The following is a 72,089-nucleotide window of genomic DNA, read 5'->3' as shown; positions in this document are numbered from 1 at the left end:
AGAAAATGTTGTTTTTTAAATAAAATGGAGTAGTACTCAGCCATAAAAAATGAGAAATTAGATACATTTATAGCTAAGTGGATGCACATTGAGGCAATACTCTTAAGTGAAATGAATAGGACACACATGTATAAATACTGAATAGTTTCTCTGGTGTGAGAAACCAAAAGTGTAAATAAGGACTAAATGTATAACAGGTAATGTGAAATAGGAAGAAAAGGGGCAAAGGGGAAGGAAGTGGGAGGGCTAGGGGAAAGCATAGAAAGGAATGGGATTAATATGAGAAAATGGAAAAATAAGAACAAAATCTTTGTAAATAGGGAGAAGTGGAGGGGTTGAAGGGAAGGCTGGGCAAGGGTGAAAAATAAGAACCAAGAGAGACTATGTAAAGGTGCAAATTTCCAATGACGAATGTCATTATATTGTATACTTAAAATGTACCAATGATTAGAATGAATAATTGATATTGCAAAATAGGAAGAAAAGGTCCAAAGGGTAGGGATAGTGGGAGGGGCAGGGGAAAGGAAAGAAGGGAAAGGAAAAATGATGAGAAATGGAAAATATGGGAATAACGTCTTTGTAAATAGGGAAGGGTGGAGGACATGAAGGGAGGGCCAGGAATGGGGAAAAAATAAGAACCAAGATGCATTATGTAAAGGTACAATTCCCAATGAGAAATGTAATTGTGTTGTATACTTACAATGTACCAATAAAAGAATTTAATAAAAAATTAGGAGAAACACATTGAGAAAATAGAAGAGTGATGTCTCTCCAATGATGACCCAACCTTTCCAGACTTGCAGACACACAGATGGAACAAAGTTATGCCTCATTGTGAGTCAATACAATTTTGTTAAATGAATAAAGGAAGGAAGAAAATAAAATATTTATGAAAATACTTGTATTGTCTAGGGGCATTATGTTTGAAGTAACCTTTGAAATAACCATTTTCTATTCCCAGTCATTCTAGGTATCTTCATGCTTTCTCTGCCTAAAAGCTTTCTGCTTAGGGTGGTGAATACCTGTAATCCCAGTACTTGGGAAACTGAGGCAGGAGGATCATTTTGAGTTCTAGCCAGCCTGGGCTACATAGCAAGCTGAAGGACTGACTGAACTGCCTCATGAGAACCTGTCTCAAAGAAAAGCTTTCTACTTCTAAAACATAAGAATCTATAGAAAGAACTAACAGCACCCTCTCCTATGCTAAATGAGCCTGTACTTTGCTGTAAGAACTTATCCTAAAAATAATATTTTTGTTTAAGAGTTAAGACAAAATTTATTTCAAGTTATCATTTTTGTCTGTCTATTTCACAAATTTTTTGCTCAGGAGACTTTTTGTCAATCAAATAAAGACCAAGATATGTTTTACAGGAGGTGGTAGAGGACTCTGTGCCATGTTTACAATCTGACAAATGCTCCATGCACACATCCCTAGAAACTGTTTGATTTTCTTCCTTTATCCTTACACACTGAAACCTAAATATTTAATGTGTGAGAGTCTGTTCAGATTAAAGTGGCCGAGTGCCAACTCTGGGTTAGTCCCTGCCCGAGGACATGAACAAACTTACAAAACTATGGAGAGTTATGTATATACAATGTTGTCAGTATCAGCTGTAATGATCAATGGGCTTTTTGTTTTATTCTAGTACTTAAACCAGCATCTGCTATATCCTCATAATAAAAATGAATGGGCTTTTCCAACTGTAGTTTATTATCTCTCGGGCTTTGTGTTTGAAGATCAGTATTGTTGCACACTTGATCGGATTTCATCGTTACTAGTCAGTTTTCCCCGTAGGCTCTTTTTAATTTGCTAAACTTAGCTGCAATCAGAGCTTCTTATTCTTGTCTATAAAGCCCACATTTAAATTAAAAATGAGTTCTCCCAAAATAGTTTACTTCTCCTGGCTATGTTTGACTCACTATCGAAGTGCACATGTGTGCGTGTGTGTATATACACACTCACTAATAATACACATTTACAGCACATATGAAAAGGTCAAATAAAATGAGAGGCAGATCATACTATATTTCATAAACATAAAAATTTCATACACTTCAGGATATTATTCATGAAAACATTCTGAAGTTGGGTAAATAGAGATTTACATGGGCTTAACCCAATCACATTCTGATATCGCTGTATGAGTAATCTATTGTATTTGACATCAAGCTGTCTTTTATGTATTTTTCTAAAGATGTAAAAGGAAGGACATATCTACCTTTTAATAATATTTTAATTTTGGTTTACATCCATTTAAATAGATTTTCTTCATATTTAAGTTCAACAGTAGGAAATTTTATTAAAAACTCCACTTTTCAAGGTTTTGATATCAAAACTTAAAATATTCCTTGTATCTTTGTAGCACAGATTCTTCTATTTGCTAATTAGATTTTTCAGTCTGATCATTGTCTAGCAAATTATGTTCTAAATATATTTATATTGGAAACATTTAAACTTTTCAACATTTAATCTTTCTGAAGATGTTTATTTAATGTTCTACCTTGCTTGTCTTGAATTATAATTCATTTCCAAACCCTAATATGGTACTTAAAACATATTTCTTTTTCATTTAAATTTAATTTTGAAAGAAAATGTGGAAATTTTATATACAATATACATGTTAACCTTTGTTTATGGATCAGAGAAAATAAATGTAGGCTTTAAAGAACAATTTTTTGCTGGGCATGGTGGTGCATGTCTGTCATCCCAGGCTTTGGATACTGAGGCAGGAAGATTGCTGGGAGTTTAGGCCAGCCTGAGCTATACGTTGTGGTCAAGACCACCCTGAACTACATAGCAAGATCTATCTCAAAAACTAAAACAAAATAAAAAAATAACAAAAAACCCATTTGTCAGAAATATTACATCAATTATTTTTTATGAAATATCCTTGAAAAAACTCAATTATACTTCCAATTAGACTGATATTTATAGAGTAAGATGACATCTAGAAATACCTTTTGCTGTCACCATTTATTTAGCCAACATTGTAGAGTACCTTTTAGGGTGGTAATAGTTTTGGCTAGTCACAGATGCTTATCGTCACTAATATGTACTCATGGCTTTAAATTGCCACTATTTTAAAGGCTTTTATTTCCATACAGTTAGTTAACGCAACCGTACCAAAATACAGAGCTCCTATATGCAAATGAAAGCATTTTTACAATAATTATTGCTAACATTTTTGAGCACCTACTAGGAGATAGGCACTATAAACTTTAATTTCTTCCAACTACTCTATGCTATATGGATTCTTCTGTTGAATTTAACGACAACAGAGTGGTTACATTAACTTTGTTCTGAGTTGTTTATAGACAGATGCTGACATCTGAAATCAGAATAAAAAGTCAGTAGATTTAAGCACTGGGCTACATCTGTTAGAACTGATGACTAAATGAAATATGATGACTTGCTTGTGTAGATGTCTTATAAATGTTACAGGCCGCGGGGATTTAGCTCAGTGGTTCCAGCACCTGCCTCGAAAGTGCAAGGTCCCGAGTTTGATCCCTGGTATCAAAAATAAATAAATAAATAAATAAATAAATAAATAAATGTATGTTGCTTGTCTATAAGACAAGAATGGAAAATGTTAAGAACTGTATAAAAGTGGGCCGGGGATTTAGCTCAGTGGTTTCGCCACCTGCTGTGCAAGTGCAAGGACCCAAGTTCAATCCCCGGTACCAAAAAAAAAAAAAAAAAAAAGAATTGTATATGAGAGGAAAGCCACTAGATTGCCTCTGCATTCACATTTGAATCTATCACGTGACAGCTCTGTGATGTTGGAAATGTCAACTTCACTGTTGGATCCTTGGTTTATTCATATCTAAAGTGGCAGATCAGTACTAATTATGGCCAGATTTAATCATTTCCTCTTCTGTATCTTCCATTTTCAAACTCTTACTGTTATTTAGTTGTACATCTCTCCTTTCTAGAGGATAGTTCATTCTTTAATGGATAGAGTTTGTCTTATTTATTTCTATAATTTAGAATCTAGGTAGTTTCTGACACATAGCAGGAATTCAGTAAATACTAGCAGAATTGAATTTAATTAATTTTTCTTTACTTAAATTCAACTATTTTAATTTACATCTGGTTTATCTCTATGCTTCCTCTAAGCATGTTTTCCTTTTTACCATCTTATGAAGCAAAGTCAAACAATAAATTAAAGATATATTTGATATACCTGATACAACACTACCAGTGCCATTAAAATTCTTGTTTCTAGTCTATAGTTCAAAAGACCACAGCCCATTACCTGTGATAAATCTCCTTTGTAAAAGTCATGAGATAATAACAGGAAGTTTTATGAAAGCTTTCAGTAATCATCTTTCTTTTTCACCTCAGTCCTCATGCCATTATAACCAGCGCCTATTACATTTTGCCACATCAGACACTTTCAGTATTTAATGACAGTAATAAAAACAGGCAACAACACATAGGACGACAAACATTCTGTAGTTGAAGTTCGATAAAAGGCTGAGTTGTTGCTAAGTAAAAAACTCAATAGCCAAGTTGTTCTTTCAAACACAATGCCAGGCATTATGTCCCATTTTGTGCTGGAAATTTAAGGCAATCTTCCAGCCAGGAGCAGATACATCAGTGAGCTGGAAGACCTGTCACACTTTAAAAATGACTGCCATGACTGGCTCCCATTCTCATCTGCCTGGAAAATCTGAACCCCATCATTATAAGTAACTCTGTGTGGTGTAGAGTTTCTGTCTAAAGCAAAGGAAGCAGGTGAGAATAAGAGAATTTAGAGTAAGAACTTTTATTTCAGCCTCATTCTATCATGCTTAAAATAAACAAGTTGTGTGCACATGTATGTATGTGTGTATGCCATCTGTGTGTGTATATGCTGTGTGTGTGTGTATGTGTGTGTGTGTGTGTGTGTGTATGCCCAGGGATAAGTTTGGCACTTAATGAAATATCTCCTCACATCTCCATTCTCTTTACCCCATCTATGTGCTAGCTCCATCTCTTCTCTGGAAAATTCTTTTGACTTTTGGCCTTCATCCTTACCTCCAATGTTTCTTCCTCCATCCCATGTTCCTTATTATTGCCATAGTTACTTTTCCAAATCATCTCTGTCCAAGGCCCTCTGTGATTGTGGGTTTTTACTGTGCTGATTTCATCTACAACATTTTCTCTTTGCTCTTTGTTTTCTAGTTATCTAGGGTGCTCCTTAAACACACCCAGCAAGATCCCACCTCCAGATTTTAACACCTGGTGTCATCTCTCCAGACTGAATATCCCCTGATACATGATTTGGTGTCTCCATTATTTTAGGGCTTTGTGTGGCTACCCCATTAGGGATGTCTTCTCTGAATGTATTGTACATCATTGTACATCAGAGATTGTGAGCCATGCCTACACATTGAATTTGTCCACTGCCTTTTTTCTCTGCATATTTTCTCTCTTATTTTTCACTTTTTCTTTTTCAGGACACATTTCCTGTGCATAATGATCACATCTATCCTGAGGAGTTGGTAATGTAGATAATCTTCTTCATCTCCTTGCCCTCTCCACTCTCCTGCTGTGGTTTTTTAATATTTTCAAATGGCTGGGAAAAAGTCAAAATAATCTTTATAGAACTAGAAAAAATCCTAAATTTCACATGAAACCAGAAAAAAATTCAGCTAGGCAAAGCAAACTTGAGTGAAAAGAACTAAGCTGGAGCATTGTACTAACTGACTTTAAAATATACTCATGAAGATTAAGTAACTGAAACATCATGGTAGTAGCATAAAATCAGATACAAAGGCTAATGGAACAGAACAGAGAGCCTAGAAATAAATTCACACATCTACAACCAGCTGATTTTCTACACAGTTACAAAGAATATACAGTGGGTGAGGATAGTCTCTTAAATAAATGGTACTGGGAGAATTGGATATCTACAGGCAGAACAATGAAACTAGATATCTATCTCTCACCATATACAAGATAAACTCAAAATAAATTAAAGATTTAAATGTAAGGTCTGAAATCATGAAACTACTAGAAAAAATATGGGAAAATGCTTCATAACATCAGACTAAGCAAGGATATTTTGGATAAAGTCCCGAAAACAAAAGCAGATAAATGGAATTACATGAAATTCAAAAAGCTTCTGCACAACAAAAAAATGAAATAATCAATAGAGTGAAGAGACAAGTTACAAAAAGGGAGAATATTTGCAAATTACATATCTGACAATTAGTTAATGTTCAGAAATATAAAGAACTTAAATTGATAATAAAACAAAACAAAATAAACTGATTAAAGAAGGACAAAAGATTTAAATTGACATTTCTCAAAATAGGGACATACAAATGGCTAATAGGTATTTTAAATTAATTTTATTGGTACATTTAAGGTATACAATATAATGACATTCATCATTGGAAATTTTCATCTTTACATAATCCATCTTGGTTCTTATTTTTACCCATTCCTCTGCCCTCCCTTCAACCCCTCCATCCTTCCATATTTACAAAAACTTTGTTTCCATTTTTTCATTTTCTCATATTAACTCCATTCCCTTCTTTCTTTTTTCCTACTTCCCCCACTTTCCCTTCCCCTTTTTATCTTTTCTTCCTATTTCACATTATCTATTATACCTTTTAGTCTTTATGTACATTTTCAGTTTCTCACACTAGAGAAACTATTTGGTATTTACACATATAGCTAATAGGTATTTTTTAAAAAAAATTTTATTAAATTCTTTTAATGGTACATTGTAGGTAGACAACACAATTAGATTTCTCATTGGGAATTGTACCTTTACATAATGAATCTTGGTTTTTATTTTTTCCCCATTCCTAGCCCTCCCTTCACGCCCTCCACCCTTCCTTATTTACAAAGACTTTATTTCCATTTTTTCATTTCTCATCATTTTTCCGTTCCCTTCTTTCTTTCCCCTGCCCCTCCCAGTATGCCTACCCCTTTGGACCTTATCTTCCTATTTTGCATTATTGATTATTCATTCTAATCATTGGTACATTTTAGGTATACAATATAATGGCATTCTTCATTGGAAATTTGCACCTTTACATAGTCTCTCTTGGTTCTTATTTTTCACTCTTGCCCAGCCCTCCCTTCAACCCCTCCATTCCTCCCTATTTACAAAGATTTTGCTAATATTTTACCATTTTCTCATATAAATCCCATTCCCTTTTATCCTTTCCCCTAGCCCTCCCACTTCCTTCCTCTTTACTCCTTTTCTTCCTATTTCACGTTACCTATTATACATTTTAGTCCTTATTTACACTTTCAGTTTCTCACATCAGAGAAACTATTCGGTATTTATACACGTGTGTCCTATTTATTTCACTTAAGAGTGTCGCCTCAATATACATCCAGTTAGCTATAAATGTCTCTAATTTCTTATTTTTGATGGCTGAGTGTACTTCATTTTATAAAAAACCCACATTTTCTTGATCCAGTCTCCAGGTGATGGGCATTTGGGCTGTTTCCAAGTTTTAGCTATCAAAAACTATGCTGCTATGAACATGGGTGCACATATATCACTGTGGTATGATTCTTTTAATTCTTTGGGAAAGATCCCCAGCAGTGGAATAGTGGGGTCAAATGGGACTTCTAGTCCTAGTTCTTTGAGGTATGTCCATACTGATTTCCACAGTGCTTGCACCAGTCTACACTTCCACAAGCAGTGGAGCAGGGTTCCTCTTTCCCCACAGCCCCGCCAGCATTTGTTACTGGTTGAATTCATGATAGCAGGCATTCTTTCTGGAGTGAAGTGGAATCTCAGGATTGTTTTCGTTTGCATCTCTCGAATGACCAGTGATGTTGAACATTTTTTCATTAATTTATTTGCTATTTTTACTTCTTTGTCTGAGAAATGTTTGTTCATTTCAGATGCCCATTTTTGGATTGGGTCTTTAAATTTGGGAGGTCTGATCTTTTTAAGTTCTTTATAGATTTGAGATAGTAGACCTTGGTCTGAGGAAGAGCAGGTGAAGATTTTTTCCCACATTGTGGGTTGTGTCTTCATACTGCTGGTGTTTTCTCTTGCTGTGCAGAAGCCTTTTAATAAGAAGAGATCCCACTTATTGATTGTTTGTGCTAGTTCATGGGCAACTGAGGTTTTGTTCATAAAATCTTTTCCTACATCGATGTCTTCAAGGGTTCTACCTAATCTCTGTTCCAACTGGTTCAGAGTTTCTATTTTAATATTTAGATCTTTAATCCATTTTGATTTTAGTTTAGTGCATGGTGAGAGATACAGGTCTAGTTTTAATCTTTGGCAAATTGAAGCCCAATTTTTCCAGCACCATTTATTAAAGATGCTATCTTTCCTCCAGTGAGGGTTTTTGGCTCCTTTATCGAAGATGAGATGGCTGAGTATGTCTGACGTTGTTTCTGCATCTTGTAATGTGTTCCACTGGTCCTCAGGTCTGTTTCATTGCCAGCACCATGCGGTTTTGATCACAGTAGCTTTGTAGTAGAGTTGCAGGTTGGGGATTGTGATACCCCCTGCCATGTCTCTGTTACCTAGAATTGCTTTTGCTATTCTGGGTCTCTTCTTGTCCCAAATGAATTTTTGACTGTTTTCTCAAGGTCCATGAAGTATGCTGCCTGGATCTCAATTGGAATTGCATTAAATCTATATAGCAGTTTTGGCAGTATGGCCATTTTCACTATATTAATCCTTCCTACCAAGGAGCAGGGGATCTCTGTCCAGTTTCTGATATCATCTTCAATCTCTCTTGTCAGAGTGCCATAGTTTTCAGAGAAGAGGTCTTTGATTTCTTTCATTAGGTTGATTCCTAGGTATTTCAGTTTTTTGGATGCTATTGTGAAAGGAATTATTTGTCCTATTTCTCTCTCAGTGAGTCTGTCACTTGGGTAGAGGAAAGCTATTGATTTTTGTGTGTTGACCTTGTAACCAGCTACTTTACTGAATTTGGTTATTAAGTCTAGAAGACTTGGTGGAGTTCTGTGGGTTTTCTACATAGAGTATCATGTCATCTGCAAATAATGACAATTTGACTTCTTCATTTCCTATCTTTATTCCTTTTATTTCTTTCTCTTGTCTAATTGCCATGGCTAATGTTTCCTGAACTATATTGAACATGAGTGGTGATACTGGACATCCTTGTCTTGTTCCGGATTTTAGTGTGAAGGATTTCAGTTTTGACCATTTAGTATGATATTGGCTGTTGGTTTTTCATAGATGGCTTCTATCAGTTTGAGGTAGAGACCATCTATTCCAAATTTTTGTAGGGTTTTTTTTTTATCATAAATCCGTGTTGGATTTTGTCAAATGCTTTTTCTGAGTCTATGGAGATAATCATATGTTTTTTGTCCTTGGCTCTATTGATATAGTGTATTACATTGATTGATTTGCATATGTGAGCCATCCCTGCATCCCTGGGATGAATCCCACTTGATCAGGGTGTATGATCTTCTTGATGATTTTCTGCATTCTGTTTGCCATTATCTTATTAAGGATTTTTGCATCTGTGTTCATTAGTGAGATTGGCCTATAGTTCTCCTTTTTGGTTGGGTCTTTCTCTGCTTTGGGGATCAAGGTGATGCTTGCTTGCAGGAATGAATTTGGGAGTATTGCTTCCCTTTCAATTTCATTGAAGAGTTTAAACAGTAGTGGCAGCAGTTCCTCTCTAAATGTCTTGTAGAATTCAGCAGTGATGCCATCATGGCCCGGGCTTCTTTTAAATTTTTTATTTTATTTTTATTTTAATTTTTTTGGCCCACGCTTTCCTTAGTTGATAAGTTTTCAATTATATTTTCAATTTCATTGGTTGATGTTGGGTTGTTCAGAATTTTAGGTCTTCTTTGTTCAACTTTGGTAATTCATATGTATCTAGGAATCTGTCCATTTCTTCTGCATTGTCCATCTTATTTGCGTATAGATTCTGGAAGTAGGTATAGATGATCCTCTGGATTTCTGGTGGATCTGTTATAATTTTACCCTTTTCATTCCTAATTGCATGCATTTGGGCCTTTTTTTTCCTTTTTCTGACAAGGTTGGTTAAAAGTTTGTCAATTTTGTTGATTCTTTTGAAGAACCAACTCTTGGCTTCATTGATTTTTTGTATCATTCTCTTGGTCTCCATTGCATTGATTTCTCCTCTGATCTTTATAATTTCTCCCCTTGTAGGAGCTCTGGGGTTGTCCTGTTCTCCTTTTTCTAGAAGCTTGAAGTGCGGCATCAGGTTGTTTAATTGGGCTCATTCTGTTTTCCTAATATGTGTATTCACTGCTATGAATTTCCCTCATAAGACTGCTTTCATTGTGTTCCATACATTCCGTTATGTTGTATTGTCATTGTCATTTCATTGAAGGAAGTGTCTGATTTCTTCTTTAATTTCCTCTGTGACCCTTTGGTTATTCAGAAGTGTGTTGTTCAAGTTCCACGTGTTTATGAAATTTTTTGAGTTTCTTTTACTATGGAACTCCAATTTTATCGCACTATGGTCTGATAATATACAAGGGATAACTTCAGTTCCTTTGCACTTACTTAAACATGTTCTATGTGTGAGTATGTGGTCTATGTTGGAGAATGACGCATGTGCAGCTGAGAAGAATGTGTATTCTGATTTTGTGGGGTAGAAGACTCTGTAAACATCTGTTAAGTTCATTTGTTCAAGAGTTCAATTGAGTTCTAGTATTTCATTACTTATTTTTAGTCCAGTTGATCTATCTATTTGTGACAGTGGGGTGTTGAGGTCCCCCACTACAATTGAATTAGTGCATATATGACTTTTCATGTCAGTTAGTCATTGTTTTATATAGTTGGGTGCACTAGTGTTTGGTGCATAGTTATTTATGATTGTCATCTCTTCCTCTTGGATTCTTCCCTTTACAAGGATGTAGTGTCCTTCTTTGTCTCTCTTAATCAGTGTTGGTTTGAAATCTACTTGATCTGCAAAAAGGATAGTGACTCCTGCTTTTTTGGGGGTTCCTGTCGCATGGAGTATTGTTTTCCACCCTTTAACTTTCAGTCTAAGAATTTCCTTTTGAATTAAGTGTGTTTCTTGTATGCAGCATATTGTTGGATTTTGCTTCTTGACCCATTCTGCCAGTCTATTTCTTTTGATTGGTGAATTGAGACCATTAATGTTGATGGTTATAACTGAAACGTATTGACTTGTCATTGCTATGACTTTTTCTTTTTGTTAGGTTCTCCCCCTTTCCATTTAATTTCTTGTCATGTCAGATGGGTTCATTCTACTTTGCTTCCTGGGGTTGTGATCCTCAATGTCTGTTCCTAGGATGTTGTGTAAAATTCGTTGGAGTGCTGGTTTGGTATTCACAAAGTTCCTAAGGTGCTCTTTGTCATGAAAGTATCTTCTTTCTCCATCCATTTTGAAAGATAGTTTTGCAGGGTACATCAATCTGGGTTGGAGGCTGTTTTCTTTTAGGTCTTGGAATATGTCACTCCAAGCTCTTCTTGCCTTGATGGTTTGTGTTGAGAAGTCTGCTGTGATTCTGATGGGTTTTCCTTTGTATGTGATTCGTTTCTTTTCTCTCACTGCTTGGGGAACTTTGTTCTTCTGTTGTGTTTCTGGAATCTTAACAATTATATGCCTATGTGTAGATTTTTTTTGATCAAGGCTATTTGGAGTCCTATATGCCTCACTTATCTGTATGTCAAGCTCTTTTCCCCTGCTTGGGAAGTTTCCTGCCATTATTTTTTGAAGAGATTTTTTATGTCATCTGCACTCTCTCCTGTTTCTTCATTGAGCCCAATCAGTCTTATATTATTCTTCTTTGCATCATCTAGCAGCCGCTGGATTGATTTCTCATGTCCCTTTATAATTTTGAAGCAATTTTTCTTTTTCTGGTCACTAATTGCAATCTTATCTTCTATATCTGAAATTCTGTCCTCACATTGGCTCATTCTGCTGTGTAGACTTTCAATGGAGTTTTTCATGTCCTGGAAATCTGTTTGCATCTGTTTTATGGATTCCATTTATTTCTTATGCTCGAGTTCATCATGTTCCTGAGTTCCTCTGTAGATTTATTAATCATGTCTTGCACTAGCGGCACAATTTCTCCTGTTATCTGAGAAATTATTTCTGATTTCATTTTTTCCAGATCCCCTTTTTTTGCCAGTTCAGTGGGTTCAGGTGTTTGAGTATCAGAGTGTTCCATGTCATTTCCCTTTGAGGTTGCTCTAGGTGATCTGGAAGTCTGGTTTTGAGACTTATTTATGTGTTTTCTCATTTTGACTGGCGGGGGGGGGGGGCTGTTAAGGCCTGCACGGATTACCTCCTCTGAGCTGGGTGAGGTGGGACAGGGGCCAGGAGCAGCAGTAGGGGTGGTGACCCAAAATCCCTTTCCTGTGGGCTGGGAACAGCGGGAGGGATGGTGGCCAGGAAGCCCCTTCCTCTGGGCCATTAGCGGTGGGACAGAAGGTGGCCCAAAAGCCCTTTCCTCTGGGCTGGGAGCAGCGGGATGGATGGTGACCGGGAAGCCCCTACCTCTGGGCCTGGAACAGTGGGACTCAATACCTTGGTCTGGTGGTCTGGTGTCCTCTGTGTCTTTTTAGTGTGGAACCAGGTGCCTGCCTGTCTGTAGCGGGGTGATTCAGTGTCTTCCGCGTGACTGAGGACCTCGGTAAGGCGTGCACAGACCTGCCTGCCTGCAGTGGGCTGATTCGGTGTATTCCACGTGACTGGGGACCTCGGTAGTGTGTGCACAGACCTGCCTGTCTGCAACGGGCTGCTTCGGAGTGTTCTGTGCTACTCAGGACCTCGGTAGGGCATGAGCCGAACTTCCTGTCTGCAGCGGGGTGATTCAGTGTCTTCCGTGTGACTCAGGACCTTGGTAGGGCGTGCACAGACCTGCCTGTCTGCAGTGGGCTGATTGGGCGTATTCTGCGTGACTCCCTGCTTTGTCTTTTGCTATTAGCCCTTTGCCCTTCTTCCTATCTAGAACTTGAATGTAAAGCAGGTGTCTTTTAATGAGATTATAAAATCACAAGGACAAAAGATACATGATTAATTCTACTTCAACAAGAAGTGAGAGCACTGCATGGGTTTCTGAAGGTATTACGAGGCATTTGAACTGGTTGCTCTTTTATTTAGGCTGATCTTAATTGTACTTTATGTTCCATTGAATCAATTCCTATCTGGTGAACCATCCATGTACAACCACCTTACCACAGGCTTTTTTTTCTTGCTTCTCCTGACCTTTCTGGAAATCTTTCTACATATTGTTGACTTTGAACATTGTTCATGTACATTTATCCTTAGCAACATCATTGTCAAGGTTTTTGTCTCCCCTGAGTGCTTTCCCTACATAATGGCTAAATGTTTCCGTTTTGATCTTCCACTATATTCTGCACCTTCTCTTCAGAAAGCTGGTTATGTTCTTTAATGGTTGCATTATTTACTCATGCTTGATCCTACTAAGGTATGATAATCCCTAGCTGTGTGCTTATAGTTAAGAGCAGAGCCCTAAAAAATTGATTGGAAATTCTATGTGCAAGTTTCATCAACTTCACTATAGTTTAATCAGGTGAGGCTGTTTCTTTAGGGATCCCATAACATCAATATTTCTATGTCCCTCTCTTTGTTTTTCTCAAATTTTATATTTTATTTTCTTCATGGAAGGTATAAATATACTGCCTGCATTTTAAGAAGCATAGAAGAGTCTTAGTAGTCTCCATATTCATCCAGAAAACTTACATCTTTTGTTTCGAATTTTATTCACCTTTTCTTGGTATCTCTGCAGCAGGGCCTCTGTCTTTCACTTGTTCCTGAGAATAAACAGAGTATCTTCTCCCAGAATAGAGGGAAAATAGTTGTTTGGCTTGCTGGAGGGGGTGACAATGAGGACTGTGGTAGGGGAGTTGTCCATCTGCTTTCTAAACAAGCTTTTATTCTATTTCTACCAGTTTCTGAGACTCTATGGATTTTCTGCTATAAATCATGTTTCTCCAACTAGGGTCAGAGCTCTGTGTCACAGTACTTACCTACAATGCAGGCCTTGGGTTGGATCTCCACTGCATAATAATAAGTCAATAAAATAAAAATCATGCTGTTTCATTGATTTATCACTGTAAGACTTGGAGTTTGAACTGTTCTCTTAGTCTATTATCATTTGTTCATTCATTTTCACTTCCAAATATCCTCTCTTGATATTTTTGCCTTTATGGGTCTATGCCTTAAAACAAAACAAAATAGTTTGTGTTGTTTTTATGAGCACTAGAAAAGAAACACAGGTTAATATATATTTCCAATTTTTCACTTTTAATGAGAAAACTATTCTTTTATTCCACTTTATTATTAATATAATAGAAATATTCACTGCAGTAAATGCACGGTTTGAAACACATTTAAAAACTGATGGGTTTCTTAGTATTTTCTCTGTAGATGATCATTTCATCTACATATAAAGATTTTGCTTCTGCCATGCCAATCCTATCCTAATTGTGTCATTTTATTGCCAGACTGTTTTGGTGGGGACTAGGTTTCAAAGTTTAATGGACAGATAAAGAGTAAGCATATCTGCCCTTGTTCCCCACCTTAAGGAGAAAGCATTGTATATTCTCCATTTATATAAGGCATTCTCACTGGAAGTATGGAGTACATGTCTTTGATCTGTTGAGAAGGTTCTGTTCTACTTCTAGGCTCCTGGTAGCTTTTACCATGAACAGCTATAAAATTTAGTCCAATACTTTTTCGCCAACTAGTGACAGGATCATATGGCTTTTTCATTTTCTCTGTTAAAATGATGACTTTTGGGGATGGATCTTCCAATGCTGAACCAACACTGCCATCCCTAGAACAAAACTACTTTTTACATCCTGCCAGATCTGACTTCCAATAGTTTGTTTTGTTAAACAAATTTCTATCTGTGTTCATATTTTTTCTTCTATTATCTTTATCCAGTTTTAGGATTAGGACAAGGTTGAGTTCCTAAAATGAGGGGAGAAGTGTTCCTTCTTTTCTCTGCTTTAATTGTTTGATATAATTTATCAGTTAAAATGTATATGAGCCTGCTGTTGTCATATAGGTAGGTTTTCAAGCTAAGAATATACTTTCTTTAATAGGTGCTATTCAAATGTTATATTTCCTCCAGAGTTAGTTTCATTAATTTGTCTTCCAAGGTACTTCTTAGAAGTTGTCAAATTTATTTCAAAACAGATTTTTGTAATATACTTTCTATATCCTTTTAAATTCTGTAAAATCTGTGGTAATGTCTCCTAGCTCTTAATATTGTAATTTAAAAAATGTATAACTGATATTGTGTAACAGGAAGAAAAGGTCTAAAAGAGCAGGGGAATTGTGTGAGGTAGGGGAAGGGAAAAAAGGGAAAAGAAAAAATATGAGAAGAGGAAAAAAATGGAAACAAAGCCTTTGCAAATAGGGAGGGTAAGGGAAGGGGAAAAAAATAAGAACCAAGATACTCATGTAAAGGTGCAAGACCCCAATGATGAATGTAACTGTATTTTATACCGAAAATGTACCAATAAACTTAATGGGAAAAAAAACTGATGGGTAATATTAATGTATTTCTTTTGAGTCTATTCTCCCTTTAAAATATAGCACATGTTTTCTAGGGATAATTTGCCACCTCTGTCTTCTCCACAAGAGATACACTGATTTGACTCAGCCTCCCATGGTGATGAAGAATTCTTTGACCTCTGGTTACTACAGAGCAATTTTGCTAAATAACCCCTGGAAGATCCTTCAGAAATGCTCATGAAAAGAATTAAGGTATATTACATACACATTCCAACTCCCGATGATGAAAGTAATCCTTTCGTGCTTCAAGCAAGTACTAATAAAATGTTGAAAAATTTTAAGAAAATGCTCAGGAAAATCTTTTCTGAGTAGCAGAGATGGTTGCTAGCTTCTTCACTCTGTGAGTTGCTGTTTTTGTGGCTGCATCATACATGTGTGTGTGTGTACGCACATACGTGTAGTACATTTGTGGAAAGAGAAATAAAAGTTCCTTCTGATTTAAGCCCACATGAGCCGCCCAGCATACACAAATTTTCCCATGTTTATGTGGTAGTGTGGCCATGGTAAGAGTTACACAAATGCCAGCTTATGTGACTTTCTCACAGAGAATTGAGAGGATCAATTCAGGTTTGTTGTCCCAGAATAAGTTTGCTAGTGGACAGTTTATTAATGTAAAACATGCACACCCAAACTGACTTATTTACTTGTTTTCCTGGAATTCTAGTTGTACAGTAGTGACCCTTGATTTTTACAATTTCTTCTTTCAGTGTTTCTGATATGAAATAGTTTACTTCCAGTAAGACCTCAGATTTCATTCTCATTACTGCAAACACTGTACTAATATTGCACAATGCTGAGCAATTCTTGAGTCTGAAGGCTAGTGTTGCTACTGTTTGTGCTTAAACAATGGGCCAAAGGTCAGTCATTTAATTAAAATGAAGTTGCCTTTTAGAAGCCTTGCTGACCACATTAAAAAAAAAAAAAACTTTACCGAAAAAGGATTAATAACAGACCAAATGAGATAATTTTAAGTATGTAGGAAAGGCTGCTGACTTACAGATCCTGAGCACAGGCGAGATTTACACACTTCTCTGGCTTGGATGCCAGTTCCTCTTCGAGAACTTCCTCTCCTCTGTTCCCCTGGCCTGTTTCACAGGCTCAGACAAGATAATCCGATTCCTTAGAGTCCAGACTGTGAGGTCCTCAAAGGCAGGGATTTTGCATCGTAAGTTCCCTGCAACTACTAGAGTCCCCAACACCTTATGGACCTCAGTTAGTGATTGCAAATTGAATTCTATGTGGGTAGTGCTTTGAAAGGAGCATTATAAATGTAAGGTTCTTGTACTAATGTCTTCCAAGAGGTGTCATGCAGTGTACAAAGTTCTTTCATATATATTATTTGTTCCCACTTATTTGACTTTCCTAGCAATCCTGTAAAAGTACAAGTTATTAATATCCTGGTTTTACCAGAATGACTTAGAGTGATGTAGATCTAGGGATAAAACAATTTTAAAAACCTAAGTACTCTTTGCAGTTTACACGAATTTATGTAAGAGTCTGGTATGGGTCAGCCTTTCTCTCAAACTGTCTGCTTGTCAGACTGAAGCAGATGCAGGACTCATTTCTTCAGCACTGCTGAAAGTTTTATAATCATCTGATATCTACTCATCTTTAAATATCTCAGTGAACTAATCAGAGACATGGATTAAATAATTTAATGCTATCTTATTAGAAAAATGAAAGCCATATCTTATGTTTTAATTTTGTTTTTGTTTATAACTTCCTCTCCCTGAAATGGCAAATACAATTTAATTTTGTATCTCTTTTATCCATAATCTCTTAACTTTCAAATGGTCTTTTTCTTTTACGGAAACAGCTGACAATACTATTCTCATGTTTTCATAATTACATTTTCAGCTTGAGGGAAAAATTTTATACCTCATCAAAACCCCTGGCTCTCTACTGAGTAACATTAACAGCCCCTGAATACCACTTGCTGAATTTCTAACTTAATTGGGAATTAGGAAAAATAAAACTGTTTTATGACTCTGACAATGGTAAATTCTGTTTACATTGAAGAATTTTAAATAGTACTTTTGATGTTACATATATGGCGATAATATTGACTCTGTCAAATGTTCAGCTCCAATGAGAAGCCTGAACCCAATGATCCAAGACCAACCAACATATACAGGTACAAAATTATTCCTCAAAGAGGCAACACATTGCTGGTTCATTGTTGACATCTTTTGTTTATAAAGTTGAAACTTTTCCATAGAGTATTTTAGTTGGGCTATTTTCTCACACTGCATGCCAGCTGGATTTTGTGAAGAGATGTCAGTGGAGCTGGCTAAGGTAGACCTGCCAAGTAGCTGCAATAATTCATCCTCTGGCCAGTTACTAAACCTGTGTATGGAAAGCCTCTGATCATTTTGGCATTTGTGAAATGTCTTGCTATTCTATTATAGCTGTGATTCTTATTGGGATGTTTCATTCATCTCTGTAACTTTTCCTTCCGAGAGGTTACAGGAGCATTTTGTTGAATGTGTTAGCAGAAGGAATTCTGCCTCACATGTTTACTTACGTGTCAATATAGGGCATTCAAGCTGATCCTGATCTGATCATGCTTAACTTGATGATCTCTGCTCCAGTCATATTTCCTTGTAAATTTGCCATGTTGGCCAAATATGAACACCATCTATTCTACTAACAAAATTTCAAATTCTAGCACACCCTGCCTGCCTTTCCTCAGGCTCCTTCCTTTACAGAAATTCTCCATCTCCATTCATTTTCCAGCATCCAGCCTATATATCACTTTACATCTTCCCTACAGGCTGTGCTGTGTTGTGCCCTACCCCCATCTCTATCCCCTGCCAGGTAAAGAAAGTTTAGATGCTCCTTCCTTCATGAAAAATGCTGTTTTCATATATTATGGTTATTTGTGTTAACAATGTCTGCTATAATCACATCAAAATCAAATTTTCCTCTAAGCATAGCAGTGCTTCACCTATATTTCACAAATTTTGATAGGTTTTAATTCATATTGTTTAAACTATTTTCTAATTTTCTTCCAGTTTCTTTTTCAAGGTTGGGTTATTTAGGCTTCTAGCAATTTGTAAATTACAGCTTAGATTTTCCTGTAGTGCTACTGTTTTCAGGGAGGTTTCTGTTCTGGTCAGTGATAATTCTTGGCATGTTCTGGTCTGTAGTTCCAATTTGAGGCCAGCAGTTTTTTCCATAACATCATTCTTCTGACTGATCTAATACACATTTCTGATTTTCAATTGGTTCAGCTTTTTATTCATTGTTGGGATAGAGTGATTACTACTTCTAGATTCCTTACATTTCAGACTGGAAACTGGAAGTGAATCTCTTTTAATTGAAATGTTGGACAATTAACATTTATTGTAATTATTGATATGGTAGGATATAAGTTTACCATAGTAATATCTGTTTTATGTGTGTGTCATATTTTCTTTACCGTCTCTTTAATATTTAGCTTAATTTTAGTTGATTTATTTTGGTATCCTGTTTTATATCTATTTTAAGCTTATTAACAATACTGTTTTATGTTTCAAGTGGTTGCTCTAGGGTTTAAAACATGGACCCTTAACACAGTCTATCTTCAAATAAAATTATACCATTGTAACCTTTTATATACATAGAAAAATTATACGAGCAGTTCTGTTTTTTATTGCAGATGATGTCTCAGATTAAATTAACTATGAAAACATTCAAATATTTGTATTAGTAAAGAGTGACTACACAAATGGAACAGAAACTATAAATAATAAGAAAGTATATTAAAACATTGCATATAAATGTGAAACATAAACTATGATTGGTTACCACATGCCATAGAATATAATGTATTGAAAATGCATATATTAGAGATTTTATAACTCATTTTATATAATAATTTTTAATTGGATGATTAATATTTTAAATATCAAATATAGTATATATTTCACACAAGCACTTTTCAACTTCAGTTTCTATTTCACAGGAACATTTCATTCCTCTAAATAATTATTTAGATTCCAAATATTTTATAAGAATAACATTTTATCTTAAAAAAATAAAAAAGCAGGATATCCTTACTATGAAGAATCAATGTAAATTTTTCTAAGTAATTTTACATTCATTGTGTAGGGGGAAAAAGGGTAATATCAGCTCTACACTTATGTCTAAGGATCAAGCAGCTGATTAAATCTCTCTGAATGTACATGACATTCTTTCCATGAACTAAAGAAAATGTCCTTGCAAATTCCAATCTGCATACTATACTCAGGACATTCTTTTAAAAAAAAATATTTATTTTCCCTATTAAGTTCATTGGTACATTTTAGGTACAAAAACAGTTACTTACATCATTGGGATCTTGTACCATTACATGAGTATCTTGGTTCTTATTGTTTTCCCCTTCCTCTGCCCTCCTTTCACCCCCTTCACCCTTCCTTATTTGCAAAGACTTTGTTTCCATTTTTTTCCTTTTCTCATATTTTTTCTTTTCCCTTCTTTCCTTTCCCCTACCCCTCCCACTTCCCCTGATCCTTTAGACCTTTACTTTCTATTACACAATATCAATTATACATTTTTAAAATTACAATATCAAGATCTAGGAGACATTACCACAAATTTTACAGAAATTAAAAGGATATAGAAAGCATATTACAAAAATATTTTTGAAATAAATTTGACAACTTCTAGGAAGTACCTTGGAAGACAAATTAATGAAACTAACTCTGGAGGAAATATAACATTTGAATAACACCTATTAAAGAAAGTATATTAGCTTGAAAACCTACCTATATGACAACAACAGGCTCATATACATTTTAACTGATAAATTACATCAAATATTTAAAGCAGAAAAAAACAGAAACACTTCTCCTCTCATTTTAGGAACTCAACCTTGTCCTAATCCTAAAACTGGATAAAGATAATAGAAGAAAAAGTATGAACATGGATAGAAATTTGTTTAACAAGACAAACTATTGGAAGTCAGATCTGGCAGGATGTAGAAAGTAGTTTTATTGTTGGGATGGCAGTATTGGTTCAGCATTGGAAAATCCACCCCTAAAAGTCATCATTTTAACAGAGAAAAGGAAAAAGCCATATGATCCTGTCACTAGTTGGTGAAAAAGTATTGGACTAAATTTTATAGCTGTTCATGGTAAAAGCTATCAGGAGACTAAAAGTAGAACAGAACCTTCTCAACAGATTAAAGACATGCACTCCATACTTCCAGCAAAAACGCCTTATATGAATGGAGAATATACAATGCTTTCTCCCTAAAGTGGGGAACAAGGACAGATATGCCTACTCTTTATCTGTCCATTAAACTTTGAAACATAGGCCTAAACCAAAATAGTCTCACAATAAAATGACACAATTAGGATAGAATTGGCAAGGTAGAAGCAAAATCTTTATATGTAGATGAAATGACCATCTACAGAGAAAATACTAAGAAATCTCTAGGAGCCCCTAGAACTTGTATTTGAATTTAGCAGCATTAGAAAACACAAGGTATATGTAAAAATTCAGGTGTATATATACTTGCTATAAATGAAGAATTGGATATTGAAATTTAAACATTATGTAAGAGTACAAAGGACTTAGAAAAGTAAAAAGAAAAAAAAAACAGTGTTAGAAGACAATTAGTACCTAATTTTAAGACTTGCTCTAAAGCTACAGTAATCAAAGCAGTGTTGGTGTAAGGAAAGACATATAGATCATTGGAATAAAATAGAGAATCTAGAAATGGAACCACACATATATGGTCCACTGAGTTTTGAAAGATTATTTAACATTAGCTTTTTATAGAATATAAACTCAATTTAAGGGCCAAGGAAAAGATAGTGTTTTCAGCCAATGGCACTAGAACACCTGGTATCCACATATAAAAATTAACCTCAACCCTTTATTTCCACATGTAAAAATATCTTGAAAGGATCTATGAACCTAAATATGAAAGACCAAAACTATTAACCTTTAAGAAGAAATTGTAAGGGAAAATGTTTATGAATTTAGGGTAAGCAAGAGCTTCCTAGGATACAAAATCATGATGCATAAAAGAAAAAAATTGATAAATGAGATTCCATCAAAATTTAGAACTTTAAATGACATCATTAAAATGAAAAGTAGTCCTTAAACAGACCATATTTACAATACATATAACCTATGACCAGAATATATAAATAACTCTTATAACTCATTAATAGACAACCCAATTAAAAAGTAGACACAAGAAGATGATAAGTAGCCAGTACAGCACAAGGAAAGGTGTGGAACACTAGAATCAGAAAAATGCCAATCAGTACAATAACAAGAATGAATTATACACTCACTTGGGAGATGAAGTTAAAAGTTTTAAAAGCCTTGTCATGACTTTTTCTTTTTGTTGGATTCTCCCCCTTTGCCTTTAATTTGTCATGCCTAAGAGATTCATTCTGCTGGGCTTCCTGGGGTTGTGATCCTCATTGTCTTTTCTTAGGATATTGTCTAAAATTTTTTGGAGTGCCAGTTTGGTATTCATGAAGTTTCTGAGGTGCTCTTTATCATGAAAGTATATTATAACTCCATCAATTTTGAAAGATAGTTTTGCAGGGTACATCAATCTGGCTTTGAGGCTGTTTTCCTTTAGGGCTTGAAATATGTCACTCCAAGCTCTTCTTGCCTTGAGAGTTTTCATTGAGAAGTCTGCTGTGATTCTGATGGGCTTTCCTTTGTATGTGATTTGTTTCTTTTCTCTAACTGGTTGTAGAATTTTGTTCTTCTGTTGGATTTCTGGAATTCTAACTATTATATGCCTATGTGTAGTTTTTTTTTTTTTTTTTTTTTTTGATCAAGACTAGTTGGAGTCCTATATGCCTCACTCATCTGTATGTCAAGTTCTTTCCCCTGCTTGGGAAATTTTCTGCCATCACTTCTTTGAACAGTTTTTTTTATGTCATCTGCACTCTCTCCTGTTTCTTCATTGACTCCAATCAGTCTTATGTTATTTTTTGCATCATCTAGCAGCTGCTGAATTGCTTTCTTGTGGTCCCTTACAATTTTAAAGCAATTTTTCTTATTCTGGTCACTAATTCCGATCTTTTCTTCTATATCTGAAATTCTATCCTCACATTGGTTCATTGTGCTGTGTAGACGTTCAATGGAGTTTTTAATCTCCTGGAAATCTGTTTGCATCTGTTTTATGGATCCTATTTGTTTCCTATGCTGGAATTCCATCACACTCCTCAGATCCTCTATTTTTTTTAATCTGTGTCCTCTCTAGATTTATTAATCATGTCTTGCACTATGTGCACAATCTTTGCTGTTATCTGCTAAATTATTTCTGATTTCATTTTTTCCAGATCCTCTTTTGTTGCCAGTTCAGGGAGTCCAGGTGTTTGAGCATCAGATTGTTTCCTCTCGTTTCCCTTTGGGATTGCTGTAGGTGATCTGGAAGTGTGTTTTGGAGGCTTGTTTATGTGTTTTCTCATTTCCACGGGGTGGGGAGGGGGTGAGAGTGTGCTGCTGGTGCCTGCACAGCTCACCTCCTCTGCCTTAGGAGTGGTGGAATGGTGGCAGGGAGCCTCCTCCTGGGCACTGGGATTGGCTCAACTCCTCTGCCCTAGGAGGGGTGAAATGAAGGCAGTGAGCCTCCTCCTGGGTGCTGGGATTGGCTCACTCTGGACATTCTTTACAGTAAAAACATTATAAAATACATTCCCACTGCCATGTCTTATTTATTATTGTATTGTTTTTTATCTGAAATTTAGGTTTTCTTTGTATGACTGTATATTTTATGTAAATGTTAGCTAAGGAATAATTAATTATGCTAAAAAAGGGTGAAATAAAATTGTAAAAGTGTAATGAATCCTGGAAAAAAAAGAGAACAGGAATATTTGTTAGTTCAGATTTATACCAAGGAAGAGCCTAAATACAAATATGTCTCTACAAAATGTAAAATAATGTTCCAAAAATGTAAGAAAATTTTAACTTTTTTTCTCAAAGTTTAAAAATATGAATTTAAGATTTAGGGTTATTGAACCTAATAGTTTTGTCAAATGGTAAAACAAATTTGTTCTTGATTCTTTAACTGATAAAGATAATAAATTTACCAAATGTCATCTGTAATCTTAGGTTACAGCTCCCTTTTTTTTTTTTTTACAAATGCTTTTATCTTTTTCTTGCACTATGGGTTACTCTTTCTAGCAATTTGAGTTGATGCCTACAATGCATAACAATGTCATTGTTTCCAAGTGGCTTATTTTTCAGCTTTCAAGAGAGACCGATTTTACCACTGTTTTGAAGAGGTTATTTCAACAAATACAGATGTATGTTTGAGGTACTTGTAAATTCCAAGCTTAGATGAGCCCTCAGCTTTCTCTTCTTGTCACTGGTTTTTGTGGGTCTTTCTCTAGTGATAATAGAAATTAAAACTAAAATGACTATAAATTTACAGGCAAAAGCTTTGATTAGAAAGTAAGAGAGAAGGTAAGGAAAAGATTCCAGCTTAGGTGGTTGGAGGGGCACACTCTGATGAGGAGGATCAGACTGGTCTGCCCACAGAAGAATGGAGCCATCAGTGGGAAGGCTCTGGGTTCAATTAATACCACAATGACAAAAGCAATGGAGGCCAGCTTTAGTGGTTACTTCTGTGGGCTGGGGTCCAATTGATCATTATCTCTGTCCTCTTTTCCCAGATTTGGAGAAATCCTTATGTTTTCACAGGATCTTCTGTCCCCAAGAAATGATTACCTGTGTTATTTTTTATTTCAGTTATGCGAAGTTCGGCTTTTCCCAGGCCCCAGATGACTCTGATGAATGCTTGGAGATTCTAAGCCTTGCTCCACACCAGAGATGGAGCGGAGGAGGAATTGACTGTCTGAAACCAGAGACTGTGAAGGCTAGTAATCAGATGTCCCTGAAAATTACTTTAGTTACTCTTATCTTGGTGTCTTCCATCTTGAATGAGGATGGACGGGCTAGGGAAATCTAGGGCTAATAAACTTTGTCCTGCTGGCTTTTCCTCAATGATTAACACACTTATGTTCAAAGTCTTAAGATAATAAAGGATACAACAATGAGAGTTTCTTCTATTTTTAACTATTGGGCATTTATGAGCCCAAGTGAAGAGTCAGGGTTTTTAGCAAAAACTACCATTAAGTCCCTGACCACTTTGGAAGAAAACACAAATCACGCTTTTAATAAATCACAGATTAAGGAATTTGCTTGGCCTTTGTCCCTGTGCTCATCTCTGACTACATTACTATAATTCTTCCATGCTTTTGTCCATCAGCCTTTCATGTTCCCCTCAGTGTCTGTACCCAAACTCTGATGAGTTTCTCTTGAGACCTCCCCAAATCCTTTTTCTCTCTCTGCTTCTAACCCCTTGTTCTCCCTAGATGACTTTGCTTTCTACTGTACAAAGTTGGCCTCTGCAAATCTATTCATCATGGCATTTATTCATCCTTATCTTGGTTGGACAGTGATGCCATTTATTGATACAATTGCACAGCCACCTTCTGAACTGCTGGAGAGAAGAGGAGTCCTCCCAGCCACTTGTGACCCACCTACCATGCCAGCTGCTGTACATATTAACCCTCAAGAGAAGAGGCCTTTTCTAGCTGCTCCACAGGAGACTGCCCCTTCCATCTGGCCATGTTACTGTGCCTCTAGAGAAAGGAGCCCCTCTCTGCCTTTATGTTTCAGGTCCAGAAAGTCTAGTTACAGAAACCTCTCTCTCCCCTTGCTTGCCATAGCACTGGCTGCTATAGGAAAGAGCAGTCACCCAGTGGACCAATGACATCCATCCTTTTCTCTTTACCAAACTTGCAATTCTGAGCTCATATGCACTCCATCATTTACCACAGATACCAAGTCCCTGGGTCATCTGTCATTTCTCAGGCCTTGATTTGGACGTGATTTCCCATGCCAATCTGTACCTTCTCAAACACAAGTTCTTTTGTGTTTTAGGATATTCCCTGGACTTTGCCTTTACTTTCTTGCTCCAACTGAAACTTGTTTATCCCTTGAAAATACTATTTCCATTGAAACTCTGTAAGTGAGGAGCTTTTATAAGTCACTGTAGGGCTACAGATAGGGTAAGTATACTCCACTTTTGTTTTTACCTTTCAGAAATTTTTACTCCTATCACCATGGGTGAAGCATCTTCACTCCTGTGAAAGACAACCTCTCCATTGGTACACGTACTTAATTCCCTGCCCTGTGAAGAACATCACACCAGCTATCTCCCCCTTTCTCTTCTATTCAATAGGTTTTTATTTTCTTTTTCTGAGGTAATGTTTTCATCAACATAGCAACTTGGTTTTTTGTCATTTCCATGAGGAGGGGAAATAATTCCTAAACTTATCTAGGTACTTCTTTCTTTTTTGTTTTCTTTTAATTTTTAAAAATTAATTTTATTGGTATACTTTTTATAAGCATACTGCTCACATTCATCATAGGGAATTTGTACCTGTACATGATTATTTTTATTCTTCTTTTTTCTCATTCCCCTCCCCTCCCTTCAATCTTTGTTCCTCTCCTCATTTACAAAAGCTTTTTTTTTTTCCATTTTTCTTCTATCCTCTTTTTACTTTTTTTCTTCCTGCCTTTTCCCTTGCCCTTCCCTTGTTTCCCTACTCCTTTAAACAATTTCTTCCTGCTTCCCAATATCTATCCTCCATTTTGGTCCTTATTTATACTTTGTGTTTCTCACATAAGAAAAACAATGCAATATTTAATATTTAATTTAAAATATTTATTTTACTTAAAGTTAACACTTCAGTATTTGTGGATGACATGATACTCTGCATAGAAGTACTCAAAAACTCCAGCAAAAGACTCCTAGATTTAATAACCAAATTCAGTAGCTTATCTGGATATAAAGTCAACAGTAAAAAATCAATAAATTAAATTCCCATACACAACTAACAAACTCACTGAGAGAGAAATTAGGGAAACACCTTTCACAAAGCATCAAGAAATATTAAATACTTAGGAAACAATCTAACAAAGGAAGAAAAAGACCTTTACACTGACAATTACAGTATTCTGGAGAAGATTTAAGAAGACATAAGAAAATGGAAAAACCATACATTTAAGTGAAATAAATTAAGCACTAGACTTTTAATATTACATTGTTTCTCTCATATGAGAAACTAAAAGGATAAATAAGGACAAAAATGCATGACAGATATTGCAAAGCAGAAAGAAAATGTTCAAATGGGAAGGGGAGTATGGGAGGGAGGAGGGAGAAGGGCAAGAAGGAAAAAGAGAATAGAAGGGAAAAATGGCAACAAAGCCTTTATAAATGAGGAGCAGAAGAAGGGTTGAAGGGAGGGTAGGGGAATGGGGGAAAAAGAATCAAGATATATTATGTACAGGTAAAAAAAATATGTTCTCAAGGTCCATCCATTTACCAAAAATGTCTCAAGTTTATCCTTCTTTATGGCAGTGAAGTACTTTTTGTGTATAAAAATCACATTTTCTTTATTAATTCATCCATTAATGGGCATCTGGGCTGTTTCCAAGATTTGACTATTACAAATTGTGCTTATATAAGCGTACGTGTTCATATATCACTCCAGTATGATGTTTTTAACTTTTTCAGAAAGACAATACAAAGAGGAAGACCTGGGTCAAGTGGAAACTCTAGTTTTAGTTTTTTGAGCAAACTCCACACCAATTTTCAAACTGGTTGTACCAGTTTACACCAACAGTTGCAGAAGGGTTCTTTTTACCCCACAGACTTACCAGTATTTGTTATTGGTTTATTTCTTGCTGATAGTCATTCTTTCTGGAGTGAAATGGAATCTCCATGTTGTTTTAATTTGCATTTCTCAAATGATCAGTGATGTTGAAAAATTTCTAATATATTTATGTGCTCTTTGTACTTCTTCATCTGAGAAGTGTTTATTCATTTCAGATTCTCATTTTTTTATTCAGTCTTTAAATTTGGGGGTCTGATTTTTTTGAGTTCTTTGTATATTCTAGATTTTAGTCATTTGTCTGAGCAATAGCTGATAGAGATATTTTCCCATACTGTGGGTTGTTTCTTCACTCTGTTGGTAGTTTCTTTTGCTGTGCAAAAGCTTTTCTAATAAGAGAGATCCCAGTTGTTGGTGCTTTGTAATAGTTCCTGTGTGATCATGGTTTATTCATAAAGTCTTCACATAAACTTATGTCTTCAAGAGTTTTACCTGTTGTATCTTTCAGTAGATTGTTTCTGGTTTACTATTTAGATCTTTGATCTATTTCAATTTTAGTTTAGTGCATGGTGAGAGATATGGGTCTAGATTTAATCTTCAGCATATGGAAAACCAGTTTTCCCAGCATCATTTATTAAAAAGCCTGTCTTTCTTCCAGTGAAGGTGGTTGTCCTCCTTCTCAAGGATAAGGTAGCAGAATGTGCTTGGAGTTGTTTCTGCATCTTCCATTTTGTTCCATTCATCCTCAGGTCTATGTTTTACTAGCCTAGGTACTTCTTTTTCTATCAGCTACCACTCCATTTCCTTTCTTTCTTTATGAAGATATTTATTTTATAATAGTTGCTATGTTTGTCTTTTTAAATTGTTCTCCCCTCTTTTCATCTCCCTCCCCTTTCCTTTAGTGATTTCTTTGGATCTACCTTTCCCCAAATATAAAAATTAAAGCAACACAAGATACTCCTATATAGCTTATATTTAGACTCACCATTTGTTTAGATTTTACTCCATTTATTTTCTTCTGTCTTTCATCTATCCTTTATCTTCATCATCATCACCATCTTCATCATCTATTTATCTATTCATCTACATGTAATACACACTTGTGTGCTTTCTTCTGGGCCATTTTAAAGAGAAGTGGAGACACTATTCCAGATACTTTTAAATATTTCAGTGTGCCCTTACTAAGAATAAGTGTAGTCTCTTTCATAACTACTCTAAAGGTACCAAAATCGGAAAATTAAGCATTGGTATAATACTCTTATTTGATGTACAGTCTACATTCAAATGTAGACTTTTTCACTGCAGTTCAGAATCATACATTATATTTAATTAGCATATCCATTTAGTAATTGTAAAAACAAAATCTGTAACCACTCAAGTTTTCTTTGTCTTTGTTGACTTTAACATCATTGGACAACACACTCCAATTAGACAGTCCCCCAATTCTTTTCTATGGAAACAACTCTCCATAAATGACACTTACCTCCAGTGAGTAACAGTGTTAACTGTGATGATCAAGTCTCCATCTCATCTGACAGCAGTGTTTGACACAGCAAATTACTCTATCTTCTTTAATTCAAGTTAATAAATTCCATGAGGACCCCATAACCTTCTTGGTGCTCCTACCATCTTTCTGACCTCTCCTCACTTTTTTGTACTAATACTTCCCCTACTCTTCTGCATCTTAAAATTGGCAGGACCAAAGTGCTCAGTTCTAGCATTAGTTTGTTTGTTTGTTTGTTTTGCCTACAATTACTTTCTAAATAATCTCACTTGACTTAATGGCTTCAAATACCTTCTACCTGCTAATCACTTTCAGTGACACATTTCCATCCCCAAAGACTCTCACAAACTTCAGCCTCTAGTAAGTAAATGCCTAGCTGACATCTCCATCAGTGCTGAAACTTTTCTTCTAAGGTACTAATGCTATTCGTCTAGGTAATTCCAACATTCATGTCTTAGTCCTCCTGTTAGGGGATATTTCTGCTTCATTTATTTCTATTGACCAGTTTTAAAACTTGAGTTCCTTTGTATGCTGTCACACCATTTTTTTTCCTATTTTATTTGGTTCTCTACTTTTTGTAACTTGACAGTTTATAATTGCATTAATTTATCGGGTACAAAGTGATATAATAATTCATGAGTACAATGTGGAATAATTGAGTCAAGCTCAGTAGCTTTCAGGATTCCATTTGATCTCCTGTGCTTGTTTTCCTTATTCATTTGTTTTTAGCCAGCTTCTTTCTCTTTAAAAATTTTGGATGATTTCATTTAGCATTTGTACTATTCTTGAATTTTATATGGACTATTTCTAAATATTTTACTCTTGCCTCCATGCTCTATCTTTCCTCTGAGCAAGAAAGTCAGCCATTTAAATTCCTGGTTTAGAGTTAAAACAAGTACAGGCAAAATGTTTAACACTAAACTTTTGTAGCGATATTCTTAATCAGCTCTCGACTCTTATATTGATAAATTTTGTCTCATATATTTTCCACTCAAGTAAGAAATTATGGAGTTATCCTAGTGATTTTTATTTCCTATATTCAATTAGTTATCAAGTTTGTTGGTTCTAATTCACCCCTTCACCCTTCTGTCTACACCATACTGCCCTAAATCAGGATCTTACCATTTTACTAAGATAACTAAAGTAGAAGACAACTGTCTTCTACTAGTCCTGCTTCCTGTTTTGAAAATTCAGTGTTGCTACTGGAATGAATTCAGAAAGTGTTTAAAATGGTTTTATCAACAAAGTTAGAAAACAAAACCATGTATTATTTAAGATGCTTTTATTTTGATACCACAGTATTATTTTATTTAAAAGAAATAATTTCTTTTTAATTAAATATAGATAATTTTTTAAAATCTTGAATTTCTATCCTTCATACTATTAACAAATTTACATTTGATTTTTAAAAAAACAGCAATTATGATAAAATATCTAATATTTGAATCTTTTACAGATGATTATTTTAATTATTAAGAAATTTTTCATATGTAAGTTATGTTTAGTGTTATTTGTTTTAACCATAAAACATTGTCTAATGAACTTCCTTTGAGAAAATGATATAATTCTTTCAAGAAGATTTTTTAGGGGCTGGAGATTTAGCTCAGTGGTTTCACCACCTCCTGCGCAAGCACAAGGACCCGAGTTTGATCCCTGGTACCAAAAAAAAACCCAGAAACTCTTCTTTGGGCCGGGGATTTAGCTTAGTGGTTTCGCCACCTGCTGCACAAGCACAAGGACACAAGTTCGATCCCCGGTACAAAAAAAAAAAACCAGAAGATTTTTTAGTAACGTTAATAAAATAATTGAAATAATGAATTCTAGGAAACTGAACACAGAAAGCAAAATGTCTTTTTACTATTCCTGAGAAAATAATCCTTTTACTGTACAATATTTGTCAAAAATTGGTTTTGCTTTTATGTCCAAGATGTTTTGTCTTTGTTTAAAAAAAAAATAAGAGAGTAACACCAAATATCACAGTAAACCCATGAAATTTGTTGTGGTGTTCAGAATAGGAAAATCTATATATAGAAAATCCATTAATATTTGCCAGGGCCTGGGGAGAAGAGGTAGGGAATGTATGAGACAGCTAAGGGGTGTATGTTTCTTTCTAAGATATTTTGTAGATTTAAGGAAAAAAAATCTTTGTATTGTACACTTTAAAATGATTGATTTTATGGTATTTCAATTATATTTCAATTTTAAAGTTAGTTTTGGTAACAGAATAATTCATTACGTTGATTTCTAAAAGCACCATGGGCTCTTGCCAGTTGGAAAATCCATTCAGTGATGGAGACAGGCTCCTCTAAAAACCCACACACCCGGAGCACAAGGTCACTGAGTGGGTTTAACAGCCTTGACAGGAAATAGTGGTCATGCTCATTTCAATACTGGTGTGTTTGATGCCAGGGAAGACATATTCAATTTCTCCATTTATTAGGTTAGGATAATTGTAAATAGTGAAAAAAAATAGACATGAATTGTTAATAAAATATGCATAAGACTGTTTAAAATGATAAACTAATTTTATCCTAGATAAAATCAGAACATTTAATCATTCTTCTGGAAATCTAATAGCTGAGCCTCTGGGATGTTACAAAATGGCAAAACTGGTAATTCTGAAGAAATATTACTAGTGCAATTTTTTTTACTGGTGCAAATTTTAATGATGGCTATCTGCTTTTTTTCTAGTAACCTTGCTTCCATAAAACATGTTGTTTTTCTTTCAAGTGGTATCCTCGAGATTTAATTTTAGCTTATCAAGAAATATATTAGAGAAGGTAAGTATACATTTTCTAAAATGTATCATTGTAGTGTTTCGAAAAAAATTAGAAAAAACAGATTCTCTTGTGTATTTTCAATTATATGTTCTATGCCTATCCCAAAAATAATTCTTCAGAAGCACATTTAGTGTCCATACAGGTGGGGAAGTGCTCTACACTAGGGATTCCCATTCACACACAAAAATTTATTTTGAAGTGCCATGCTCTGTTACACCTCCAGGGAAGATGCAGAAGCACTTTAAGTGAAAGATGAAAAAGTTTAACATTTCCTTGAAATCTTAGTAATTTATGGCTTGCAAATTGAGAAATATCCATTACTGATTTTTTTTTTTTTTGGTACTGGGGATTGAACTTGGGTCCTTGTGTTTGTGAGGCAGGCAGCAGAATCACTGAGCTAAATCCCCAGCCCATTACTGAAATTTGTTTCACAGGCTTTTTGTGATTTGGGGGCCTATCTTGTATGCAACTAAAGAGCCTTCCAAGTCACAGTGCTGTCTTTCCAGACATGAATGAAATCAACCACTATGATTTAATTTATGTTTGATGAGTTAAAATGTCAACTAAGTAAATATTTGTTACTAAAATTTAGTGAAGCAAAAAGAACATACTTTTTTATTCAAAGTTGAATTTGCTATGCACAACTATAGTTCCAGTAATGACAAAAGGATATTGATATTGTAAAAGAACACCAGAGCCTCTGAGCGATGAGAGAGCAGATGGGTGAGGACTTCAGCCATAAGGAGCAGGGGCTGCCACCCCCTGCCCCCACCCAGCCTCTGAGAGACTAGCCTGCAGCCCTCCCAACCCCCACCCCTTCCTCTGGCCTCCTGGCTGCATTGGTACCTGGTTCCACACTGTAGAGGCACAGGGGGTCATAAAGGTCATTGCCCTGAGCTCCAGAAGATAGAGCAAAAGTGAACAACAGAAAGAGGGCATCTCTCAGGCTCCTTGATGAAAATTGAAGCCCACTGGAAAAGTGAAGAGAATCTCTGCAATAAAGGCACACCAGACCACCGTAGTGGGTAAGTTGGAGAGATCATCACCTCCCATCAGAACCTGGACTACTTTAAGGGGAAGGCCAGCTGTAATGTGCAGTAGAACCTTGCAAAGTTCAACCCTGCACAATTCTGGGCAGGGAGTTCAGTTTGGGACTTGCATCCAGAAATCAGCCTGAATCTCACGGGTCTGCTACTGACTTGCTGAGACTCATTGATGTATATCTGCACACTGCTGTCCATGTTGTCTATTGTGACAGTAGAGAGAAACCCTGAAGGAAGCCCTTCATGTTTATTCTTTATTTGCTATTCTCAAAATTATTATTTTTTCTCTTATTTTTAATTTTTACTTTTTTCTACTCTTTTCAAATATTACTTTTTTCATTCTTTTTTTTTCTTCTTTTCTTTCTCTCTCTCACTCTCTCATTCTCCCACATGTTCTTCATCTCCCTTTTTGTTCTTATTCTGGCCCTAATTCAGATTTCTTCTTTCTTTTTCTTTTCTTCTCTTTTTCCTTCTCTTGATTGTCATTAGTTATAAAGGAAAGTAAATAAAGTTTCTAGCCTCCCTACTGCTGTTAGGGTGTTGTGTTCTAGTATTTGTTCCTTCCTTCTGTCTTTTCCTCTTATCTGAAACAGTTTCCTAGTTTGCATGATCTTCCTCTGTCCTCTGTCCTTACTACTAACTTTTCCCAATCCTTCTACCTATTTAATCCCTCCTTCCCCAACTCCTTCTATGTCCCTATCTTGAAGGGTAAAGTTGCTATATTGAAGAGTTTATTGACTATAAACATATGTTGTGGTGGTCCTCAATTTTGATTTAATTCACACAGTTAAAGGGGATAGATTAGTAACTACCACAAATAGTTATTTTCTGAGCTGTGCTTGATGCTATTGTGTTGTTGATTGTATCACTTGAGCTAAGGTGTTGTGATTGATCTAATCAGTTGTCCTTCTTGGTATAATGAAAATGAGATAACTTCAGAGTCATTAGAGACTCAAAACCTAAAGACCAGCTGTATCTGGAAGAAACCTCTGAGAAGCAATCATTCCTTAAGGGTTCTAAATACATCAACAAAGATACAATAAGCAATATTGAAGTATTAACCCAGTAATTAAACCAAGGACAGTACCAACAACAAAAAGAGAAATGAGAAGACATTTGAGCACTGCACAAGTGCAGATTTCCAGCCCACCAAAGATAAATTCTGGGGGAAATGAGGTGGAAAAGTCTGATAATCAACCACTTGGACATCCTGAACTGAGAGCACAGGAGGTGACGAAACAGATGAATGAGTCTTTGGGAAAATTCAAAACAGAAATAATCTCCCAGATAACTACAGAAATGGTGAGCAGAATGAAAGTCATGATTATAGACTCTAGAACAGAAACAGATAAAAAAAAAAGGTGAGTTTAGCACCATGATGGAAACCATGAATGCCCAAAATAAGAAAAAAATGGACTCTATGGAACAGATTCAAACAGATATTCAGGAGATTAAAAACCCTATTGAAAGCACACACAGCAGACTGAGACTATCTGAAGACAGAATATCAGATATAGAAGACAGGATGGCAGTCAGTGACCATGAAAAGTGAGATCTCTTAAAAATAGTAAGGGACCATGAGAAATCAATCCAACAGCACCTAGATGATGCAAAGTAGAATAATATAAGACTGATAGGAGTCCCTGAAAAAGCAGGAGAAAGTACAAATGACAGAAAAAATCTGTTCACAGAATTAATGACAGAAAACTTCCCAAACAGAGCAAAAGAATTTGACATACAGATAAGTGAGGCATATAGGACTCCAACTAGGCATGATCAAAAAAAATCTACACCTAGACATGTAATAGTCAAGATCCTGAAAAACCAACAGAAGAACAAAATACTACAAGCAGTTAGAAAAAAGAAGCAAAAACATGCAAAGGAAATCCCATCAGAATCAGAGCAGATTTCTCAACACAAACACTCAAGTCAAGGAGAGCCTGGAGTGAGGTATTTCAAGCCCTAAAAGAAAACAGCCTCCAATCTAGACTAATGTATCCTCCAAAACTACCTTCAAAATTGATGGGGAAATAAGATAACTTCCATGACAAAGAACACCTGAGAAACTTCATGAGTACCAAACCAGCATTCCAAACAATTGTGAACAATATCCTAGAGAAAACAATGAAGGTCACAACTCCATGAGGCCCAACAGAGGAAATTCATCAGGCAAGGCAAGACACTAAAGGGAGAGGGAGAAAAATACAAAGAACCAACAAGAGAAAAATAACACAACAATGATAATTCAATACATATCACTTATAACCATCAATGTTAATGGCCTCAATTCACCAATTAAAAGAAATAGACTTTCAGAATGGATTAAGAAGCAAAATCAACAATATACTGTATACAAGAAAAGCACCTAGTTCAAAAAGAAACTCATTGACTGAAAGTAAAAGGAAGGAAATAGTTCTCCATGTGAGAGGAACCCAGAACAAAGCAGGAGTAGTTATCTTATTTGAAGACAAAGTAGATTTCAAACCAAAACTTATTAAGAGAGACAAAGAAGGTCACTCCATCCTTGTGAAGGGAACAATCCAAGAGGAAGAGATGACAGTCATACATATATATGCACCAAATACTAATACTCCAACTATACAAAACAAGTGTTATGGAACATAAAAAACCAAATAAGCACTAATACAATTGTAGTAGGGGACTTCAATACCTCACTGTCACAAAGAGACAGATCATCTAGACAAAAAAATCAACAATGAAATACTAGAACTGAACCAAGGTTTTGAACAAATGGACTTAACAGACGTTTGCAGAATGATCCACCCCCAAAAATCAGAATATACATTCTTTTCAGCTGCATATGGGTCATTCTCCAAAATAGACCACATACCAGCTCATAGAACATGTTTAAGTACATGCAAAGGAATTGAAGTTATCCTATGTATATTATCAGACCATAGTGCAATTAAACTGGAGATCAGTTGTGTAAGAAACTGCAAGAACTTCACAAACACATGGAAATTGAATAACACTATTTGAAACAACCAATGGGTCACAGAGGAAATTAAAGAAGAAATTAGACAGTTTCTACAAGTAAATGGTAATGTCAGTACAACATACAGGATTCTATGGGACACAATGAAAGCAGTTCTACCAGGGAAACTCATAGCCGTGAATGCCCACTCTAGGAAAATAGAGTGAGCTCAAATAAACAACTGAAAGCTGAATCTTTTTTTTTCCCATTAAGTTTATTGGTACATTTTAGGCATAAAATACAGTTACATTAATCATTGGGATCTTGCACCTTTACATGAGTATCTTGGTTCTTTTTTTTCCCCCATCCCCTGCCCTCTCTTAACCCCCCCCACCTTACCCTATTTGCAAAGACTTTGTTTCCATTTTTTTCCTTTTCTCATATTTTTTTCTTTTCCCTTATTTCCTTTCCCCTACCCCTCTGACTTCCCCTACTCCTTTAGGCGTTTTCTTTCTATTACACAATATCAATTATATATTTTTAAAATTGAAATATCAAGATCTAGGAGACATTACCACAGATTTTACAGAATTTAAAAGGATATAGAAAGCATATTACAAAAATATTTTTGACATGAATTTGACAACTTCTAAGAAGTACATTGGAAGACAAATTAATGAAACTAACTCTGGAGGAAATATAATATTTGAATAGCACCTATTAAAGAAAGTATATTCCTAGCTTGAAAATCTACCTATACGACAATGACAGGCTCATATACATTTTAACTGATAAATTGTATCAAACAATTAAAGCAGAAAAAAGAAGGGACACTTCTCCCCTCATTTTAGGAAATTAACAATGTGCTAATCCTAAAACTTGATAAAGATAATAGAAGAAAAAATATGAACATAGATAGAAATTTGTTTAACAAAACAAACCATTAAAAGTCAGATCTGGCAGTATATAAAAAGTGGTTTTTTTTATAGGGATGGCAGTGTTGGTTCAGCATTGGAAGATCCACCCCCAAAAGTCATCATTTTAACAGAGGAAAGGAAAAAGCCATATGATCCCGTCACTAGTTGGCGAAAAAGTATTGGACTAAATTCTACAGCTGTTCATGGTAAAAGCTATCAGGAGACTAGAAGTAGAACAGAACCTTCTCAACAGATCAAAGTCATGTACTCCATACTTCCAGTAAAGATGCCTCACATGAATGGAGAAGATACAATGCTTTCTCCCTAAGGTGAGGAACAAGGACAGATATGCCTACTCTTCATCTGTCCATTAAAATTTGAAACATAGGCCTAAACCAAAATAGTCTCACAATAAAATGACAGAATTAGGATAGGATTGGCAAGGTAGAAGTGAAATCTTTATATGTAGATGAAATGATCATTGGCAGAGAAGAAAATACTAAGGAATCTCTAGGAGCCCCTAGAGCTTATATTTGAATTTAGCAGGATTAGAAACACAAGGTATATATAAAAATTCAGGTCTGTGTATACTTGCTGTAAATGAAGAATTGGATATTGAAATTTAAAAGTTGTGTAGGATGACCACCATTCCACCACTCCCAGGGCAGAGGAGGTGAAGCAATCCCAGCTCCCAGGAGGAGGCTCCCCAGCCACCATTCCACCACTCCCAGGGCAGAGGAGGTGAGCAGCATGGACGCCAGCTGCACCCCGCTGTCAAATTTTTTTTCTTTTTCTTTTTCTTTTTCTAGGTCCATTGTACTCCTACAGGGGAGGGGAAAAAGATAAGAACCAAGATACTCATGTAATGGTACAAGACGCCAATGATGAATATAACTGTATTTTATAACTAAAATGTACCAATAAACTTAATGGGGGGGTAAAATTATGTAAGAGTACAAAGGACCTAGAAAAGTAAAAAAAAAAAAAAAGAAAAAAATGTTGGAAGACAGTACCTAATTTTAAGACTTCCTCTAAAGCTACAGTTATGAAGGCAATGCTGGTGTAAGGAAAGACATATAGGTCATTGGAATAAAACAAAGAATCTAGAAATATTACCACACATATATGGTCCACTGAGTTTTGAAAGATTATTTAACATTAACATTTTATAGAACATAAACTCAATTCAAAAGCAGAAGGAAAGATAATATTTTCAGCCAATGGCACTAAAACACCTGGTATCCATATATAAAAAATTAACCTCCACCCTTTATTTCCATACATAAAGATAACTTGAAAGGATCTACGAACATAAATATGAAAGACTAAAACTGTAAAACTTTAAGAAGAAATTATAAGGGAAAATGTTTATGAATTTAGGATAGCCAAAAACTTCCTAGGATACAAAAAACATGTTGAATAAATGAAAAAAATCGATACATGAGATTCCATCAAAATTTAGAACTTTAAATGACATCATTAAAATGAAAAGTAGTGCTTAAACAGACCATATTTACAATGCATATAACCTATGACCAGAATATATAAAGAACTCTTATAGCTCATTAATAGACAACCCAATTAAAAAGTATACCCAAGAAGTTGATAAATAGCTAGTACTTCACAAGGAAAGGTGTGTAATACTAGAATCAGAAAAATAATAATTAGTAAAATAACAAGATTGAATTATACATACATTAGAGAGATGAAGTTAAAACTATTAAAAGCCTTATCATGACTTTTTCTTTTTGTTGGATTCTCCCCTGTTGTGTTTAATTTGTCATGCCCAACAAATTCATTCTGCTGGGTTTCCTAGGGTTGTGATCCTCATTGTCTTTTCCTAGGATATTGTCTAAAATTTTTTGGAGTGCTGGTTTGTTATTCATGAAGTTCCTAAGGTTCTCTTTACCATAAAAGTATCTTATTTCTCCATCAATTTTGAAAGATAGTTTTGCAGTGTACAGCAATGTGGGTTGGAGGCTTTTTTCCTTTAGGGCTTGAAATATGTCACTCCAAGCTCTTCTTGCCTTGAGTGTTTTCATTGAGAAGTCTGCTGTGATTCTGATGGGCTTTCCTTTGTATGTGATTTGTTTCTTTCCTCTCACTGCTTGTAGAATTTTGTTCTTCTGTTGGGTTTCTGGAATCCTAAGTATTATATGCCTATGTGTAGACTTTTTTTGATCAGGACTAGTTGGATTCCTATATGTCTCACTTATCTGTATGTCAGGTTCTTTTCCCCTTCTCAGGAAGTTTTCTGCCTTCACTTCTTTGAAGAGTTTTTTTTATGTCATCTGCACTCTCTCCTGTTCCATCTCTGACTCCAATCAGTCTTATATTATTCTTCTTTGCATTGTCTAGCAGCTGCTGTATTGATGTCTCATGGTCCCTTACTATTTTAAAGCAGTTTTTCTTTTCCTGGTCTCTAATTTCAGTCTTGTCTTCTATAACTGAAATTCTATCCTCACATTGGCTCATTCTGCTGTATAGACTTTCAATGGAATTTTGATTCTCCTGGAAACCTGTTTGTATCTGTTTTATGGATTCCATTTGTTTTCTATGTTGGGATTCCATCATGTAGCTCAGCTCCTCTGTTTTTTTATGTGTCCTCTCTAGATTTATTAATCATGTCTTGCACTAAAGGCACAATCTCTGCTGTTATCTGAGAAATCATTTCTGATTTCATTTTTCCCAGATACGTTTTTGTTGCCAGTTCAGGGAGTCCAGGTAGTTGAGTATCCGAATATTCCATCTCATTCCCCTTTGAGGTTGCTGTAGGTGACCTGGAAGTCTGGTTTTGAGACTTGTTTATGTGTCTTCTCTTTTTTTGGTGGGGTGGAAAGTTCTGCTGGTGCCGGTATGGCTGATCCTCTCCATGCTGGCAGGGGTGGTATGGTGGCCCAGAAACCTCCTCTTGTATGCTGAGAGTGGCTCACCTCCTGCATGCTTCCTAATGCTGAATCTTAAGCTCCTAGGAGAAGAAGAGCAAGAAAAACCCAAAGCTCATACAGGGAGGAAAGTTTAACAATTAGACCAGAAATCAATGCAATGGACAGGCAGAGAATGATACAAAAAAATCAAGTTGAAGAGTTGGTCTTTCAAAAGAATAAATAAAATCGATGAACCCTTAGCCAACCTTATCAAAAAAGGAAAGAAAAGGCTCAAATACAAGCAATTACAAATGAAAAAGTTGAAATCACAGCAGATCCATCAGAAAGGCAGAGGATCATCCATACCTATTTTGATAACCTGTAGTCTAATAAAATAGAAAACACAGAAGAAATGGATAGACTTCTAGATACCTTTGACTTACCAAAGTTGAATGAAGAAGATATAAAGATTCTAACACCCCAATTATAATCAGTGAAATTGAAAACATAACTAAACATCTACCAATAAAAAAACCCCAGATCCTGATGGCTTCAGTTCTATTACCTAAAATGTACCAATAAACTAAATGAAAAAAAAAAAAAGAAAAAAGAAAAAGAACACCACTGGCATCCTATGATATTCCTCTTGTCAAAGAAAGTATTTATACATAAAATCTATTTAATTTTTCAGTGAAATTTAAAAAATGAACATGGTAAATTAGCATTTCAGCTACTTGACATATAAAATCTCGGCAATCTCACCTATTCAGAAACAACGTAAACTTGAAAATAAATGGAAGATTTCATAGAATATGGGAAAATATGCCACCAATATGTATGCTTTATTAGTGTGTTTATTTATTACTTTATTTTAATTACATTGATTGCCAGGGATCTGGCAGGTAGTAGGCCCAAAGTAATGAACAAATGTAACACTTGCAGAGAGCTTATGGAAACTCTTGCAGTTTCTCAAAAAAGAGCTCAATGACTAAATTTCCCTTAAAATTTCATGTAATTTATGTAACAACCAAATTTTCTCTGGCATTATTTGGTTTTTTGTAGGCTACAGAGAATGGTAAATTAAACACACAGCACTATTAATGGACAATAATGCTAGAAATTGACATAAAAAGACCACAAGTCTAAGGCCACTTAACTTACTCAAATTTTTAGCCATTTACTTATTATAAATACATCTTTTAGAAAAATATACTTGTCATTATGTACTAAAGAATAAAGAGAATGTAAACCAAGCATTATGGAGTATTTTGAAAATGTTGCCATTGAATATAATATTTTTATCATCTAAATTTCAAATCTGATGAAATTTGTAATATTGCATTTAATGAAGACAGTTTCAAAGAATTTCCAATGGCTGGGAATTTAACTCAGTGGTTCTGGTGGCTGCTTTCCAAGCACAAGGTTCAGAGTTGGATCCTTGGTGCCAAAAAAAGAAAGAAAGAAACAAAAAAAAATCAAAGAATTCCCAGCTCTGTGCTTTAAATTGTGTTGTGAATTCTTTTTATATTTATTTTAATATTTGACATTTTCTCAATACCGATTGTTTTCCTGTTTTTACATCAAAGCTCATACAATCACATCTTTGTAATATTCTATGTTGTTTAATTTAAATTATACATTGTTTTAAAGATACACACTTCCATTTCTTTCTCCATGGAATATTTGTATTTTAAAAGTGTCTTTATGAAATACAATATCAAGAATTTCTGAAAGATGGCAAAGTCTAGACACTGGAAAATAACAATTTGGGGAAGAAAAGAAGGAATAAAAAAAAAGAGGTGGATCCTTGGGACCCAGGAAGGATGTGATGGGAAAATTGGAGCCTATAGAGAAATTAAAGAGACAGACTACAATGCAGAAAAACAAAGGGCAACATGCACTTTCTCTCTGGCTCCTGGCTTGTGAGAAAAGAAGATGGAATCTAAAGAGATACAGTGAAAGTGAGCAACTCCAGAGGTCTTCAAGGAGAAATACACCAGTGGAATTGAGCAATGGATGCTGTGTACTTAGAAGTGGTGAGTGACTCCAGTCCAAGCGTCAGCCACATCCCCTGGAGAGAGTGCTCAGTCAGATGCAATTCTAGGGATGGGCCAACTGAACTTGGAACTCAAAGCAATCTTAGGTTGGCTTTAGCTCAGGGCTCCCAGGGTTAAACTACCACTGCAGTGACTTGGTGAGGGACAACCTCAGGAGAAGTCGATGGTCAGGGAGCCATAGTCAGGTTCCAGAGTGTTATAAGCTGAATGACTTGGGCTTCTCCCCGTAACCAGAGGCCAAGTTCAGCCTGAATTTCTGTGAATTTCAAAGTCCCATAATGAGCAACCTGCCCTAATCCTACTGCTGGCATGTTGGTGATTACTCAGCATAGATCTGGGCTCCAATTGGCTCATTTGTCTACCAGTGAGAGCAGAGTTATACCTTGAATTGGATACTGCCACAAAACTGTAGAACTTAGAAGATAACCATAGGCTTGAAATCACAGAGAAATTTCTATTTCTTCGTTTTTGTTTTCCTGAGTGTGAACAGTGTTTTTAGTTTTTAGTATTGTTTTGTTTTCATTTTTTTTCTTCTTTTTTTCCCTCATGTCTTCTTAACCAGTTTCCTGAGGATTGGGTAATCTTCCTTTCTTTGGCCATGCTTCTAGTCTATATTTCTTCTTTTATTTCTCTATTTTTCCTCTTCTCCATTTAAAACTTCTCTCTGTCATTTCTCCCTTTTTTCCCTCTCTGTATACTTGCTTTTTCTCTTGCTCGGTATTTTCTTTTTTTCTTTTTTTTGCCAATTTTTGTTCTACCTTTACCTCATTCTACAGATATCCTACTAATCCTCAATATGATCCTTTATACCACTTCTCTCTCCTCCTCATATCTCAGCATTTAAGGTTTAAAGTTTTTCTGTTGCATCATCCCATTCTCAAACACAAAATTTTTAATAGTATAACCATTAAGTTTTGTTAATCTTTTGATAGGTAACTCTAAAGTTAGTTTTGAATACTTCTCTACTATTAGCAGAGGCATAGCTACTTTATTTAGTACATATTACCTATAATATCTAGGTTGTCTTAACATTTACAGCATAATTTTTTTCCTTAAATTCTATTGTTGATACATTTTAGGTATACAACACAATTACATTTCTCATTGGGAATCGTACCTTTACATAACACATCTTGGTTCTTATTTCTTCCCCATTCCTAGCCCTCTCTTCACCCCCTCCATCCTTCCCTATTTACAAAGACTTTATTTCCATTTTTTCCATTTCTCATCATTTTTCCTTTCCCTTCTTTCCTTTCCCCTGCCCCTCCCACTACCCCTACCCCTTTGGACATTTTCTTCCTATTTTGCATTATCAGTTACTCATTCTAATCATTGGTACATTTTAGGTATACAATATAATGACATTCATCATTGGAAATTTGCACCTTTACATAGTCTCTCTTGGTTCTTGTTTTTCACCCTTGCCCGGCCCTCCCTTCAACCCCTCCATTCCTCCCTATTTACAAAGATTTTGTTCCTATTTTTCCATTTTCTCATATTAATCCCATTCCCTTCTATCCTTTACCCTAGCCCTCCCACTTCCTTCCCCTTTGCCCCTTTTCTTCCTATTTCACATTACCTATTATACATTTAGTCCTTATTTATACTTTCAGTTTCTCACACCAGAATAAAAATTTGGTATTTATACATGTGTGTCCTATTTATTTCACTTACGAGTATCGCCTCAATGTGCATCCACTTAGCTATAAATGTCTCTAATTTCTGATTTTTGATGGCTGAGTAGTACTCCATTTTATAAAAAAACCACATTTTCTTTATCCAGTCTCCAGTTGATGGGCATTTGGGCTGTTTCCAAGATTTAGTTATCATAAACTGTGCTGCTATGAACATGGGTGCACATATATCACTGTGGTATGATTCTTTTAATTCTTTGGGGAAAATCCCCAGCAGTGGAACAGTGGGGTCAAATGGGACTTGCACTCCTAGTTCTTTGAGGTATCTCCATACTGATTTCCACAGTGCTTGCACCATTCTACACTCCCACCAGCAGTGGAGCAGGGTTCCTCTTTCACCACAGCCCCACCAGCATTTATTATTGGTTGATTTCATGATAGCAGCCATTCTTTCTGGAGTGAAATGGAATCTCAGAGTTGTTTTCATTTGCATCTCTCGAATGACCAGTGATATTGAACATTTTTTCATGTATTTATTTGCTATTTCTACTTCTTTGTCTGAGAAATGTCTGTTCATTTCAGATGCCCATTTTTGGATTGGGTCTTTAAATTTGGGATGTTTGATCTTTATAAGTTCTTTATAGATTCAAGATAGTAGACCTTTGTCTGAGGAAGAGCAGGTGAAGATTTTTTCCCATATTGTGGGTTGTGTCTTCACACTGCTGGTGGTTTCTCTTGCTGTGCAGAAGCTTTTTAATAAGAAGAGATCCCACTTGTTGATTGTTTGTGCTAGTTCACGGGCAACTGAGGTTTTGTTCATAAAATCTTTTCCTACACCGATGTCTTCAAGGGTTGTACCTAACCTCTGTTCCAACTGGTTCAGAGATTCTATTTTAATATTTAGATCTTTAAGCCATTTTGATTTTAGTTTAGTGCATGGTGAGAGATATAGGTCTAGTTTTAATCTTTGGCAAGTTGAAAGCCTATTTTTCCAGCACCATTTATTAAAGAGGTTATCTTTCCTCCAGTGAGGGTCTTTTGCTCCTTTATCAAAGATGAGATGGCTGAGTGTGTCTGCTATTGTTTCTGCATCTTCTAATGTGTTCCACTGGTCCTCAGGTCTGTTTCTTTGCCATTACCATGCTGTTTTTATCACAGTAGCTTTGTAGTAGAGTTGCAAGATGGGGATTGTGATGCTCCCTGCCATGTCTCTGTTACCTAGAATTGCTTTTGCTATTCTGGGTCTCTTCTTGTTCCAAATGAATTTTTGGATTGTTTTCTCAAGGTGCATGAAGTATGCTGCTGGGATCTCAATTGGAATTGCATTAAATCTATATAGCAGTTTTGGAAGTATGGCCATTTTCACTATATTAATCCTTCCTACCCAGGAGCGGGGGATGCCTGTCCATTTTCTGATATCATCTTCAATCTCTCTTGTCAGAGTGCCATAGTTTTCAGAGAAGAGGTCTTTGATTCCTTTCATTAGGTTGATTCCTAGGTATTTCAGGTTTTTGGATGCTATTGTGAAAGAAATTATTTGTCCTATTTCTCTCTCAGTGAGTCTGTCATTTGTGTAGAGGAAAGCTATTGATTTTTGTGTGTTGACTTTGTAACCAGCTACTTGACTGAATTTGGTTATTAAGTCTAGAAGACTTTTGGTGGAGTTCTTGGGGACTTCTATACGCTGTATCATGTCATGTGCAAGTAATGACAGTTTGACTTCTTCATTTCCTATCTTTATTCTTTTTATTTCTTTCTCTTGTCTAATTGCCGTGGCTAATGTTTCCAAAACTATATTGAACAAGAGTGGTGATACTGGACATCCTTGTCTTGTTTCTGATTTAAGTGTGAAGGATTTCAGTTTTTGACCATTTAGTATGATATTGGCTGCTGGTTTTTCATAGATGGCTTCTATCAGTTTGAGGTAGAGACCATCTATTCCAATTTTTTGTAGGGTTTTTATCATAAGTGCATGTTGGATTTTGTCAAATGTTTTTCTACATCTATGGAGATAATCATATGGTTTTTGTCCTTGGCTCTACTGATATAGTGCAATACATTGATTGATTTGTATATGTTGAACCATCCCTGCATCCCTGGGATGAATCCCACTTGATCAGGGTGTATGATCTTCTTAATGATCTTCTGCATTCTGTTTGCCATTATCTTATAAAGGATTTTTGCATCTATGTTCATTAGTGAGATTGGTCTATAGTTCTCCTTTTTGGTTTAGTCTTTCTCTGCTTTAGGGATCAAGGTGATGCTTGCTTCCAGGAATGAATTTGGGAGTATTGCTTCCCTTTCAATTTCATTGAAGAGTTTAAACAGTAGTGGCAGTAGTTCCTCTCTAAATGTCTTGTAGAATTCAGCAGTGAAGCCATCAGGGTCCGGGCTTTTCTTAGTTGATAAGTTTTTAATTACATTTTCAATTTCTTTGGTTGATATTGGGTTTTTCAGAATTTTTAGGTCTTGTTCATTCAACTTTGGCAATTCATATGTATCTAGGAATCTGTCCATTTCTTCTGTGTTGTCCATCTTATTGGTGTATACATTCTGGAAGTAGATATTGATCATCTTCTGGATTTCTGCTGGGTCTGTTGTAATTTCACCCTTTTCATTCCTAATTGCATGCATTTGGGCCTTTTCTTTCCTTTTTCTGATAAGGTTGGCTAAGGGTTTGTCAATTTTGTTGATTCTTTCAAAGAACCAACTCTTGGCTTCATTGATTTTTTTGTATCATTCTCTTAGTCTCCATTGCATTGACTTCTCCTCTGATCTTTTTAATTTCCTCCCTTGTATGAGCTTTGGGGTTGTCCTGCTCTTCTTTTTCTAGAAGCTTGAGGTTCAGCATCAGGTTGTTTAATTGGGCTCGTTCTGTTTTCCTAATATGCATATTCACTGCTATGAATTTCCCTCTTAAGACTGCTTTCATTGTGTTCCATACATTCCGTTATGTTGTATTGTCATTGTCATTTAATTGAAGGAACTGTCTGATTTCTTCTTTAATTTCCTCTGTGACCCATTGGTTATTCAGAAGTGTGTTGTTCAATTTCCATGTGTTTATGAAATTTTATGAGTTTCTTTTGCTATGGATCTCCATTTTCATCACACTATGGTCTGATAATATGCAGGGGATAACTTCAATTCCTTTGCACTTATGTAAACATGTTCTATGTGTGAGTATGTGGTCTATTTTTGAGAATGACCCATGTATAGCTGAGAAGAATGTGTATTCTGATTTTCTGGAGTGGAAGACTCTGTAAACATCTGTTAAATTCATTTGCTCAAGAGTTCTATTGAGTTCTAGTATTTCGTTACTTATTTTTTTTCTAGTTGATCTATCTATTTGTGACAGTGGGGTGTTGAGGTCCCCCACTACAATTGTATTAGTGCATATATGACTTTTCATGTCCATTAGCATTTGTTTTATATAGTTGGGTGCACTAGTGTTTGGTGCATAGATATTTATGATTGTCATCTCTTCCTCTTGGATTCTTCCCTTTACAAGGATGTAGTGTCCTTCTTTGTCTCTCTTAATCAGTGTTGGTTTGAAGTCTACTTGTTCTGCAAAGAGAATAGGGACTCCTGCTCTTTTTCAGGCTCCTGTCTCATGGAGTATTGTTTTCCACCCTTTAACTTTCAGCCTGTGAGTTTCCTTTTCAATTAAGTGTGTTTCTGGTATGCAACATATTATTGGATTTTGCTTCTTGACTCATTCTGCCAGTCTATTTCTTTTGATTGGTGAATTGAGACCATTAAAGTTGATGGTCATAATGGGAACTTATTGACTTTTCATTGCCATGACTTTTTCTTTTTGTTGGGTTCTCCCCCTTTACATTTAATTTCTTGTCATGCCAGATGGGTTCATTCTACTTTGCTTCCTGGGGTTGTGATCCTCAATGTCTGTTCCTAGGATATTGTGTAAAATTCTTTGGAGGGCTGGTTTGGTATTCACAAAGTTCCTAAGGTGCTCTTTGTCATGAAAGTATCTTCTTTCTCCATCCATTTTGAAAGATAGTTTTGCAGGGTACATCAATCTGGGTTGGAGGCTGTTTCCTTTTAGGGCTTGGAATATGTCACTCCAAGTTCTTCTTGCCTTGATGGCTTGTGTTGAGAAGTCTGCTGTGATTCTGATGGGCTTTTCTTTGCATGTGATTTGTTTCTTTTCTCTTTTTGTAGAACTCTGTTCTTCTGTTGTGTTTCTGGAATCTTAACAATTATATGCCTATGTGTAGATTTTTTTTGATCAAGGCTATTTGGAGTCCTATATGCCTCACTTATCTGTATGTCAAGCTCTTTTCCCCTGCTTGGGAAGTTTTCTGTCATTATTTCTGTGAAGAGTTTTTTTTTTTTATATCTTCTGCACTCTCTCCTGTTTCTTCATTGACTCCAATCATTCTTATGTTATTCTTCTTTGCATCATCTAGCAGCTGCTGGATTGATTTCTCATGTTCTTTATAATTTTGAAGCAATTTTTTCTTTTCCTGGTCATTAATTGCAATCTTATCTTGTATATCTGAAATTCTGTCCTCACATTGGCTCATTCTGCTGTGTAGACTTTCAATGGAGTTTTTCATGTCCTGGATATCTATTTGCACCTGTTTTATGGATTCCATTTGTTTCCTATGTAGGGATTCCATCATGTTCCTGATCTCCTCTCTAGATTTATTAACCATGTTTTGCCCTGGGAGCACAATTTCTCCTGTTATCTGAGAAATTATTTCTGATTTCCTTTTTTCCAGATCCCCTTTTGTTGCCAGTTCAGTGGGTTCAGATGTTTGAGTATCAGAGTGTTCCATGTCATTTCCCTTTGTGGTTGCTGTAGGTGATCTGGAAGTCTGGTTTTGAGACTTATTTACATGTTTTTTCATTTCGATTGGCTGGGTGGTGTCTGTTGATGCCTGCATGGTTTACCTCCTTTGAGCTGGGAGAGGTGGGACAGGGGCCAGGAACAGCAGTAGGGATGGTAGCCCAAAAGCCCTTCCCTGTGAGCTGGGAGCAGCAGGAGAGATGGTGATCTGGAAGCCCCTTCTTCTGGACCAGGAGCAGCGTGACTCAGTACCATGATCTGGTGGTCCTGTGTCCTCTGTGTCTTTGTAGTGTGGAACCAGGTGGCTGCCTAGAGGAGTGGGGGGGCTGGGGTGTCCAGTGGATTGTTGCCGGGGTGCGGGCTAATTCAGCGTGTTCCTCCTGACTTGCGACCTTGGTAGGGTGTGCCTTACAACATAATTGATGGTTTCTTCTCTAGGAATAGGATGATATATAACTTTTTTACAGTATACTCATATCTAATTTGTCTTGGGGAGTACTGCTGTAGCTGCTTCACTTGATTAACAACGTCACATAATTGTTGCTATTTCTCCATAAGCCAATACTCAGATTGCCCTTGTGACATCAAAAATACAAGGAAACATTCCCAGAGAACTTTATTGCTGCATTAACTACATTGCATCCTCCTTTCCCAAAATAATCAATGCAGTTGAATCTTGGGGCTGTGGCAAAGGATTCTGTCTAGTTAGCCACACCCAAAGTACATCCCTAAAAAGCAAGTACAGTGGTCTCCATGCTAGAAACAAAGTCTTTAGACTATAAGCACCCAAAAACCTCAGCACAAAGCAAAACAAATAAATGAACAAAAAAAATGGAAACATGGGGAGGAAAAATAACAAAATGTCTGCCAAAATGGCCAACTGCCCTGAAGCCTATCAGGGGACACTGAGGGGTAGAAAAAAATATAAACTACCTACTTGAATTAAAAACATAGCAAAGGAGGTTAAAATACAGCTCAACGAGTACTCAAAGGGACTAGAGAAGGTATAACTAAACATATAATTGAAGTAATAGGCAAAAAGATGCAGGAGCTCTCAGAAGACAGCATGACAGACCAATGTCAGGACAGAATTTTAGATCTAGAAGACAATGATGCCTTCAAAGCCCAACTAATCAAAGGCACCTCAAAAACACCAAGAGAAAATGAAAACTTGATCCAACAAGTACTAGATAATACAAAGAAGATGAATCTAAGAATAATTAGAATAAGTCAGAAGATAACAGAAAAAAACCTGTTCACAGAAATAATGGAAAAAAACTTCCCAAATGTAGGGAAAGAAATAAACATACAGATAACCAAGGCATATAGAACATCAAATAGCAATGACTAAGAGAGAACCTCTCCATGCCACTTTATATTAAAAATTTCAGAACTCTATCACAGGGACAAAATTTTAAAAGGTGTTAGAGAATGGCAAGAAATCACAAACAAAGCTAAGCCCATCAGAATCACAGCAGACTTTTTTAATACAAAATTTAAATGTTAGAAGGTCTTGGAGTGAAATGTTTCAAGCCCTAAAAGGTAACAACTTTCAACCCCAACTTATGTGTCCTGTAAAATTTTCCCTTAAAATTGGTGGAGAAATAAGGTATTTTCATGTCAAGGAGCACCTTAAGTCATACATGACCACCAAACCAAGCATATTATAGAAAGAGAGAATGAAGATAAAAATGTCAGTAAGGCAAAAAGAATGAATATACCTAGCAGCATGGTAGCTAAGCAAAGGGGGAAAAATAAGTAAATCAGCAACAGGATAGTAAGGAATGACAGGAATAAGTCATTACTTCTTAGTAATAACTCTCAATGTGAGGGGTCTCAATTTCCCAACCAAAAGATGCAGATTGGCAGAAAGAATCAAGAGCAAAATCCCAGCAATATGCAGCATACAAGAAACATTTAACTTAAAAAGATACTCACTGATTAAAAGTCAAAGAATGGAAAAAATTATTCCATGCAATGGGAAACCAGAAAAAAATCAAGAGTCACTATTCTAATTTCAGAAAAAGTGGATTTCAAGCTAAACTGGTCAGAAGAGATAAAGACAGTCACTAGGAATGAGTTAAGGGAAGAATTCAACAGGAAGAGGTAACAATTATAAACATATATGAACCAAATATTGGTGCCCCGAACTGCATAAAACAAATACTAATGGACATAAAAAAAATCAAGATATACACCAATGCAGTTGTAATGGGGGAACTCAAAAACCCCTCGATTACAAAAGGAGAAATCAACTAGATAAAAAAAAATCATTAAAGAAATATCAGAGTTGAACAAAATCTTTTAACAAATGGACTTGATACATGCAAAATGGTCCATCCAACAAAAAGAGATGCACTCTTCTCAGCAGCATATGAGGCTTTCTCCAAAATATATCATGTAGAATGGTACCTCAGTTCATGAATGCTTTTGTTCATGAACCAATTTTTTCTCAAAACAAAAGCATTTGGCAAAATTTTTTTTTCAGATCGTACATTAGGAGACACACATGACCATGGCCATCTTTTCTGCACAAACACAAACATGGTCATAATAAATTAGGTTCATGAACTTAGATACCACAGTACTAGCCAATAAAGCATGCAGTAAATCCAAGCAAATTGAAATTATACCATGCATATTATTAGATCATAGTGCAATGAAACTAGAAGTCAATGGCAAAAGAAACCACATAAACTATTAAAACACATGGAAATTAAATCATACTCTCTTGAATAATCAATGGGCCACAGATGAAATCAAAGAAGAAATTAGATAGTTTCTACAATCAAATGAAAATGCCAGTATGACATACTGGAACCTATGGGACAAAATGAAAGCATCCTAAGAGGGAAGTTCATAGCAGTGAATTCCCACATCAGAAAAACTGAACAAGCTCAAATAAGTAACCTAATGATGCACCTCAAGGTCCTAGTAAAAGAACAATCCAAACTCAAAGCTAAAATAAGGAAGGAAGTTATAAACATCAGGCAGAAACCAATGAAATAGAGATTAAAAAATGATGCAAAGAATACAGAAACAGAAGAGTTGGTTCTTTGAAAGATTAAACAAAATTGACAAATCCTTAGCTAATGTTACTAAAATTAGGAAAGATCCATGTAATCAGAAATGAAAAAGGTGAAATCATAATGGGTTCTATTTAAATCCAGAGGATTATTAGTAAATACTTTGAGAAACCATACTCTAATAAAATGGAAAATTCCTAGATACATATGAACTGCCAATGCTGAATCAAGAAGATAAAAAAAATCCTGAATAAGCCAATATCAGTTAGTGAAAATGAAGATTAAAAAGCTACCAACTAAGAAAGTACAGGTTCTGAGTTGTTCATAGCCAAATTCTACAAGAACTTTAGAGTTGTTCTAATGCCAGTACTCTTCAAACTCTTTAATGAAACTAAAAGTGAAGCAGTATTCCCAAAGTCATTCTTATAAGCAAGTTTTACCCTGATTCAAAAACCAGAAAAGGACATAACCAAAAATCAGAACTACAGACCGATCTCTTTAATTAACACAGATGCAAAAATCTTCAATAAGATACTGGCAAACAATGCAGTGAATAATCAAAAAGATCATGTATCATGACCAAATAGGATTCATTCCAGAGATGCAAGTATGGTGCAACATATGCAAATCAATAAATGCAATAAAGTACATAAATAGAAGCAAAAACAATAACATGATCATCTCAATAAACACAGCAAATGCATTTGATAAAATCCAACATTCATTCATGATAAAATCACTGAAGAAAACAGGAATATAAAGTTTTTTCTCAACCTGATAAAAGCCATCTATGACAAACCAACTGCCAACATCATGCTAAATGGAGAGAAGCAGAAAGCTTTCCCTCCAAGATCAAGAACAAGACAAGGATATCTGATATCACCACTTTGGTTTAATGTAGTTCTTGAAACAGTAGTTAGAATAATTTGACAAGAGAAAGAGATAAAAGGGATAGGAATAGAGAAGGAAGAAGCCAAATTATCATTATTTGCTTATGACATGATCCTCTATAAGAAGAGCCCCAAATCTCCACCAAAAGACTCCTAGAACTAATATCCAAATTAAGCAGTATAGTAGGATACAAAGTCAAAATTCAAAAATCAATAATAAACTCATTGAGAGAGAAATTAGGGAAACAATATCCTCCACAATAGCATAAAGAAAAATCAAATATAGAGGACCCTCAAGTTTCAAGTGGCCTGACACACGAACAACTTGGATTAATTAGGTTGATGGAAGATTCATCTACTTCTTGTTACCTATAGTGTGTACCCAGGTAAACATCCAGACCTCAGCTGTACTGACAGCCCACTTGAGTTACAATCAAACCTCAGGAACCAATCAAGTTTGCAAGTCAAGGGTTCACTGTACTTAGGAATTAACCTAACCAAGGAAATGAAAGACCTCCACAATAAAAGCTACAGTACTTTCAAAAAGGAGATTGAAGAGAATATAAAAAAAATGGAAATATATCCCCTGTTCCTGAATAGGCAGAATGAATGTAGTTAAAATGGTCATCTTCCAAAACTGTTATAAATATATAATGCAATCCAAATCAAAATACCAATAACATTTCTTACAGAACTGGAGAAAGCAATCCTAAAATACTTATGGAATCAGAAGAGACCTAGAATAGCAAAAATAATTCTGGGCAACGAGTGTGAGTCAGGAGGCATCACAACCATGGACTTCAAATTATACTACAAAGCTACTGCGATAAAAATGATATTGGCATTATCATTGGTATTGTGGATCAATGGAACACAACAGAAGACATAATAGAAGATAGAGAAACAATTCCAGGCAGTCAGCTAGGTTATTTTTGACAAGGAGCCATATCTCTTTTCTGTAGGAAAAATAGCTTCTTTAATAAATGGTGCTGGAAAAACTTGCTGACTACATACTGAAAGTTGAATCTAGACCCACGTCTTTCACCATGCACTGAACTAAAGTAAAAATGGATCAAAGATCTAAACATTATAATGGAAAAATAATCTTCTGGAAGACAAAATAGGTAAAACTCTTGAAGTCATAGGTATAGGCTTTATTAGCAAAACTATAGTTGGACAAGAAATACCACGGATCAACAACCAGGATCACATCAAATTAAAATGCTTCTGCACAGCTAAAGAAACAACCAACAGAGTGAAGAGACAACCAGTAGAAAGGGAAAAAATTTTCAAGGTACTCCTCAGACAAAAGACTAATATCTAGAATACAAAGATCTCAAAAAACTTACACTCCTCAAATTTAAAAATCCAATCCCAAAATGGGCGTCTGAAATGAATGGAAATTTCTCAGGTGAATAAGTACAAATGACCAATAAATACATGAAAAAACATTTAAAATCGCTGGCCATTCAAGAAATGCAAATTAAACAAGTGCAATTTCATCTCACTATAGGAAGAAAGCTATCGTCAAGAAATGAACCAATAACAAATTCTGGTGAAGATGTGGGGGGGAAGGAACCCTTCTCCATTGTTGATGGGACTGTAAACTAATATCACAACTACTATGGAAATAAGTATGGAGATTTCTCAAAAACTAAACTAGAATTTCCATTTGAGTCAGCTATTCTTCTTCTAGGTAGCTTCGCAAAAGAGTTAAAAACATCGTACCACAGTGATGTATGTATATTCATGTTTATGGTAGCACAATTCATAATAGCGAAATCTTGGAAATAGCCTATATGTCCATCAACAGATGAATGGATTAAAAATGTGGTATTTATACACAATGGGGTACTACTTGGCCATCAAAAAGATAAACTTGAGTAATTTGTAGGAAAATGAATGCATCTTTAGACCATAATGTTAAGTGATATAACTCAGACAAATAACAAGCTTAAATATCACATGGTTTCTTTTATATGAAAAACTCAATAAGAAATAAAAGACAGATAAAAGGAAAAAAGAGAAAAAAGGTACTGCAATCCAGTGGGGATAATGTATCTAAAAGTGTACCTTGTCTTGTTTCAATTGTCTTACATGTTTTGTATATTCTTTGTCCTATTCTTCTGGTTTTTGATCTATCTATCTATCTATCTATCTATCTATCTATCTATCTATCTATCTATCTGATATTTAACTTTATACGGTCTTGTAAGATAAATAAATGAATTTGATACTGGTAAAAAATAAAAGAGGGATGGAGGGAGGAAGGAAAAAGAAGGGAATTTAAATGTCTTATATACATGTGCCAGTCCCCCATAGTAAATATAATCATTAGGTACTGCAAACATGCATTAAGAAAAGTCAGAAAATAAAAAGAATACAAAAGAAATACCATACCAAGGTTAGTATATTTGTCATTACTTTAGGATTTTAAGCTGACTTCTCTGTATATATTTATTTATCATGACTTTTTTCAAATCCCTTAATACTGTGCTACAAATACAAATGACTCTCAGGAAATGATTGTTTACCAAATGCAAGTTAATCAAGAGTAGGCCATTGGAAAATGAAATACATGTTCCACAAAAAGGAACCAATGCATAAATGCTGAGCACAGAGAAAATCCATGAATTGTGAAAATGTGACACAGCAGGTGATTTTTACCTTTTGACCTTCAATGATTCCAGTCACTGGAATTAACAGGTTGATTTTTGCTGAGCACAAAGCAATTTCTGTGGTAACTTTTTACATAGGGCCAAAGAGCAAAGTAAAAAGCAGAAAGCAACTTTGTTCGATATTCTCAGCAGCACAAAGACATCATTGAATTGTTCTCTTTGTACAGTATAGGAAATGTTTAGCTCCATTGTGACTCTTAGAAAAAGGTGTTTTAATTGTTTATTTACAATGGTGGATATTTGCCACACTTTCCTAGAGTTTCTTGGTTTATTTTAGTAGATAATACTTGAGTATCTAAGCCATAATTTAGTTTCAAATTTCAGAAGAGATTATTTAAGTGTTTGAAGATTTATTACCAGTAGGCTAATGCTCCTGTACCCTCTGGGCATTACATTTTCCTGTGCACTAGCTGAAAGGATGCATTTATTTATCCTTTCTGTATACATTTGTCATTTTTATTAGTTAGTATTTAATTCAGTGCTAACTTTTGTGATGTAGAAGGGGAGGAATTAGTGAATGAAGAGTCATACAAAGATTATTACAATATATAAGAAGATGAAATTAACAACTGATTTGTCTAGTAGAGAAATAAACATCTCAGAAGTTCCAGGGAAGAAATTGTACATGGCATGGAGCAGTCATGCAGTTTTCCAAGAAGTGATGAGACTTGAAATAGATGTTAGCAGTTGGGCATAATTGCTTAGCCAGTGAGGAGAGAAAGGGAACACTTTATTCAGACATAAGGATTGAAACTTAAGTTAGATAAAGTCTTAGAGGTCAGCTTTTCCAACCCTCTCATTGGTGCCCAAACTTCTTATAGTTGTGATCTTTTTTGAAATAACTCTTAAAGATCTCCTTCAAGTCCAACCAGTCAATAAGTGCCACTGATTTCTCTTTCAAAATGCCACTCCTATCCATCTTCTCTTTTCAGTCCTATCACTGCCACTGCAGCTGTGGCTCTTACTTCTCACACTTAATTTATTCTAAGAACTTCTTTACTAGTTTCTTGCCTCTAGTACCTTCCCACCTCAAATGTATGCACATCAGATAAATGGTCCTAAAATGCTTCTTTTTATCATATCGTCAACCACAGCTTACAGAACTGCTGTAAAAACCTAGGCTGTCATTTAAGGCTCTCTACTTGCTGAACATAACTGTAATTTCCCCAGCACATTCCCTACTCCACAGAAAAAGCCTCTCTTAGCAAGGTTAATCTATACTTTTGTCCATACATGTCATGGCCACTCCAGACTTGGTGATTGTCCTCATGCCACAGATGCATTCCTGAATTTACAAGTGCTAATTTGTTCCTCCTCATGCGAATTCACATTTTTCTTTGAAAGCACAGTTTTCCTCTGTGATATCATCCAAGACTAAGTATGCCAGTGGTAGTGACTCCTAAATCCCTAAGATCCTAGAATACTATTTTCTTGACTTACATGTTACTTATAAGTATTATTCTCACTTGTTAATTAACTGTTTAATACTTGCCTATCTTTTCTCCCTACTTGCTCCTCCAAGATAAATACTGAATATTCAAAATATTTATTTGAATATTACACAATGTGTAACTGATCTCTGTATTTAGTAAGGGCTTAATTAAATACTTAAGTGCTTAATCAAATGGAAACTGAAATTAGATCCTCTAAGGTAAAACCAAATTTGGAGAACTTTAGAAAATTCTTTTTGTTACTGAAAGTTGAAACAGTAAAGGCCAGTGATTTCTAAGTTTTAACATCAGGTTTCACACTAAAATTTAAACCTGAAATATAAAATATATACAAAATGTGTAATCATTCATCATCTGAAAGTTTATGATGCAAATTTTGTCACCTAGCAACAGGAGAAGGGTCTTTAATCCTTGACATTAAAAACAAATAAAAATTCTCTTTTCCTCCTATAGTTTTTCTCCATGCTTCGCTCTTTTCATTTGACCTCATTGAATGGAAGAACATCTTAATGAAAAGAATCTTTACTTTCTTTCCACAAAGTCATTTTGGGTAATTAGCTTGCATTAGTGTAGTTTTCCTTATTATCTGAAGCTATTTCTAGAATCAATTCATGAGTTTATTCCTTCAGTCTTATGGAGTACCTGATAGAGTATTACAGGACCAATGGAAGAGGCTGAAGAGGTGACAGGGAATAAGCACAAGCTGATCTTGCCTTTGTAGAACTTCTCAAATGACCATAGTGATATTTAATCAAATAAGCAGTTGGTCATCATGACATTGAATTAATTATTTACATGTGAAATATGAAATTACTATTTGCATATTTATGATCTTGTCATATCTCTTAAATGGTCCTAAAAACATATTTATAATTTGTAAAACAATTACTCCCCAAAAGAAAAATAATCTTAAGGTTTCTTCTCAGTAGGGATAAATTTTTATTGCTTTTCTTTGCCTTTCTTTTAAAAATCTATCAGTATGTAATAAAATATTGAAATATTTTAAAGATGTTTAAGTATACTAAGATCAAATAATATAAACATTGCCATCTTCCTTGGGAAAAGACTTCTATTTTATCTGATGAAATAATTTTAAGTATTTAAATGTATATGCATTATAAGTGGATTAAATTTTTCTATATTACAAACTTACATTTTCCTTCCCTTTATTCCTGGATCTAGGTCAATTCATACTTCATCTCTCTATTTATCTTCTATGAAACATCCCTGATCAAACTGAATGAAATGTCCCTGATCAAACTGAAATTCCAGTTTTTCTATAAGCCACTCTGGTGCTTCCAGCAAAAATAACTCTACAGTAAGCATATTTTTTCCCATTAAGTTTATTGGTATATTTGTGGTATAAAATACAGTTACATCGATCATTGGGATCTTGTAACTTTACATGAGTCTCTTGGTTCTTATTTTTTTCCCCTTCCCTTGCCCTCCCTTCACCCCTTCTACCCTTCCCTATTTGCAAAGACCTTGTTTCCATTTTTTTCCTCTTTTCATATTTTTCCCTTTCCCTTTTATCCCTTCCCTTACCCCTCCCAATTCCCCTGCTCTTTTAGACCTTTTCATCCTGTTACACAATATCAGTTATATATTTCCTAAACTACAATATTAAGATCTAGGAGACAATACCAAAGATTTTACAGAATTTAAAAGGATATAGAAAGCATATTACAAAAACCATTTTTGAAATAAATTTGACAACTTCTAAGAAGTACCTTGGAAGACAAATTAATGAAACTAACTCTGGAGGAAATATAAAATTTAAATAGCACCTATTAAAGAAAGTATATTCCTAGCTTGAAAACCTACCTATATGACAGCAGCAGGCTCATAAACATTTTAACTGATAAATTATATCAAACATTTAAAGCAGAACAAAAAGGAATATTCCTCCACTCATTTTAGGAAATCAACATTGTGCTAATCCTAAAACTGGATAAAGACAATAGAAGAAAAATATATGAACATAGATAGAAATTTGTTTAACAAAACAAACTATTAGAAGTCAGATCTGGCAGGATGTAGAAAGTGGTTTTATTATAGGGATGGCAGTGTTGGTTCAGCATTGGAAGATCCACCCCCAAAAGTCATCATTTTAACAGAGGAAAGGAAAAAGCCGTATGACCCTCTCACTAGTTGGAGAAAAAGTATTGGACTAAATTCTATAGCTGTTCATGGTAAAAGCTATCAGGAGCCTAGAAGTAGAACAGAAACTTCTCAACAGATTAAAGACATGTACTCCATACTTCCAGTGAGAATGCCTTATATAAATGCAGAAGATACAATGCTTTCTCCTTAAGGTGGGGAACAAGGGCAAATATGCTTACTCTTTATCTTTTCATTAAACTTTGAAACCTAGTCCCCACCAAAATAGTCTGGCAATAAAATGACACAACTAGGATAGGATTGGCACAGCAGAAGCAAAATCTTTATATGTAGGTGAAATGATCATCTACAGAGAAAATACTAAGGAATCTCTAGGAGCCCCTAGAACTTGTACTTGAATTTAGCAGGATTAGAAAACACAAGGTATATATAAAAATTCAAGTCTGTGTATACTTGCTATAAATGAAGAATTGGATATTGAAATTTAAAACTTATGTAGGAGTACAAAGGACCCAGAAAAGCCAAAAACAAAAACAAAAAACAGTGTTAGAAGACCTTTAGCACTCAATTTTAAGACTTCTTCTAAAGCTACAGTAATCAAGGGAGTGTTGGTGTAAGGAAAGACATATAGATCATTGGAATAAAACAGAGAATCTAGAAATAGAACCACACATATATGGTCCACTGAGTTTTGAAAGATTATTTAACATTAGCATTTTATAGAATATAAACTTGATTCAAGAGCCGAGGAAGCGATAGTGTCTTCAGCAAATGACACTAGAACACCTGGTATCTGTATATAAAAAATTAATTTCAACCCTTTTTTTCCATACATGAAAATAACTTGAAGGGATGTACGAACCTAAATCAGAAAGCCTAAAAGTATAAAACTTTAAGAAGAAATTATAGGGGAAAATATTTATGAATTCAGGGTAGGCAAGAACTGCCTAGGATACAAAAAACATGATGTGTAAAAGAAAAAAATTGATAAATGGGATTCCATCAAAATTTAGAACTTTAAATGACATCATTAAAAAGAAAAGTAGCCCTTAATTTATAGACCTTATTTACAATACATATAACCCATGACCAGAATATATAAAGAATTATTAGAGCTCATTAATAGACAACTCAATTAAAATGTAGATATAAGAAGATGATAAATAGCCAGTATAGCACAAGAAATGGTGTGCAACTCTAGAATCAGAAAAATACTAATCAGCACAATAATAAGATTGAATTACATACTCATTAGGGAGATGAAATTAAAAGTTTTAAAAGCCTTGTCATGACTTTTTCTTTTTGTTGGATTCTCCCCCTTTGCGTTTAATTTGTCACACCCAGTGGATTCATTCTGCTGGGTTTCCTGGGGTTGTGATCCTCATTGTCTTTTCCTAGGATATTGTCTAAAATTTTTTGGAGTGCCGGTTTGGTATTCATGAAGTTCCTGAGGTACTTTTTCTCATGAAAGTATCTTATTTCTCCATCAATTTTGAAAGATAGTTTTGCAGGGTACATCAATCTGGGTTGGAGGCTGTTTTCCTTTAGGGCTTGAAATACATCACTCCAAGCTCTTCTTGCCTTGAGGGTTTGCATTGAGAAGTCTGCTGTGATTCTGATGGGCTTTCCTTTGTATGTGATTTGTTTCTTTTCTCTCACTGCTTGTAGAATTTTGTTCTTCTGTTGGATTTCTGGAATCCTAACTATTATATGCCTATGTATAGATTTTTTTTTTGATTAAGGGTAGCTGGAGTCCTATATGCTTCACTTATCTGTATGTCAAGTTCTTTCCCCCTGCTTGGGAAGTTTTCTGCCATCACTTCTGTGAAGAGTTTTTTTATGTCATGTGCACTCTCTCCTCTTTCTTCATTGACTCCAATCAGTCTTATGTTATTCTTCTTTGCATCCTCTAGCAGCTGCTGGATTGATTTCTCATGTTTCCTTACAATTTTAAAGCAATTTTTATTTTCCTGGTCACTAATTACAATCTTATCTTCTATATGTGAAATTCCATCCTCACATTGGTTCATTCTGCTGCGCAGACTTTCGATGGAGTTTTTAATCTCCTGGAAATCTGTTTGTATCTGCTTTATGGATTCCATTTGTTTCCTATGATGGGATTCCATCATGTTCCTCAGATCCTCTATTTTTTTATCTGTGTCCTCTCTAGATTTATTAATCATGTCTTGCACCATGAGCAAAATCTTTGCTGTTATCTGAGTAATTATTTTTTATTTCATTTTTCCCAGGTCCTCTTTTGTTGCCAGTTCAGAGAGTCCAGGTGTTTGTGTATCAGATTTTTCCATCTTGTTTCCCTTTGGGGTTGCTGTAGGTGATCCAGAAGTCTGTTTTTGAGACTTGTTAATGTGTCTTCTCATTTCCACAGGAGGGGGTGCTTCTGGCGCCCACACGGCTCACCTTCTCTGCCCTAGGAGCTTGGGATGGCAGCAGGGTGCTTCTTTCTGGGTTCTGGGACTGGCTCAGCTTCTCTGCCCTAGTAGCCTGGGATGACAGCGGGGGAGCTTCCTTCTGGGTGCTGGGACTGGCTGATCTTCTCTGTCCTAGGAGCCTGAGATCTAGGCGGGGAGCTTCCTTCCAGGTGCTGGGACTGGCTCAGTAAGCATATTTTAAAGCATCATTTCATTCATTAATTGTTTCATGGCTATGTTTTCTTTACCCAACCAAATTTTAGCATCTCTTTTGAAAGATAATACCCTGCCTTACACCAATTGGATAAAGAAAAAATATCCTATTTCTCTTATAGAGGGTTATACAGTATGAAGCTGATATGTGTTTTTATTCACATCTTATATCCTGTTAGGCCAAATAGATGAGCAGTTTGATATAACTAGTTGTTTTAAAGATGCATAATTTGTAAACAAAAAAGTTTTATTTAGGTCACCGTTTTGCAGGCTGATAATCTGAACAGCATGGTTCAACTCTAGTGAGGGCCTCCCTCTGTGGCTACATCCTGTCATAATGTCATTTATAGTAGAATAGCATTATGGTGGGAGTATGTGAGAGAGGAAAAGAGCACATGAAGAGGTAAGAAACCATAGACCAGGGAGGGGCCAGTATTGCTCTGCTGTAACAAACCCCAGTTATAAATAACTGAGGTACCTTAATCCCTTGTGAGGGCAGCACCCCTGTGGCCTAAGCCCCTTCCACTAGACCCCATCTCTAAAAGGTCCTATTATCTCTCACATTGCTAAGCTGAGGACCAAGCTTTCAAAGCATGAACTCTTGGGAACATACCCAACCAAATCCAAATATAGCTCTAGAATAACAATTATATTTCTGTAGGTATAATATATCCAAAGTGGAAGGAAGGAAACAAAGTTATAAATAATTGAAAATAGTAATAATAATAACATTCTTATAACAGGATCCTCTCTTTTGAAGATTAATTTATTGGTACATTTTAAGTATATAATATAATGGCATTCATCATTGGAAATTTGCACCTTTACATAATCTCTCTTGGTTCTCATTTTTTCCCCATTCCCCTGTCCTCCCTTCAACCCCTCCATCCCTTCCTATTTACAAAGACTTTGCTTCCATTTTCTCATATTAATTCCATTCCCTTCTTTCCTTTCCCCTACTGCTCCCACTTCCCCTTCCCCTTTGTCCCTTTTCCTATTTCACATTACCTATTATACATTTAGTCCTTATTTACACTTTCAATTTCTCACACCAGAGAAACTATTCAGTATTTACACAGGTGTGTCCTACTTATTTCACTTAAGAGTATCACTTCAATGTGCATCCATTTAGCTAAAAAGGTCTCTAATTTCCCATTCTTTATCCTGAGTAGTACTCCATTTTATAAAAAAAAACCCCACATTTTCTTTATCCAGTCTCCAGTTGATGGGCATTTGGGCTGCTTCCAAGTTTCAGCTATTGAAAATTGTCCTGCTATGAACATGAGTGCACTTTTATCACTGTAGTATAATTCTTTTAATTCTTTGGGGAAGATAACCAGCAGGGGAAGAGCTGAGTCGTGGGACTTCCAGTCCTACTTCTTTGAGGTATCTCCATACTGATTTCCACAGTGCTTGCACCAGTCTACACTCCCACCAGCAGTGGAGCAGGGTTCCTCTTTCACCACAGCCCGACCAGCATTTGTTACTGGTTGAATCCATAATAGCAGCCATTCTTTCTGAAGTGAGGTGGAATCTCAGAATTGTTTTCATTTGCAACTCTCGAATGACCAGTGATATTGAACATTTTTTCATGTATTTATTTGCTATTTCTACTTCTTTGTCTGAGAAACGTTTGTTCATTTCAGATGCCCATTTTTGGATTGGGTCTTTAAATTTGGGAGGTCTGATCTTTTTAAGTTCTTTATAGATTCAAGATAGTAGACCTTTGTCTGAGGAAAAGCAGGTGAAAATACTTTCCCACATTGTGGGTTGTCTCTTCACACTGCTGGTGGTTTCTCTTGCTGTGCAGAAGCCTTTTAATAAGAAGAGATCCCACTTGTTGAATGTTTGTGCTAGTTCACGGGCAGTGGAGGTTTGTTCATAAAATCTTTTCCTACTCCAATGTCTGCAAGAGTTCTACCTAACAACAACAAAAAAGAGTTCTACCTAACCTCTGTTCCAGCCAGTTTAGTTTTTTTGTTTTAATATTTAGATCTTTAATCCATTTCGATTTTGGTTCAGTGCATGTTGAGAGATAAAGTTCTAGTGTTAATCTTTGGCAAGTTGAAAGCCAATTTTTCCAGCACCATTTGTTTGTTTATTTATTTATTTATTTATTTATTTTGCTTAAATTCTCTTATTGGTACATTTTTGGTATACAATATTTTTACATTTATCATTGGGTGCTTTTACTTGTACATGATATATCGTGGTTCTTATTTTTTCCCCATTCCCTGTGCTCCCTTCATCCCCTCCACCCCTCCCTACTTACAAAGACTTTGTTTCCATTTTTTTCTTTTCTCATAATTTTTCCTTTCCCTTCTTTCCTTTCCCCTTCCCCTCCCACTTCCCCTATGCCTTCGGATCCAGCACCATTTATTAAAGAGGCTATCTTTCCTCCAGTGAGGGTGTTTGGTTTCTTTGTCAAAGATGTTTGGCTCAGCTCCTTTGCTGAGCATGTCTAGAGTTGTTTCTGCATCTTCTAATCTGTTCCACTGGTCCTCAGGTCTGTTTCTTTGCCAGTACCATGCTGTTTTTATCACAGTAGCTTTGTAGTATACTTTCAAGTTGGGAGTTGTGATACCCCCTGCCATGTCTCTGCTGCCTAGAATTGCTTTTGCTATTCTAGGTTTCTTCTTGTTCCAAATGAATTTATGGATTATTTTCTCAATGTTTGTAAAGTATGCTGCTGAGATTTCAATTGAAATTGCATTGAATCTATATAGCAGTTTTGGAAGGATGGCCATTTTCACTATATTAATCCTTCCTACCCAGGAGCAGGGGATGTCTGTCCATTTTCTGATATCATCTTCAATCTCTCTTTTCAGAGTGCTATAGTTTTCAGAGACTAGGTCTTTGATTTCTTTTGTTAGGCTGATTCCTAGGTATTTCAGTTTTTTGGATGCTATTGTGAAAGGAATTATTTGCCCTATTTCTCTCTCAGTGAGTCTGTAGTTTGTATAGAGGAAAGCTATTGATTTTTGTGTGTTAACCTTGTAAGCAGCTACTTGACTGAATTTGGTTATTAAGTCTAGAAGACTTTTTGGTGGAGTTCTTGGGGCCTTTTGTATAGAGTAATTTGTCATCTGGAAACAATGACAATGTGAATTCTTTGTCTCCTATCTTTATTCCTTTCTCTTGTCTATTTGTTGTGGCTAATGTTTCCAAAGCTATATTGAACAAGAGTGTTTATAGTGGACATCCTTGTCCTGTTCCTGATTTTAGTGAGATGGATTTCAGTTTTTGACCATTTAGTATGATATTGGCTGTTGATTTTTCATAGATAGCTTTTATCAGATTGAGGTAGAGATCATCTATTCCAATTTTTTGTAGGGTTTTTATCATAAATGCATATTGGATTTTGTCTAATGCTTTTTCTGCAAGTATTAAGATGATCATATGGCTTTTGTCCTTGGCTGTATTGATATAGTGTATTACATTTATTGACTTGGATATGTTGAACCATCCTGCATCCCTGGGATGAATCCCACTTGGTCAGTGTATAAGATCTTGATGATCATCTGCATTCTGTTTGCCAGTATCTTATTAAGAATTTTTGTGTCTATAGTCATTAGTAAGATTGGCCCATAGTTCTCTTTTTTGGTTGGGTCTTTCACTGCTTTGGGGATCAAGGTGAAGCTTGCTTCCAGGAATGAATTCAGGAGTATTGCTTCCCTTTCAATTTCATTGAAGAGTTTAAACAGTAGTGGCAGCAGTTCCTCTTTAAATGTCTTACAAAATTTGGCAGTGAAGCCATCAGGACCCAGGCTTTTCTTAGTTGGTAAGTTTTTAAATACATTTTCAATTTCATTGCTTGATATTGGGTTGTTTAGAATTTTTAGGTCTTCTTTGTTCAACTTGGGTAATTCATACATATCCAAGAATCTTTCTATTTCTTCTGTGCTTTCCATCTTATTGGTGTATAGGTTCTCAAAGTAGGTATTGATGATCCTCTGGATTTCTTCAGGGTCCATTGTAATTTCACCCTTTTCTTTCCTAATTGCACGGATTTGGGCCCTTTCCTTCCTTTTTCTGATAAGGTTGACTAAGTATTTGTCAATTTTGTTTATTCTTTTGAAGGACCAAATCTTGGCTTCATTATATTTTTAATATCATTCTCTTACTCTCCATTGAATTGATTTCTCCTTTTATCTTTATAATTTCCTCCCTTGTATAAGCTTTGGGTTTGTCCAGCTCTTCTTTTTCTAGAAGCTTGAGGTTCATCATAGGGTTGTTCAATTGGGCTCACTCTGTTTTCCTAACATGAGTATTCACTGCTATGAATTTCCCTCGTAAGTCTGCTTTCATTGTGGCCCATAGATACTGATATGTTGTATTTTCATGGTCATTTAATTGTAGGAACTGTCTGATTTCTTTTTTAATTTCCTCTGTTCCCCATTGGTTATTCAGAAGTGTTTTGTTCAATTTCCATGTGTTTATGAAATTTTTGCAGTTCTTTTGCTATTGATCTCTAATTTCACCACACTATGGTCTAACAATATAGAGGGGATAACTTCACTTCCTTTGCACTTACTTATTCTGTGAGTGAGTATGTGGTCTATTTTGCAGAAGACCCGTGTGTGGCTGAAAAGAATGTGTATTGTGGTTTTGTGGGGTGGAACACTCTGTAAACATCTGTTAAGTTCATTGGTTCAAGAGTTTGATTGAGTTCTAGTATTTTGTTGCTTATTTTTTATCTAGTTGATCTATCTATTTGTGACAGTGGTGTATTGAGGTCCCTCACTGCTATTGTATTAGTGCTTATTTGATTTTTTCATGTCTGTTAGTACTTGTTTTATATAGTTGGGTGCACTAGTGTTTGGTGCATATGTTTATGATAGTCATCTCTTTCACTTGGATTGTTCCCTTTACAATGATGTGGTGTCCTTCTTTGTCTTTCTTAATCAGTGTTGGTTTGAAATCCACTTGATCTGCAAAGAAGATAGCTACTTCTGCTTTTTTCTAGGTTCCTGTGGCATGGAGTATTGTTTTCCACCCTTTAACTTTCAGTCTATGAGTTTCTTTTTGAATGAAATGTGTTTCTTTCTTTTTTTTTTTAGTATTGGGGATCAAACTTGGGACCTTGCACTTGTGAGGAAGGCAGCAGAACCACTGAGCTATATCCCCAGCCCTAAATGTGTTTCTTGTATGCAGCATATTCTTGAATTTTGCTTCTTGACCCATTTTGCCAGTCTATTTCTTTTGGTTGGTGAATTGAGAATATTAACATTGATGGTTATAACTGATACATATTGACTTATCATTGTCATTACTCTCCCTTTGCATTTAATTTTTCATGGTGCCCCGTGGATTCATTCTGCTGGGCTTCTTGGAGTTGTGATCCTCATTGCTTTTTCCTAGGATATTGTCTAAAATTTTTTGGAGTGCTGGTTTGGTATTCACGAATTTCCTAAGGTGATCTTTGTCATGAAAGTATCTTATTTCTCCATCGATTTTGAAAGACAGTTTTGCAGCGTACATCAATCTGGGCTGGAGGCTGTTTTCCTTTAGGGCTTGCAGTATGTCACTCTAAGCTCTTCTTGCCTTGAAGTTTTTCTTTGAGGAGTCTGCTGTGATTCTGATGTGCTTTCCTTTATATGTGATTTGTTTGTTTTCTCTCACTGCTTGTAAAATTTTGCCCTTCTGTTGGGTTTCTGGAATCTTAACAATTATATGCTTATGTGTAGATTTTTTTTGATCAAGGCTAGTTGGAGTCCTATATGCCTCACTTTTCTGTATGTCAAGTTCTTTTCCCCTCCTTGGTAAGTTTTCTGCCATCACTTCTGTGAACTTTTTTTTATGTTTTCTGCACTCTCTCCTGTTTCTTCATTGACTCCGGTCCATCTTATATTATTCTTCTTGCATAGTCTAGGACCTGCTGAATTGATTTCTCATGGTCCCTTACAATTTTAAAGCAATTTTTATTTTCCTGGTCACTAATTGCAATCTTATCTTCTATATCTGAAATTCTACCCTCACATTGGTTTATTCTGCTACACAGACTTTCAATGGAGGTTTTAATCTCCTGGAAATCTGTTTGCATCAGTTTTATGGATTCCATTTGTTTTTGATGTTGGGATTCCATCATGTTCCTCAGCTCCTCTTTTTTTTTTTAATCTGTGTCCTCTCTAGATTTATTAATCATATCTTGCACTATGGGCACAATCTCTGTTGTTATCTGAGAAATTATTTCTGATTCCATTTTTTCTAGATCCTCTTTTGTTGCCAGTTCAGGGAGTCCAGGTGGTTGAGTATCAGAGTGTTCCATCTCATTTCCCTTTGGGATTGCTGTAGGTGATCTGGAAGTCCAGTTTGAAACTTGTTAGTGTGTCTTCTCATATCAATGAGGGTAGCGGGGGGGTGCTACTGGGACTTGCATGACTCTGTTCCTTGGTGCTAGAGGCAGTGGTATGGCAGCCTGGAAGGCTACCCCTGGTTCCTGGGGCAGCTCTTCTCCTCAGTGCTGGAAAAGTGGTCTGGTGGTCCAGAAGTCTCCTACAGGATTCTCTTAATAGAATGAATCAATCTTTTCTCCTAGTACAAAGTAAACCAAGATTTCAGTGGAAAAAGACTTGTTTATTGTTTGGTTTGCTAAACGGAAATGGCTACAATGGTAGAGTTTCTAGAAAAACAATTTGGTTTAGAAATTGTTACTTTTTTGCCCACTTTAATTTATATGATCTCAGGAAGTATTTCTTTAAAATAATCTCCCTTCAAAATGAGAATACACTTAAGCGTTTCCAGACCTTTGAAAAATAGCTGATCAAGATTAGCACATACCTTGGCAACGCAACATGAGACAACCAGTGAGATCATGTAGATTCCTTTTCATGTTTATGTTTATGTAACTGTCTTATAATTGTGTTCTAATGGTTAGATATACCTAAGCACTAGGTAGTTTGGACAGTGTCCCTCTAGTGATTAGAGATTAGACATTAGTAACCTATGAAGTGCATCAACAAAAAGTATATTCTACCTGCATTTTATTAAAAGGTAACAAATTTAAAGAAGAATTTATGTCATTTAATATCTTATAATTAGACAAAGTTAACCAATTGATAAAATAGAGATTTGAATGTATTTTGTGAATGGTAGAAAAAACCTCATGGTTCTAATATAATTTTATGTTTGTTAGGCTAAAAGGCTATATCTCTTGATTTCAGTTTTTCACTGCGAATCTTTCTGTTATCTTTTAACATTCTACAGAAATTTCACTTCTAAGATAATCAAGACTAGTCAAAAACATAACAGTTCTGTAGCCATAAAAATCAAAGATTAGCATATATTAGTGATGGGGGCTACCAAACTTCAGTGTGAAGAAATATGCTAAAATATCTTATTGGGGTTTCAGAAGTATAAACCACACATTCCTATTAATGTAACAGAAAGCTTGTCTTTAAAGAAATATTTTCACAGCTTTAAGAACTAAAGAGAGTCTGCCTTAGATCTAAATGTATGATGAATATGCTAAGTATGTTGTCTTCAGTCTATGCATGGCTTCTCTGTAAACTTCACAGCCATCTCTTGGTTTTCAGTTATTTTACAGCACACCATAGTTAGTATGAGTGGTTGAAAGACTAGTCTTGGTTAATATTTATACAGATGTCTATGTTCAACAGCCACCCAGTTGTGAAAAAATGCAAACAAATCTTTGGTAAACTCTATGGAATGTGGCCATTCATTTTGCATGCACTTTAACCATTTTGTGGCATAACTACATGCATTATTTATAACTTTCTCCTTGCTGTGTTGATTTGAAATGAGCTCAGAGTCAACGGTTTACAGGCAAAATCTCTTAATACATGCTCTTATAATAAAAGAACAGAAAAAGGCTGACAAGGTATTACTGAGCAGTAATCAAGGATAAACATCTCTGAGGACAAGTGGAGGAGCAGCTTTCCTTTTGTGCTGCTCATCTGCTCTTAACACGAGCCTCAGTTTTGTCATCACTGCAGTTCTTAAATTTGTTTCCAGGACAAACTTGCATTCAAAATTGGTGGATTACATCTCTTTGGGGACCACAGAGAGCACTTCTGTTCCCACATGGTTGTTTCTGCTTAGCAGTATCCACCTGAGCCTCTGTCATTGTTGAACCCTTCCAATGATGTCACCTGTAGTCACCAGCTGCTGCCATGGCTCTGAGTCTAGGACTTTTAACTGTCACCAGAGTTTAATCTAGCTTCTGCATATTAACAGAGAATATTTGTAAAATATATGATATCTTATTTTGGTTACCATTAGGTTCTGATGCTGTGCTGAGGTAAATAATTTCTATCACATGTTTGTGTGTACATAGGTGTCTATGTGTATGGAGTTCATTCATTTTGAAATCTGAAACTGGCTGTACTTACCTCAGTATGAAGGCCCTCATGTGTGTGTGTGCAAACTGCTATACTTTTTGTTTTAGCTTTTTTAATTAGTGTCTGTTTGGGATACATCATGAGTATATTCATCATGGGTTATTGTTACATATACATATGCATCTTGATCCTTTTTCCTTCCCCTTTCCCTCCCCTCCCTTTCATCTTCCCCCTTCCTCAGGTTTCCCTCCCAGTACATTTCAGAGACAGTCTCCTTTGGGTCAGTGGATTGCATCCCTTTGTCTTTTGCAGGTGTGGTATTTTCTGGCTCGGCTCAGTGTGCTCTCTCACCTCATCATGGAAACTTGGGAAAGTGGAGATGAAGCAAAGGTGTAGAGGAGACAAAGGGAAAGTCAGCAGAGGCTATCAACAATAAAATGCTCAAGAACAGTTCACCCATTTAATTATGACTTAAAATAGAAGTTATAAAATGCAGTAAAAATATAGTCCTTAGCAGGAAGTGGCTTTCAACTGCCTGAGTGTGTGTCTGTGTTAGTGTGTGTGTCTGTGTTAGTGTGTGTGTGTGCATGTGCATGTCTATGTATTTGTTTCCTATGGGTCATTTATTGACATTTAAATTATTATTTTACATTTTCATTTGAAATTTTAATAGTGCCTTTTTTCTCCTTGTAGAGCACTGATATCCACTCTAGCTCTTTCGCACTGAATTTGGAACAAACAACTATGGCATAGATGTACAAGCTTTATAAATTGTCTGCCTTTTCTCAATTCTTGTAATTATACAACAATATATAAGCTGTGGCAACAATAATATATTAGCTATATTTAATCACCATATTTATTTTAGGAGCAAAAGCAGACTATTCTATAAATTATTCTTTTTTAAAGAAGGAAAAAGAAAAAATATGAGAAAAGCAAAAAATGGAAACAAAATCTTTGTAAACAGGGAAGGGTGGAGGGGGTGAAGGGAGGGCAGGGGAATGGGGAAAAAATAAGAAACAAGACACAACATGTAAAGGTACAAGATCCCAATGATGAATATAACTGTATTAAATACCTAAAATGTACCAATAAACTTAATGGGAAAAATTATTATTTTTTTCCTGAGACAAAGAAAAAGTAATCTTAAAGGATTTCAGAAATTATTTTACAAAATCAATAAACTTTTGAAAACAAGATTGGAGGCTTATATCTGTTGGTATTCTCTTTCTCACAAGACAGAATGGCTTGCTCAAAAATAGTTAATATTTGTAGTATGATGAGTAAATAAGTGGATGTATAGGCAAATGAATCCTTGACTTTTGATTTTAGAAAAAGTAAGTTGTTAAGCTTATGAACAAATGGGATAGAGATGGTAGTACTTTAGGGTCAATTATTTTAATAAGCACAATAAGAGCAGGTGGTCCTTCATTTTTTCTCACTGCATGTCCTAGATTAATATTCCCTAATTAAAGATCTTTGGTTTCACCCAATAAATTCCTACTTTAACTTAATATGCCCTCATTGTGTAAGAAAATTCTCCAATGACATCCAGCTACTCTTTGCCTAGAATTTGAGTACAGAAAAAAATTACATGCTTAAAATGGATTAGAATGTTTCACCACACATTGGTCTGGGACCAATACCCTGCTAGGAGCAGGTAGCTCTAATTAGAACGTGCTCCTATGGTAGGGAATTTGATTAGAAATGAGAGAGGTATAAATTCTTCATGGGAAGAAATTGTCTGATAAAATTTTAAATTATCTATTTTTAATGGGTACTCTCACTGCTTTTTATCCCATGGTATTCCTGATGCTAAATCCTGTGATACAAAGGTATAATAACAAGCCTGTAAAAATTAAGTTGGTTAACAGAAAATATGGTAAAGTTATTATAAGTTTTAGCTTCAAAAATAAAGACACTGGTTAAAAGAGTGTTCAGAAGCAGTCCTTTCTTCTGCAACTGGTTTTCAGAATCCTTTCATGGCACACATATAAATTTCCCTTTTTCAAATTGTTGGAATAGAAGTGCAAGTCTAAAATACAACAAGATGTCATCTCATACCTGTAAGGATGGCTATTCACACACACATAAAAAACATCAACAGTTTACAAATGTTAGAAAAGTTATGGGGTAAAGGGAAGATTTGTGTGCTGCTGATTGGAATGTAAATTGTTATGGCCTTTGAAGAAAGCAGTATGAAGGTGCTTCAATAAATTAAAAATAGAACTATCATATGATCAAGCTCCAGCAAAACTCTGGAACTGGACAAACTCTCAGATTTGTCCCCTTCCTAAGTGTACTGGTCTTCATACCCCTTGTTGGTCAGTCATCATTACATGTGAGCTGCCCTGGGAAGAGGCATGACTTTGGAAAACAACAATATTCTTTAACAGAAATAATCCCCCAAATGGAGCTAAGAGCTGAAAGTCATCTTCCAATAACACTCCCACATCAACATTAGATATTTGGGATAGGAGAATTGAGATGGTTTTGTGGCTCATGGCAATAGAATAAGTAACACAACCACAGGAGCTGTTTGAGTGTGGTCACTGCAGGTTTTGAGAGGTCTGATCTGCATGTTGTAGTACTGGATTGGAAAGAGCTTCAAGGAGGGAGATTTAACCAAAATGTTCCTCAAGTATAGATGGGAGTCTGATGTAAAAATGGGTGCTATAAGAGATTATCTAAGGCACATGAAAGAGCAAAACCATAAAATTTAAACAAAGTTGTACTTAAAAGCAATGCTGGACTCTATAGAGAATTATCTTTTCTTCCTCCTGACCTATTTATAAAATTGACACTGCCAGGTTAAAAAATTGAAACTCCTAGGTTAAAAACCTACTGGATTTAAAGTCTTTTTCCTTCATTATTACAGATTTGTGCTTCAATGAGTGAATATTTGAATTTTCTGAGATTCTTATATTATAATTGGTTATGAAACTTCAACTAGGGAAGTAATTTATGGGAGATAAACATTTTTATTGTTAGCAACTTATCTTGTATCAGATTACATGCTTAGCATTGTCAGGATGGGTCAGAAGAGAACAAGGTATAGTCAGGATACCAAGCAGATTTGAAAGGTTAAAAAAAGACAGGCAAATACTCTACTGCAATGTATGAATAAGATTTGGAATTGATTACTCAGGAAATCAGTACAAAGAGACATGCTCCAAACATTAGGCCTGAGAAGCAGACATTAGTCTATGGGATCAATACAGACATGGTACAAGCAGCATTAATTAAAGATACAAACCAATTGTAATTTTTAGAATATTCATTTTATAAATT

This window comes from Heterocephalus glaber, unplaced genomic scaffold (assembly GCF_053883595.1).
Source record: "Heterocephalus glaber isolate CG9 unplaced genomic scaffold, H.glaber_assembly_v1.0 deba00001461, whole genome shotgun sequence".
Lineage (NCBI taxonomy): Eukaryota > Metazoa > Chordata > Mammalia > Rodentia > Bathyergidae > Heterocephalus > Heterocephalus glaber.
The sequence above is the reverse complement of the archived record's forward strand: the minus strand, read 5'-3'. Positions refer to the sequence as shown.